General features: G+C 35.9%; 1 protein-coding gene, 1 long non-coding RNA gene and 1 other non-coding gene across 6 annotated transcripts; all 3 read left to right on the forward strand.

The window, feature by feature from the left end:
* The first annotated feature begins 7,766 nt into the window (after window positions 1-7,766).
* LOC113767157 lies at window positions 7,767-7,873 on the forward strand. The gene has a single exon (XR_003467880.1). It is a non-coding gene; the product is annotated as a small nucleolar RNA R71 (small nucleolar RNA).
* A 17,016-nt stretch (window positions 7,874-24,889) lies between these two features.
* Window positions 24,890-28,780, forward strand: LOC113766497 (putative disease resistance protein RGA3). The gene has a single exon (XM_027310682.1). It carries the CDS (start codon window positions 24,890-24,892, stop codon window positions 28,778-28,780), a length of 3,891 nt encoding a protein of 1,296 aa, XP_027166483.1.
* A 202-nt stretch (window positions 28,781-28,982) lies between these two features.
* Window positions 28,983-32,920, forward strand: LOC113764666. 4 transcript variants are annotated; one of them, XR_003467662.1, is made up of 6 exons: window positions 28,983-29,051; window positions 30,560-30,686; window positions 30,819-30,931; window positions 31,115-31,215; window positions 32,690-32,753; window positions 32,863-32,920. It is a non-coding gene; the product is annotated as an uncharacterized LOC113764666 (long non-coding RNA). The 4 variants fall into 4 exon arrangements; XR_003467664.1 differs by having other exon boundaries at window positions 30,560-30,709; window positions 32,690-32,914; XR_003467661.1 differs by having other exon boundaries at window positions 32,690-32,914.
* The last annotated feature ends 39,169 nt before the right edge of the window (window positions 32,921-72,089 follow it).

Raw genomic sequence — 72,089 nt, forward strand, 5'->3', positions numbered from 1 at the left:
TACCATTTCTCAATGAGTAAAAACAACTATAAACCTGCTATTGGTGATCAAGCAACAACAAGTAATCCAACATACACAAGTAGATAAGTTAATACAAGACATAACAAGCATAAATCACAATCACTTCATATCATTTGGCCATAAGCTTCATCTACTCCCTAGATAAAGGAAATTAGCTACTCATGAATGATGAAACACTCATAACTTCATTAATGTAAATCATCATGAATTACAAATACAAACAGAGTAAAGAAAGTCTTAGCCAAGATATGGTGAAGCCTTCCAAAAATCTCCTTTGTCTTGAATTTAGATGATTACAAGATGAAATCCCAATTGTCCCTTGCAAGTACCTAGCTAGAGAGACTATGTTTTTCTGTAAGAAGCTAAGCTACGAATGGATCTCCAGACCTCTCCCTCTATCTCTGCATAAAAACTACTCAAAAGCTCCATTTTTCCAAGTCAAATTCTATCCTTTGATTCCCAAATCTCCACTTTGTTAGCATAGTCAAAAACTAATATTTTTGACTTGAAAATAAGCCACTTTTCTTGCCCTTTTGTCTTCTGAAGCATGTGCACCGAATTCCCTTGCATCTTATAGCTGGAAAGTGGTATGAACACAAGAGAATTGGCTGAGTCAAATTGCAGAATTTCGGCTATAAAACGCGCCTACACAAAACGCGGCATAACTCGCGTTTTGTCTACTCGCGTTTTCACTCTGGCCTTATTTCAACTGCGATTTTCTCATTGATAAAGGCCAAACTAGCTTTTGTGCAAAACACAAAAGTTGTAACCCTTTGTGTTAGCTTTCCAATGCTTCAAGAATCATCCAAATCGGAGCTTTGTAGCCTGAGATATGATCGAAATACTGTCAACTGTTCAAACCTCTGTTTTAACTTCCGACCACAGAATGCAGCTTCTGTATTCCAACGTTTTGCCCATGAAGATGGCAGAAATGGATTTCGATGTCTTCATACGAATTGTAGGTCTCTTTCTTAGCTTTAAAATGGTATACAGATCACCTCAATCCGATAAGTGTAGCTCCAGATATGATCAAAATGCTGAAGAGTGTCAAAACTGTCTTGAAGTGCAATTCTTCACTTGAACGTTTTTTCACTTCATTTTTCTTGTTGCCACTTGAATTCATCACCAAATCTCTACTTTTTACCTCATTTGACATCCTTTGGTGATTGAATCATCATTCCTGCATAAAAATGAAGTTTTTACCATTAAAATCAATAGAAATGCAATATTATCCACTTTTACCAAAAATATATAATTTTACCAAAAACCTCTTTATTTTATTTATAAAACTAAATAATCAACTCAAAATTAACTAATAAAATGCACTTAAAAATACGTAAAATAAACTCTTATCAAATACCCCCACACTTGAATCATTGCTTGTCCTCAAGCAATATAAAATTCCAACCATCAATGATCCAAAAATTGAAAATAAACATATGTAGTATTTCAACTTCATTTCCTTGAATCAAGGTAAATAACCCTTATGTGATCTTTCCATTAAGTTCAAGTACTCATAATATCAAGCAAAGAAGAGCCAAGTATACCATAATTTTACCAATTCAACTCAACTTCTTATTTTTATCAAATTTCGCAAGCAAGCAACTCCTATAGTCAATAAAGATGCTAACTAATCTCATGATCAACTTCTTATTTTTCTTAAAGAGGGATTTAATTTACTTTTTATTTATTTATTTATTTTATTATTATTTTTTTATATTTTAAGGGTTAAATATTACTTAAGTTGTGAAAAATGCCTTTTGACGCGAAGATCAACATTTTTAGATGCAGATCCCCGGTTACTCAACATTTCACATACTCAAGTTACTTTGCATACTCTTAATTCAAGTACCTTTTTACGCGAATGTCGACATTTGTAGATGCCAACCCCCGGTTACTCGGTATGAGAATCATTGGAGTAGAATAACCCTTTTTTTTTTTTAATATATATATATATAATAAAATTCCCTCTAAGAGTAATCATGAGAAGAGTATGACACTTATTAACCATATTAATTTCTTATCTTATAAAATTAGATAAAAAGAAGAATTTTCATCAAATATACAAAATGTAGGCATAATTTTCTCCACTTTACTAGATATACTTTCCTATAGATGTAAAAATTATAATCACATAAAAATCATTTCCAAATTTCATGAGAAAAGAAGTATCAAAACCGCATATATTTATTTTAAAAGGATAAGTGACAACATTTTATTTATTTATTATAGTTAATAACATATATGTGTATAAGGTTTTGGAAAAATTTTGACAGAGTCTCCCCTTAAAAGTGGACTAAAACTCCCTGCCAGCAACCACAAGAAACACAATTTAAGCACAAGAATTATATCGAACACAACTAAAACCACAAATACTACACATATTTCTCCCCCCACACTTAAAATACACATTGTCCTCAATGTGTAAGGAAAGAAAAGAAAAGAAACAAAAGAAAGGAATAAGTGACTCCCCAAGTGAGATGACTGCGGTCCAGTGAAGCCTTGAATCATGAGTCATCGACCGCTCAACCATCTACAGTCAACGATCTACTAGTTACTGCCACAAGTTCCAATATTCAAAATAAGGAATGTAAGTTAACATTTTTTTTCAAACAAAAGATAAAAATAACAAGCAAACAAAAGAAAAGCCAGCCAAAGGACAGCCTCAATCATCCTCTTCATCGTCATCTTCATCATCATTGATGGGAGGTGGGTGTGTGCCTAAATGATCTTCAATTCGGTCCAGGCGAGTATCCATTCTGGCTAAGCGATGATCGATGTCATCTAAACGACCAAAGAGCCGCTGCCAGTTGGTTTGTGGCGGAGGAGGAGGTGGTGCTGCAGTAGATGGTCCAGCTCCATCGCGACCATGTCTAGCCTTTTGTCTCCGCTCCTGAACAGGGCGTGGAATGTCTCCCGTGCCAATACCAAGGCGGCGAAGAGTAGTGATAGTCATCTCAGCACGTGGTGGAACATACTCCAGCCGCATGCCTTCCAACGGAACTTCAAAACGGGGGAAGATTAAAGTCAGTAGACGAGGAAATGAAAGTTTGAAGGAAGTTGTCTTACGCCTCGCCGTAGACCTAATGTGGCTGATGATGATGTTAGGCAATGAAATCCGAGCATATGGAGATGTCCGGTTATGGAACATGTAATCCAAGAAGTAGATATCGCTCTTGCGGACCTCCGTGTGCCCCGTCTTCTTTGGGATGACATTGTGAGCCATCATGTAAATGATAAGACGATGACGAGGTTCGAATACATTCGCCAATATGGTCTCCTTTCTGGTAGAGCGAAAAGGTTGGTACTCAAGACCAAACCTAGCCATGGCCAATGAGGGATCCCACCTCCTATTCGGGGGAACAAACTCCTTCTTCAAGTCTACTGGACGTCCGTCATCCATACACCCCAAAATAGCAGCCAAATCTTGCCGTGACAAGGTGATTCGTCTTCCACGCACCCAGGACTCAATTATTTCTCCACTATGGCGCGCCTTACTTTCAATGTTGGCGTAAAACTCGCGCACCAGGTCTGGGTAGTAATGGTTTGGAAGGGTGAGAATCGGAGCCCATCCTAGCTGAGCAAAAGCTTCTGAGATGTTGTACATCATCTCAACTGGTGGACTGACGTGCATCTCAAACAAAAACTCCAAATTAGCACGCGCCTCATGCCACTCCTGATTCCTGCGAGTGTTGAACCTAGCACTGTCAAATACCGATCTTCCCGCTCCACGGGAGGTGCCCTCACCAGGTCGACGGTTAATTGGTGGAGGAGAAGGTGAATTCTCCTCTTCAGTCACCTCCATCTCTTCATTAACCTCCCTCTCCTCACTACTAGAGGATGAAAGTACCGCTCTTCTTCCTCTTGGCATAGTACCTAAAAAATATTTCAATTATCCACATGTACTACAACTCATTTTTTGGCAACAAAAGTTCAGCATTAATCCAAATAACCTCAAATACAATTGCTCAAGTTCTAATCATTCAATGATCGTACAAGACATATTTTCTGCCTAAAGTTGCCCAAAATCACCAAATTACACAAGATATGTATCAATTATACTTTAATTAGTGAAAATAGGAGCAATTATGATTATAACTATTTAGAATTAACAATAATAATATGCTTTTAGCTATAATCATGTTTAGGCAAAAATTAAACTAACTAACTCACCAAATCAACCAAATTACTCACTATACACAATGCACATGCTTAAACATCATCAACTAACCCTTTTTAACCATAATTTAACATCACCAATGGCTCAAAAACATCCTAGTTCCTTTTTCCAATTTTCATCTAAATATAGCAATTGTGAATTTTAAAGTACTTGAAAACCAATAAATTGCTACATTTAAACATTTAAACATGCTTAAACAATCATAATAATCATGAATAAAATCACAAATAGCCATGAACCTCATCAAATTTTCGAAATTAAAAGATGTCAGATAGCTCAGGATAAAAAATATGAACTTCTAAAATCAAAAGATTTGATGAACAAACTTACCTCAATCACGTAGAAGGATGTTTGGTGATGCTAAAAATGCAAAAAGCCCTATGAAACAACCTCCAATTGACCTCCAATTGAAGAAATTAGAGTTTAAGAACCCTAACTTTCAATCCCTCAAAAACCTGATTTGAGGTGTTTTTCTTGGATTTTAATCGGTTAAAAAGGGTATATGAAGCTCAAAAGGTGTTGGGGTGATGATTTTTAGCAAGATTATGGAGTATAAATGAAAATTTGTGAGTTGGGTAGAAGGAAGAGGGAAAAACGCGGCTGGAAAAATTGGAGAAGTGAAGAAGAAAGGCTGAAATCGCGTTTCTGAAGGCTATATTCAGACACATAAAACGCGACTAAACACGCGCCTTCAACTCGCGTTTTTGAAGTCGCGTTTCCTGCACAAATCTTGCAGGAATGAAAACGCGACTGTGTTGGAAAACGCGACTTTGAGTCGCGTTTCTGAAGTCGCGTTTTTAGTCTTGATCCAGGCTTGAAAACGCGACTTCCATTAAAACGCGACTTGAGGTCGCGTTTTGAAGGCGCGTTTTCTTTTCTGCAGGCGCAGAATTGAAAACGCGATTCTGAGAAACGCGACTTTGAGTCGCGTTTTCTTGGAAAACGCGTTTTCTGCTTCGATTTTTAGCAGAATTTCAACTTTTGAAAAATTACAAAAGGTACCCCAATGACTCAAAATGCATCATAGATCATTTGTTTGCCAATTGTAATGGCTGGAACAAATGTAAAACATTAAAAACATGCATTTTACCCCTTTATAATGAATCAAAAACACCTTTAACGCAAATCGAGGGGTTGAGTTGTTTGATCAAAGTTCGCCTTTTTTGTACTCAATTGGTCATCCTTGCCTTCAATTGCCAACCCTACATTACAAAAACAACAATTTAGCTAAAACATTGATTCAAACCACAAAATCACACCAAGTTAACAAATATAACCTAAATATTGGGTTGCCTCCCAATTAGCGCTTTTGTTTATAGTCGTTGGCTCGACTGAAAAAGTTGAATCACTTTAGAGCATTAGAGAGAGATTTTCTCCCCATGGGTCGAAACTCCCGAGCCAATCCACCATGTGGTGAACCATGCATTGATCTTCATAGTCCAATTTCCTCAAATGCCAAGGAGGAATATTAGACTTGTCATAGAGAGGCTCAACTTCACCTTGGAGTGGATTTTGCTTGTCTTTTCTGAATTGGCTCAACTTTTCACCATTTTCTTCATGGAATGGCGAATTTATTAAGCCAACTTCCATCCTTATCTTCTCCTCCTTTGTTCCTACACCATGAAAGTTAGTACCAAGGACATTTATAAATTTAACTTCTTCGGTCCTTTCTTGGTTAACCTTTTCATCATATGGCATATTAGAAACAAGAGCAGTAGGCTCTATATTCCCTTCTTTATTATCCAAATTGAATTTCAATTCCTCACCATTAACCCGTAATATAAGCTTACCTTTTTCTACATCAATTATAGTTCGTGCAGTGGCTAAAAACGGTCGTCCTAGAATAATTGGCATTCTCACATCTTCTTCAATATCTAAGACAACAAAATCCACAGGTATTATAGATTGTCTTACCTTTATGAGCACATTTTCCAAAATACCCATGGGACGTGTGATTGACCGATCCGCCAATTGCAATGTAATATTGGTAGCTTTTAGCTCTTGAAGTCCCAATCTTCGGGCAACCGATAACGGCATAAGTGACACACTTGCACCTAAATCACATAAAGCATTAGAAAAATGCAATTGACCAATAGTGCAAGGAATAGAAAAACTTCCCGGATCTTTCAATTTAGGAGGGAGTTTATTCTTAATCAATGCACTACACTCTTCCGTTAATGCTATCATCTCATTATCTACAATTTTCCTCTTCTTTGACATGATGTCTTTCAAGAAACGTGCATAAGAGGGAATCTGTGTTATAGCATCAATGAAAGGAATGTTAATGTGCAATTGTTTAAACATTTTGAAGAACTTTTCAAACTCCCGATCCTGTCCATCTTTCTTCAACCTGTGAGGAAAAGGTATCACATTAGAATTTGATTTGGGATGAAGTGCATCAATATCAATGATAACATGATCATTTTGACTTTCTTGCTCCCCTTCAATTGCTTGCTTCTTGTCTTTTTCACCACCTGAATTTTCAAAATCGAATCCTTCAACCGTTTTACCGCTTCTAAGAATGATTGCGTTGACATGCTCTCTCGGATTCACTTCGGTTTTACTTGGTAATTCACCAGGGTTTCTATTGTTGATCACATTGGCAATTTGACCAATTTGAACCTCCAAGTTTCTGTACATCCCAGCTAATTGGTCCAACCGCCCCTCAACTCGCTCGAATCTATCCGAAGTCACCTTAGCAAGTTTTTCCACCGCGATCTCCCAAATTGTACCTTGAATCAACACACTCATTAATATCATGTTCACCTCCACAGTACGTGAGCATTAGATGAACTTGGGCTAACTCCACCTTGTCTACTCAATAACTTCATCACGTTATTCATTTGGGCACTCAACATATTGAGAGTGTCCATTTCGATCATACCTGCGTGACGTCTCGTATTACCTCTTTCATTGGCCCATTGGTAGTTATTTGCGGCCATTTCTTCTATCAAATTTTGAGCTTCTTGGGGTGATTTACCCATTAAAGCTCCACCTGCAGCTGCATCAATCATAGTTTTAGTAGAAAAAACTAAACCATTATAGAAGGTTTGTATGATTAACCACTCCGGCAGTCCATGATGTGGACATTTCCGAAGCAAATCTCTAAACCTTTCTCATGTTTGGATGATTTCTCCACCCCGGATTGTAAGTATTCGAGTAGGGATTATTTGGAGCATTTCGGTTGTAATTATTGACAAATTGTACCTGCTCAGAATCAACACACTCATTAATATCATGTTCACCTCCACAGAAAGAACAACAAGCTACGTGAGCATTAGATGAACTTGGGCTAACTCCACCTTGTCTACTCAATAACTTCATCACGTTATTCATTTGGGCACTCAACATATTGAGAGTGTCCATTTCGATCATACCTGCGTGACGTCTCGTATTACCTCTTTCATTGGCCCATTGGTAGTTATTTGCGGCCATTTCTTCTATCAAATTTTGAGCTTCTTGGGGTGATTTACCCATTAAAGCTCCACCTGCAGCTGCATCAATCATAGTTTTAGTAGAAAAAACTAAACCATTATAGAAGGTTTGTATGATTAACCACTCCGGCAGTCCATGATGTGGACATTTCCGAAGCAAATCTCTAAACCTTTCTCATGCTTCATATAATGATTCTCCTTCCATTTGACTAAAACCAGTGATATCCATTCTAAACTTAGCAGTCTTACCTGGTGGAAAATACTTATTTAAGAATGCTCTTGATAGTTCATCCCATCCAGTGAAAGTATTAGGAGCATGAGAGTGTAGCCAAAGTTTGGCCTTATCTCTCAATGAAAATGGGAACAACCTTAGCTTATAGCATCATCACTAACTCCATTCATTTTAATTGTATCACAAATTTCCAAGAATGTAGCTAAGTGTGTATTAGGATCTTCTACTGCATTACCTCCAAATTGAGATTGTTGAACCATTTGGATAAGTGATGGTTTAATCTCAAAATTGTTAGCATTTACCGTAGGCCTTACTATGCTTGTTTGAGATCCTTGTGTTCCCGGTAGAGTATAATCTCGTAGAACTCGCCTATTTGGGTCATTTTCCGCCATCTCTTCCTCAAATGGTAGCTCTATTGAGATTTCCTCTATAGGTTGCCAAATCTCTTGTTCTTCTTGCTGTAGTGGATGCCTCCTTTGTCTACGTAGTGTCCTCTCAATTTCTGGATCGAAAGGTGTAACTTCCCGTGACGCCCGGTGCATACACTACAAACAGAAATAAGAAATATTATGCAACTTCAATGGTAAAAAAAAAACTGATTACAATATAAGATTAAATATAATCTAAAAAATAAAGCTGTCTAAATTAATAAAGATGATTAGGCTCTAATATTGCCGCTCCCCGGCAACGGCGCCAAAAACTTGACGGGTTTTTTTTTATATCAATGCAAGTTTAATTCCGAATTTACACCCGTTGGACTGCAAGTATACAGGTCGCAATTGTAGTACAAGATGTGTATCGGGTCGATCCCACGAGGAGCAATTAAAACAATTATTAGATACTAATTTACTCTATTATTTAGACTTACAATTAATTTGAGCAGAAATTTCAGAATGTAATTCAACTACAAAAATTCTTAACTAGATAAATGCAATTTCACAAAAGGAATAGAATTCACTAAATATTAAGATCTAGGGATGTAGATTCCACTTATGACACAAAAGATCTAAAATGAATTAATTCAACACTTGTTACTGCTCTTGTTTAACCAAGGATTCATTTCCAGAAATACCAAAATCACATTCTCATGATAATAATGGGTTAAAACAGATTAGTTTTTCCTAATCTCTTGGTAAATACTAAATCTGTTCTTATTCACACATGAAATGCAGATTTCATCCACTTGAATGTATTTCTATTCTCATGAATATACTACTCAAGCTCTACTTATGTCATTCCATTATTTTTACCATTTCTCAATGAGTAAAAACAACTATAAACCTGCTATTGGTGATCAAGCAACAACAAGTAATCCAACATACACAAGTAGATAAGTTAATACAAGACATAACAAGCATAAATCACAATCACTTCATATCATTTGGCCATAAGCTTCATCTACTCCCTAGATAAAGGAAATTAGCTACTCATGAATGATGAAACACTCATAACTTCATTAATGTAAATCATCATGAATTACAAATACAAACAGAGTAAAGAAAGTCTTAGCCAAGATATGGTGAAGCCTTCCAAAAATCTCCTTTGTCTTGAATTTAGATGATTACAAGATAAAATCCCAATTGTCCCTTGCAAGTACCTAGCTAGAGAGACTATGTTTTTCTGTAAGAAGCTAAGCTACGAATGGATCTCCAGACCTCTCCCTCTATCTCTGCATAAAAACTACTCAAAAGCTCCATTTTTCCAAGTCAAATTCTATCCTTTGATTCCCAAATCTCCACTTTGTTAGCATAGTCAAAAACTAATATTTTTGACTTGAAAATAAGCCACTTTTCTTGCCCTTTTGTCTTCTGAAGCATGTGCACCGAATTCCCTTGCATCTTATAGCTGGAAAGTGGTATGAACACAAGAGAATTGGCTGAGTCAAATTGCAGAATTTCGGCTATAAAACGCGCCTACACAAAACGCGGCATAACTCGCGTTTTGTCTACTCGCGTTTTCACTCTGGCCTTATTTCAACTGCGATTTTCTCATTGATAAAGGCCAAACTAGCTTTTGTACAAAACACAAAGGTTGTAACCCTTTGTGTTAGCTTTCCAATGCTTCAAGAATCATCCAAATCGGAGCTTTGTAGCCTGAGATATGATCGAAATACTGTCACCTGTTCAAACCTCTGTTTTAACTTCCGACCACAGAATGCAGCTTCTGTATTCCAACGTTTTGCCCATGAAGATGGCAGAAATGGATTTCGATGTCTTCATACGAATTGTAGGTCTCTTTCTTAGCTTTAAAATGGTATAAAGATCACCTCAATCCGATAAGTGTAGCTCCAGATATGATCAAAATGCTGAAGAGTGTCAAAACTGTCTTGAAGTGCAATTCTTCACTTGAACGTTTTTTCACTTCATTTTTCTTGTTGCCACTTGAATTCATCACCAAATCTCTACTTTTTACCTCATTTGACATCCTTTGGTGATTGAATCATCATTCCTGCATAAAAATGAAGTTTTTACCATTAAAATCAATAGAAATGCAATATTATCCACTTTTACCAAAAATATATAATTTTACCAAAAACCTTTTTATTTTATTTATAAAACTAAATAATCAACTCAAAATTAACTAATAAAATGCACTTTAAAATACGTAAAATAAACTCTTATCAGTATACGTTCCCACGCCCATAGCTGTAATTTATAATATTTGAATGTATTAATTGACCGTATAATCATCACCTAGTTAAAGTTTAACACGTTGAATCTGGAGGAAATGTACCTGAAGCAAAACTAATGGTCCCGCAATTGCCGATCTAGAGGGAGATGTGGCGCTACACAATGATCGATACAGAGTTGCTAATATCGCGCTTCCCCAACTATATTGCCCAACAGTTTCCAAATCTCGTAGTAATGGCATATACAATAGGGGGACTTTGTTACCGGACTTATCTGCTAATAAATGACCGCCTAATAGCAGGAGCAGGTATACACGGGCCCGCTGTCTACATTGGACATCCGAAGCATCAGGTGTCAACTCTGTATCTAATACTCTAGATAAACATCCTAATTTGAGCCGCTGCCCATCAAAATTTGACATCGCTGGATAAAATCCAATCAACTCCTCACATAAATTCCTCCACTCCTCAACACTATGAGGAGTATCAATCCCTATAACTGGAGGACCGTCTATGGGTAGACCCTACAGAACCTCCACATCCTGCAAGGTTACCGTAGTCTCTCCAACGGGGAGATGAAATGTATGCGTCTCGGGCCTTCACCGCTCCACCAAACTAGTGATCAAAGTATGATCGAGCATCATATATCCACAGTCAAGCACCCCTTCAAAGCCAGCCAATCGAATATACTGTCGAACGGTCTCAGGGATAGGTGTATGCTCCCAAAAGTGCCTATCACATCGCCTGACATCAAGCTGCTCACCTACAATGTGCCCGTGAAATATAGAATGTGCCCGGTGTGCAGTGCCTGCTGAGATAATATCATACACGAATGGCCCCGGATGCAAGGCTGCATGTGTAGGAATGTCGGCCATACAGAAAACAATAGCTGCAAATGCATTATGTAACATATAAGGCTACTACACATTTAATTAGTAGACTGGTAGTTGCTAAAACTAATGCAACACTTTAAATATAGGGATGCTAAAAATGACACTGAAATATTACGAGCCAAAGTACTGATAAACAGAATAGCGTCTCATAAATCATATTAATTCCATAATCCAACAAAATGACATAGCAAACGTTTAGTACACTGGTTCCTATCCCTAAAACGGATGATGTCAAACTCTAAAATTAGGACAATTTCTTCTATTGTGACCCGACTGTTGGCAATTTGTACATCTTCTTGGTTCCTCCGGATTTCTCTCGTCCATCTCATTCCGAATTCTTCTAACTCGTACCCTCCCCGCCCGACGGGCAACATATTTACTGCGATCTGCCTGTAACTCCCAACCCGGTTGGAGCCAAGTATCCGGATGTGGCAAAGGGTTAAACTTTTCTGAATACTGAACAGTCCATCGCCTTTTTGTAAACTGCGGATCTACCAGCGCCCCCGGATTATCCCTGCGATGCCTGCACACGGCCAACACGTGGGAACAGGGAAGTCGGTAGCACTGCCACTTACCACAAGAGCAAGATTTTTCCAAATACTTGACCGTTTGTATATTGCCCCCTTTACCGTCCACACGGCGGCCTGTCACCACTTTATACACCCCGGAAGAGCCATCGAACTCAACAACCCGGTGGCTTCCCGCTTTCTGATCCGAATTCTTAAACTTTCGCCAAATCTTTGGAGGAAATGGATTACGGCAATGTCTGGCGTCCTCCCTTCTTGTTCTAAACAACTCTACTGTCCGATGAAAAGTCATATCAATACAAGCCCGGATAGGCAAGTGACGTGCTCCTCTAAGTACATTATTGTAACTTTCGGACATGTTAGTTGTGAGAATACCCCAACGATGGCCACCGTCATGAGTTAGACACCACTTCTCGATTTCAATGTTACACAAATAGGTCCATGCATCTGGAAACGTGCTCCTTAATTCTCGTTTTAATGCCCTCCACTTGCGCAACTGTCTGGCCCTTCCCATTGCCCAACACAACTTTTTTAGGTTCAAACCTTTGAAGTGAGTCATTAGGTTACTCCTAACGTGTCGTAGGCAAAACCTATGAAAGGCCAAAGGTTCTTGCCAATAGTCAAAATGTGCCATAGCATGAATAATACCGGGATGCCGATCTGAAATGACACAAATGGGATACCGATCGCGGGCGACGTGGTATCTAAGTTGCTCCATGAACCAAGACCAACTAGAAATGGTCTCCTCGTCGACTATGGCATAAGCTATTGGAATAATGTGGTTGTTGGCATCCTGTGTCACGGCAACAAGTAGTTTGCCCTTATATTCGCCACGCAAATGAGTGCCGTCAACACATATTACCGGCCGACACATGTGAAATGCATCAATAGCCGGTTCAAAGGCCCAGAACACATACTTAAATGTCTTCACGTGATCCGTGCTATCAGAATGATGTAACCACCTGATAACGGTTCCCTGATTTGACTTCACAACCGCGTCAAGATATTTTGGTAGTTCGGCAAAATTTGTTTCCCAAGAACCAAAAACAAGTTCAATAGCTTTGCGTCTGCCGTACCAAGCCTTTTTATAAGAAACATCCACCTTCAGCACCTTTTTAACATCACTGACAATGTTCTTTACTTTGTACCCAGGATCGTCTTCAATACTGTGAACAACGTGTCTAGCAATAACCGAAGATGTTAGACTAGCATTGCTATTACTCATCAAATCACCCACACAATTGTGATCGTTCACCCACCTGGTTATTTGCCACAATCCGTGTGTCTTTTTCTTCACTGCTCGGACACACCAGTCACATGGAGGTTCCGATGAGTCGGCTTCAATGGTGAAGGTCCTTTCAATTGCGGATTTACATTTGGCAACCCAGGTGTTTCTCTTGCTCTCAACAACCCTAAACTCCCTATTATGAGTGATAGACCACATTCTAATAGCCCTGCTCTGCTGTTGTTTGCTCTCAAATCTCATATGCAGTCTTATATTATTATTTTCCTCACTAAATGTCACAATGCGCTCCAACTCATCGTCATCTGTCAGATACTCGTCCTCATCTATGTTTCCAAGGTTAGAGAAGAATTTCAATCCTCGTGGAGCATACAGGGGGTTGCTAGATGCATCAAAAGGCTGTTGGTTCTCAAGATCCAGGTGGACTCCATGTTGTCCAATTTCGCCATCTGAGTCACTGCCTGACACATCAACCGACTCAGATTCCTCTACATCTTCCACGTCATGCTCCAAATCATCATCTAGGGGGCTGTTGCAATGGCTTGGACCGGCAGTGAAATCCAAGCCATAACTACCAAGATGATCCGGCGATTCTGGATCTCTAAAACTTTGAATCGAGTCTAGGCCCTGAACAGATTCAACTTGCGTCCTTAAGCCTGATGTAAGACGTGGCTCTAACGAATCCCTACCACAATCTCCATGTGCCCATTCTGATACCGATGCCGTCTCAGGTACTGCTGTACTAGAGCTTGGTTGAAATCTTGTCGGATCCATGCATGCATGGACAAGTGACATCATCGGACCTAAATTAGTATTTGGTGAAATGAATGTCCCGGTGACTCGAGGATTTTGGAATTTTTCATCCTTCTCGATATACAGTTCTGCGGTGTATGGAACAATTTCATTCCATACATCGTACATTATCGCAAGAGTTTCATCATCAACCACTGGGGACACGTTATAAGAGCTCCGGCCACAAGGTTGGCGGAGAAATATATTCAACTTGAACAGCCCCCTATCGACGCCCATATATTCATAGATTCTATCCACCAAATCATCATATCCAATCCTGCATCGTAATGAGAATGTACGGTTGCAAATACGAGGCAAGTAACAAATTGACCCATCCTCGTAGTGTATTTTACCTCCCCAATAAAGAGACACGCGCAGAGGTCTTTCTATAGACATACGTGTGGAAAGAATCCCTATTTTGGAATAAAATAAGTTAGCTCATGCGGTAGAAGAGTATACATCGGATAACAATCTCCGAGGATGTCTTGTTTTATTTAACGGAAAGAAGCACCCCGCCTTTTGAGTCCATATTGCCGCCAATTTGTCTTATTATACTCTTAAGGCAATCACTAACCAAAACACCCAAAAAGATTATAAAAAATTTTTTACAGAGTCTCCCCTGTAACTGGGCGAAAACTCCCTGCCAACCAACATAGGCACATCGATTTTCAAACAAGACATCAAATATGAGATAATTTACAGCACTACAAATACGGTAGAATAATTTGACATACAATAAGCATCTTATAGAAGACAAGTGATAGGGTGTTAATTGTTAGTAATTTTATTGTTAATTTTCCCTTGTCCCTACCAAATATTGTTTTAAATTGTTAATATATACTTATATTTGGTATTTGGACCTATCTACAGGAAGTTGAACTGACAAATGCTAATAAGGAGATTTTACTGAGAAAAATTCTCCACACATTAGAGCCTCCAGCGGATTTACAAGTTGGGCCCACATGGTGCTGCAAGAGAACAAAAATTTCGGTTGCTGATGGGAGTCTTTGATGAGCAATAGAAAACAAAAGGAGAGAATTCGGCAGAGCTACTTTTGTAACTTGGGACTCTTGTTTTCGGTGGGGACCACGAGAGGAGAAAAGGCTTTTCTTCATTTGGCCTTTAAGAGAAGTAACGTACAGAGATGGGAAACAAGAAGCAATTCGGCAGGACCCACCTTGTGGACTTGGTTTCTCTCAATTCGGCAGAGTTCCCTTCTGGGACTTTGACTCTAAATTTCGGCGGGGACCACGGAGAGAAAGCATTAGGGATTAGTCATTTTGGCTTTAGAAAGGAAGAAACGTACAGGCGGCTGGGGAATAGTTTTAGCTTAGCTTTTAGCGTAGTTTTGTTTTGTTTTCTTTCTGGGCTCTTTTGATGGCCTGGACCTCAGTGAAATTACTTGAAGATTTTCTCATGAGGCGTGGCTAAGTTTGTCTAGTCAAGAACAACGAAGGATTTGGTTCTACTAAATTTGTGAGATCGAATTAGTTTTTATTTATTTTCATTATTCACTGGTATTTGTCTATCTTCTGCTTTATGTTCATATGGTTGTTTTATTATTCGATTATCCAGGGCCCGGATTCTAGATTAATTCAATAACCTGAAGCCAATTAGGGTAGTTAAATCCGTAATTGTTTAATTATTCTAAACTGGTGGCAACTGGCATGATTGGGTTTGTGTCAGGGAGATAGACAGGCTAACTAAAAGAGACCCTCGTAGCGTGTTGATTGGTTAGAATTAGGCTCTTCTAATTATTCATGCAATTAGGGAATTGAACTTCTATGGTCGTACCTAGGGTTATTTCCTGATTAGGGAAATAGTCAACGGTCGTACCTTGGCTATCGACAAATTGAGGAAGAGTTGGTTGTTTATCGCATGTATGACAACTATAACTAATTTATCAGATAGTAACTGGAATAATCCTTGCATCTGTGATCGAATTAAGTGAACCATCTCCGAAGTTGTCTCTTGGCTAGAGTTCGTCCATTATTATTTTTATTGTGATAATTAGTTATTTGAGTTGTAGTTATTTTATTTTATTTTAATTTATTCCAAGTAATTTAGTTACTATCATTTTCAAAAACCCCCCATATCTGGACTCTAAAAGAAATAAATTATCCCCAGTCCCTGTGGATTCGATCCTGCTTATCATTATCTACAGAAATTATATTTTATTTAAGCAGGTATTTATTATTGCACAGGTTCGGCACCTGTCAACAAGCAACTGCGAATTTTCCTTAAGCCTGCAATAATAATATAATGTACATAGTTGAATGTGAAACAACAATAATTTCGTATACTCCACTTTCAACCACCATAACATGCAATTTAAAAATATACTATACTACAGGGTCTCACATTACATTCATGAATTCAAAATAAAACGAATCCAAGCAAAGTTTTATAAATTAGAACATGTGCAAGTCTACAATTAAATCTACTTGAAAACTACATGACTTACCCAATGATTTGCCTCAGATTCTGAAGAAGCACTTGTGCAGACAACTTCCTAGTGGTACCAATCAAAGCCTCTTCAAGTCTCCTGGCTTGTGTCAAAAACTCGAAATGCACCTATATGAATATGATGGAGATCACACAGAACCAAGATAAGGTACTGGAGCAGAGGATCTGGGGTGCAATGAGGGATTTGTTCAAATGAACCACCTCGTTCCCGTAGATCTTGCTTGTTCCGATATACCTTTTTGGATCTATTCACCCAAATTCAAAGAAAATATGCGTTGGTAAACTGAATAACATAGGTATAGAAAACATACTTATAGAAAATAAAAAAATGTCCACGCAAGGGGGTTACTTTGGTGTCCCATTCCGACAAGGGAGGTGTTCAAGCATTTTAAATGCGACCTGTGCTAGGTTCGCATTTCTCAGTTTATGCTCCTTACCAATTCCTTCACACATATTAACAACTTAAGAGTGTATATTTATCTCATTATTTGTTCTTACTTTGTAAAACTTTGTTTCCTTTCTGTTGATGCCAAGGACTAAATCATGATGATTGTCTTTTCTTGTTTTTATCATTTTTTCAACTATTCTATAAAATGCAGATGAACGCCCAACATTTAATCCAACCATAATGTTTTCACAAAAAATAAAATACCAAAAATCCCAAGAAAGGTGAGTCCTCACATTCACCTTTTTTAAAAAAAAAAAAGAATTGTGGATGAGTTGTTCTCTTCCCAAAAATGGGGTTTGTTTTTAAGGACTGTCAAGTTAAAACTAAATAATATCCTCCATGACGAAAAATTTGAACGCTAAAATTCCTTATATGAAAGCTTGGTATGATAGAAGAAGAGCTATTGAGCTTGTTTATGGCGTTTTGGTACTCGATTTAGTTGAATTACTCAAGTATGTGGAAGCATTTGGCCAATTAACTAATATTAGTCTATACTTAAAACACAATTGTTGCGGAGATTTTTTTAAATTCGTCATCAAATTGCAAATTTGTCAAACACAAATTACACAAAGGCCTCCGGCTGCTTATTGTTTCTATACGTGAAAAGCATCATAGAGAATCCAATAGCCAATAGAAGTATTAGAATTGCAAAGATCAGACTGGCCGGACTGGTGCAAAAGTTGTATCTTGACATATTAAAAAATTCTGTAGTATGAAATTGGCACCCCCTCACTTTTGATGCCCACTAATTTAACTATGGCTTGAATCTGATATATATAGCTTGATTTTCATATCGACAATTGGCAAGTAATGGTTATAGTCAGTCCATTAAAAAGAAAATAAACATAACGACAGAAATCGCATATGTATAAACATTTTGTCTTATACACAAAAAGCTTTGGATAAAGAAATAAAAGAACCTTCCTGTACATAAAATCAAATCATGTTTCATCATACAATCTTTGTGTCACTGCACTTTGGTTAATAAAGTTTTCTAATTATAGGATTAAGTGTTTACCTATAACAGCCAAAGATTGAAAGACCGGCAACTATGACAAATGGTAGCCAGAGATTATTATTGAACGAGTCATGCTTATTATATCTATGTTACCCTGTTATACTAACCTAGCAAGACAAACAAGAAGATGTGTTCAACAACTGAAAAACATGTTTTGGAAGATTCTGTCAAATTCTCACTTCACTTCACCAAGTAACCAATCGTGTCAAAATATCGTCCCAATGAACCAAATGAAAGTACTTGAAGCAAGGGAAACTTTCTACATGCTTCAATATCAGATTATAATACAACTCCACAATGGCATGGTTATCAATTACTGAATTAAGTGACAGAAGGGACCATTAGATAGGCTGTCGAACTTCAAGACCGAGGACTTTTTTTTTTTTACTTTACTCCAGTTTTCATATAATACCAAAACAAAAAGGCTTTTACTTAGGCCTTTGGTGGAATTTAGCAGTGAAGTACTGGAATTTAGCTGTTTAGTACCAACACCAAAATAGATCCGAGGTCGTATCTGTTCTTGAAGTCCTCGGATCCGACATGGCTCGGATCCACTATACCAGAAGTTTATCCGAGGTCTCGGATCCAACAGGAACTTGTAGGATCCGAGCTCGGATCCCCTGTTTTAATTTTTGGCACTTCAAACGATCCGAGGTCGGATCCTTCTGGGTTTTATACGATTCGAGCTCGGATCATACGCCCAAAAATTACAGCAGTACATATTCATTATACAGAGGGCCGAGGGGACGGAAGGGCAACCAAAAGCCAGTAATCAACAACGACATAACTTAAACAAAAAAAGGGAACAAGGATAAACAAACCTGGTATAATCTGAGCTGGGTAGCAGCTGAGAAATGAGCGGCGGCGAAGAGTGTGGTGAAGCGGCGAAGATGAAACGAAAATAGACGGACAAAGGGACAACCAAAACCCAGCTGCGATGAATTGATGGGTAGCAGCTGAGAAATGAGATTCGAAATTGAGCTGAAGCGGGAAACCGAAGCGTGTCTTGGAGGCTGGAGCCGGTTGAACTGATGCTTCAACAGGTGAAGCTTGAGTTTAGACAATTGCGGTCAGAATCCAATTTTCGGTCAAAAAAGCTTGAGTACTTCGCATTTCTTAAATGCGAGGAAACAAGCTCGCATTTTGTAAATGCGAGCTCTTGAGCTCGCAACTGAAGAACTGTAGCTTGTTTTTCTTTTTTTTTAAAAGCACTTACCTCGCATTTGTGAAATGCGAGGTACCTGAACTCGCATTTCACAAATGCGAAGATCACATTTGTGGAAGCTGCTTCACTAATCACCCCCTTTGTAGTATAACTTTTGTTTTTCATCACAAATTAAGAATTTTCTCAAAATTTGCTGACTATGAATTTCAGAAGTATTTTTCATGTAAATCATGTGCTTGGTGAAATAGTGTGAATTAGTCAGTTAATAACTCTCCAACCATGCAAAATTGAGGAGACATGAACCTCACTACCATAACCAAATTGAATGTTGCCGCTCGTACATTTACATTGAGCCTACAATCCACAGACCACAAGTTATATGCAATTCCTGAGGATGGCTTTCTTCCAGGGAACAATCCAAGGCCGAAGTCCCTCTATTTGAACTTTGTCCGGTAGAGATCAAAACATAGCAGAATTTGGTTGTTCTCAAACAAAAGCCTATTTGAATGTCCTGCATCATACTTCCAAGCTCCAATAATAAGTGGCTTTTCTACTTCTTTGTTGTGCTGGAGCAAAAAGCCGATAGTCGGCACTCCCTCATATAAAACTGTATAGCTAATAAAAAAATTTATCAGAACTTATTGTATAAAGTAGGAGTAGGCGTGTCGAGAAAGCCTTGGTATATATATATAAGGTTGAGACTCCTAGGAATTCAAAGTTCTGGGTTTAAATCCTTATACCCCTCCTCGCTTTTTAAATTTCACCTCAACTTATCGTGTCGAAAAAATAATAAAAAATAAAAAATTTATTAGAAGGTGTGCTTAAGCCTTTATCTCTTCTAAATCTAAAATGCATCCACCATAGATGACTGCAATAAAATTTTTAATGCATGCAAATTATTCAAATGAGTTTGAGTTTTGTAATTTTAACCACGCTAGAACATATATATGACAGCACGAGTAAGAAAACATTGAGCCCATGCTCCACAAACCATTTTAACAATATTCACTCATTACTGTAACATGCATCTGCCCAGAGCCTAAAGGTGAAAGTTCATGTGCACTTCCAGCATGTCAATTTCAATTCATGGCTTCTTTTCTTTTGTTTTTTGGTTACCTTTTCGATCTATTTGCTGTAGGAACCAAAGGAGTATGGCTGTAACTTACCTTTCAATCCAACCCAGAGTGCATTATTGAACTGGCCCAGTGAGTTTAGTTTATTATTGCTTCAGACTTTTGAGTGTAGACTCGGCCAATCTGAGATAATAAGAATCCTGTACTAGCCACCACGAAAAAGAAAAACAAATGGACAGATTGATAAAGGAAAAGGACGTCCTTTGTTTTGAATTAGTAGCGAACATTGCTACCAGTAGACTAAAAACTAAAAAACAAATGAGAAGATAAGAATGCAATGAAGCACCGGCCACCACAAGATAGAAAAACACATGGATAGACTTAGTCATCCTTTGTTTAATCAAGTCTTTTATGCATTTCGTATTCTGTTTTGTTGTTTAATTTTGTACAAGTCTGTCTACTCGTGAAAAAGAAAGTAGAAAAAGTTAGAAAGAAACAACTAGTCTTTTAACTTGACTGACCCAATAATTTACGTTGGCCTACATAGGGAGTAAATTAAGGAGTAATATAGTCTTACTTTCAATCCTAACATAGGGAGTAAATAAATAAGCTTGTCCCCAGCTCCCAATTAAATGTAAACAACCAACAACAATTAGAGACGCATGAATCAGGGTCCCAGTTCCAGTGGCTCATAATTGCATCTACTCGGTATTGCAAAAATTCATCTCACTCTTCCTTCTCTTCACAACAACGTTGACACTGCTAGAGAGAAAATAGAGGAGCTATTCTTGCCCATCTTTTTGCTCCAAGACCAGGTAATAACCTTCTCTTTCATTGATAATACTTCATATTACGGGTACATTGACTTGGGGTATATGAAGGAATTCCATTTTTGTCATATGAATTTCCACAATTGCTAATGAATGAAATCTAAAATTTCACACATATTAGCTGTTTAAAAGAGTCTTGATTGTGCTTTTTACATACTTAGATCAGATAAAATTAATCACCTGATGCTTAATCAAACAAGAGTGAGTAGAGCGCGTCACACAATAATTTAGTCTTGATCTCTTACATGATTATTCGAATCATTATAGAATTTCAATAATCTTTCAGGATTATCCCTCTTCAATAATATCTCCCAATCCTATAGGATGAGAGATTTTGATGCATATCTCTCAAAGAAAGTCCATTATTATTTTAGATAGCTATTAATTCATACAACAAATAAACTAAAAGTGTTTAAATCTAAAGCTGTCAGTTGTTTTACAATTACCTACTTTAAAAGACTTTTTTAATGTAAGGGCACACTTCTTCTTAATTAACTGTTTTGGAGGTGCCAAGGATTTCAAGATGTAAAAAAAGTCGAAAAAAGTAGACCTCCTAAACAGGTTTTCTAGAGATTAATTTTAAATTATCCAGTATAATACATGATACACTATGGAATGATTTGCATGCATAATTTTTTACCAAATAATACCCTCAAACGCATGGTGATAATTTAGCTAGTGGAAAAATTGATTTCTGGGACATTATATTTCTTGTTTTTCATACGCTTACTCATTTGTGATATATTGCACATAACAATTTACAGTAGCAATGTTGTAACTGTACCTTAGAAGTAATAACAGGAGTAATTCTTCTTACCAAAAAAACAGGAGTAATTCGGTTCCTACTGTAGCCAAAGGTGAAGAACAATTCACGTAGAATGAGAAAATTTTTTCTTCCCCTGAACTTATTACAGTGTAGTCTAAGAAGATTCAGACTCATAGTAATAGGATACCAGAAAATTTATTTTGCACTACACTTAATAATTAAAGTTGTAATTGCTATTTTGCCAAAAAAAATTCAGATATTATTTAGATCGCATCATAACACAAATTTTAACGTTTTTTTTTTATTTTACATATATCATATCATAAAAATACTATAGTATTATTCCAAATAATCTTTTATCCAAATATATCCGATGTTTGCAACATATTTGCACTAGTACTATAATGGTAGTTACCTAGTGGTACTAATTATAGAATGAATGTCACCCTTTATGCGGTTTTTGCATTTGGTTTAAGTGTTAAGTCTACTCCAATGCCCGCGCAGGTAGTGAATTTAAACTGGTCTTTTCAGGGTTAGGTGCCGAGAACCTGATCAGCCATAAACTTGGTAGTAGAAGTTTTTGATACCTATTTAGAATTTCATAAGTTACTCTTTTTTCAAATCTTATTAATCAATTGTGCACAAATTGAAGAAAGTTAAATTTGATAAACATCCATTAGTTGCCTAGTTAAAGATATGTTTTAGCCCCAGTAGTGATACTGTATAATAAGAACACACACACACACATATATATATCAAGAAATTTAGTGATTCTAGAAGGTAGTCATCGAAATATTGCATCTTAAAATGCACAAGACAATGGAATTTTGTAACTAACAGCCGAACAGTATCGACCAATAATTGGTTTGTTTGGATAGGAATGAGTCTAAAAACTCAACGATAAAAACCAAGAAGTTTATCAATACAAACTTAATGCCAAATCTTCACAAAAAAATGCAATTATTAGTACAAAGTGTCATAAAATTAGTAAACATTATATATAAACTTACCAAAAAAAAAAACATTTGCATTGAAATTTTGCATGGAATAAAGAAGTTTATGCAAAAAAGTTCAGTAGTCCACATAGCATCATAAGCAAGAAAACCAATTACAAGTAACACTTTTACCAGCCAATGTACCATACGCACTTAAAATAACAGCAACATAAACGAATTAAAAAAAAATACTATGGACTGACAAATCAAATTCACAACTCAAATAGTGAATAGTATACTTGGTGCATAGAAAGCCTTCAAGTACGTACTTTTTGTTTTTCAGGGTCGAGGAAGCATTATGCCACAATGGATAATTAGTCTATGAGATAAAAAAATTGGTCATTGAATAATCATGGATAAAATAGCAAAACAATCATACAATGATGGAATTAGTATTTTAGATTGTTATTTATTTGCAAATGTATGGTCCAAAATTTCAATAATAAGTTAAAGAAATAGCAATGGCCTTACAAATACTTTGGGTGGCGACGGACAAGGAAACAAAAGGACATTAATCTCTTTTTTTTTTTTTAAACAACTGTGAAATCAAAGATCGGAAAATGCTAAGAAATTAAGGCGAAGATGCATGGTAGTTTGGGTTAGGCCAGTAGAAAGATTTTCATGTGGGGGAGAGATATAAGTAGGCCTAAGTACGCTAGAGAGTTCTATTTTTTATTTTTCTTTTCTGGTCACTACTTCATAATTAGAGTATAAGAGGAAAAATCATGACAAATAATGACAAAGGTACTGCTCTATTGTTTCACGAGTAGCCTTCTTCACATTTCATTTGTCATCATCCTTCATTTGCCAAGAAATTTGATTAAAGTCATCTAGAAAGTTGAGTGAAACTATAGCCAACTGGGCAACGATGGTGGGGTTTAATGATTTCTTCGTCATACTTGCTCCATCAACTATAATACCCTCTCCGAATGATTTGTCTATACTATAATGACTAATGTATTTGATGAAATTATGACATAGATCAAGTAAATATTAACCTTTAACATCATAATTTAACATATCTAAATTACATAACCACTAGAATTCCTCTACCCTCACCAAACAAATAATTTTATCGAGCAGTATTTTCCATTGTATAGAAATTGAACTTTCTTTTTTCTTTTTTCCCTTTATAGAATCAAATGCTATCTTAGGTGGTCAATTCAAGTACTTATTTTTCCTTTTAGACAATCAGGAACCTAAGGAAATCATCCCACAAATTTTTGTTAATTGTTTGATAATCAGTTAATAACTCTCAAACAATGAAAGATTGAGGCGACATGAAACTTCACTGCCATAACCAAATTGAATATAATCACTCGTACAGTTGCATTGAGCCTACGACTTAGAGACCAAGAGTTATATGCAATTCATAAGGATGGCTTTTGCATTAGAGTAAGGGTAGGAGTGCTAAGAAAGTCTTGATGTAATAGCTGAAATTGAAAATTTAAAAATTAGATGCCTTGAGTTCAAATTCCTTGCCTCCCTTCCCTAGTTTTTTAAGATCCACTCCTCTCTTGCTAGCAAAATTAAAAAGAAAAAGAAAAAGTAGGATAAAGAGTAGATTAAACTTATCGTGTTTAAAAAATAATAAAAAATAAAAAATTTATCAGAATGTGTGCTTAACCCTTTATCTCTTTCTAAATCTCTGCTCAATAAAAACTTCACTGCCATGGCTGTAAGTTCCTATTCAATCCACTAAAGTGAATTATTGAAATGGCCCAGTGACGTGAGTTTTGCCGTGTCTGATTTGTATGTATATGACAACTTTATGTTAACGCAAGTGCATTAACGCATTTCAGCAGCGTCCGTAACAATATAGATTACACTCCTAAGTCCTAACGTTTCCGGAAAAAAAGTAACAATATAGATTATTGTATAGGTAGAAAAGTAAAGAATTCATTGCCTTTCCTGTCTATCACTTGATATGCTTGTCGGGAACCTTTTCATTTTCCTTTTATTGCAGCAATTCTAAAATGAGTATTCAAAGGCTTAAAGTACGAATAAATAAAAAGGCTAAAAACCACCACCAACTACTCGGAGACTTTGGGTTTCATCTACTGCTAAGTGCTAACATTCTACTCTTTCTCACCTTCAAACTCGCAAATTGTCCGGTTCCATTCCGCACTCTCAAAAATATCAAATTCTCTCTTTCTCGCAGATATCGACCTGACCTGATGGCGGACAAGGTGGTGGATGCACTCCTTGGTTCCACTGTTAAAGTTCTAGTGGAGAAGGCAATAAATGTGGCTTCCGAACAAATTGGCCAGTTTGTTGGCTTCAAGAAAGATTTGGAGAAACTGAAGGATACGTTGACTCTGATCCAGGCTGTCCTTCGTGATGCAGAGGAACAACAGGTGACTCAAGAGCTCGTGAAGCGATGGCTGGAGAACCTTGAAGCAACGGCTTTCGATGCTGGTAATCTCTTGGATGACTTCAACTATGAGATGATCCGGCGCAAAGCTGAGATTCAAAACCAAATGAATAGGAAGGTATGCTTGTTCTTCTCACTCTCCAATCCCATTGCATTTCGTTGCAAAATGGCCTGCAAGATTCAGAAAATCAATATGGATTTGAAAAGAATCAATGAAGAAGCAACGAAACTTGGCCTCCTCCGGTCACAGATCGCACCAGCTCCCAAATATAATAATAACAATGCAGTCCTAATATCAGAGAACAGAGAGACTAACTCTGCTGCTGTTGGTGCAAGTTTTGTTGGAAGAGACGATGATGTTTCAGCAATAGTAACAGAATTGACTGTCACGAGTAACAGTGAAACTATCTCCGTTCTTCCTATAGTGGGGCTGGGCGGGATCGGGAAGACCACCTTGGCTCAAAAAGTTTTCAATAATCTAAATATTAAAAACCATTTTGACAAAAGAATGTGGGTATGCGTGTCAGATATTGAAAAGCATTTCGATGCCAGCGGGCTTTTTGCTTTGATGCTAGAAAATTTGGAAGTCCCAATATCCGGATTTGCGGGTAGGGATTCCATGGAAGCCAAAGTCCAGAAGCTTAAGCAAATATTGGATGGTGAAGAACAGAATGGCAAAAGGCCGCTTAAGTATCTACTGGTCCTCGATGATGTATGGAATGAGGACCTTGCACTATGGGATAGGTTTCTTGACTCTCTGCGAGGTATTAGCTCAGCCAAGGGGAGCTGGGTTCTTGTGACCATGCGTAACAAACGAGTGGCAACCAGCACAGCAATTCCTTCTGGTCCTTGGCCCTTGAAGGAATTATCAGATGATCATTGCTGGCTCATCCTTGAAAAAAAAGCATTTGGTAACGGGGAAGCACCTGATGATAAAAAAGAGTTAGGATTAGAGCTTGCAAAGAAATGCCAAGGCTTACCATTAGCTGCAAGTGTTCTTGGCGGTATGTTGCGCAACAAGGAAATTGATGAATGGCGTTCAATTTTATATACTGGGCTTCAAAATAGAGGTGGACACGGAGATGATCCCATCACTAGAATTTTGAAGTTAAGCTTTGATCATCTTCCAGATCCAGCTCTTAAAAAGTGTTTTGCATATTGTTCAATTTTTCCTCAGGATTTTCAAATGGAAAGGAATCAACTAATCCAACTTTGGGCGGCAGAAGGATTTCTTCATTCAGATCCAAGCAAAAATATATGTATGGAGGAAGTTGGTAACAGGTACTTTACCATTTTGTTGGAGAGTAACTTGTTTCAGGATGTAGCGAAGGATGGTTATGGGAATGTATTGAACTGCAAAATGCATGATCTTGTGCATGATATGGTGCAATCCATTTCCGAATGTAGAACTTTATGGTTGAAAGAGCCAACAGAAGCTGATTTTCATGGCAAGACCTTTCGGTATCTTGTAGTGGAAAGAAGTGGCGGGGAAGAAATACCACCATTTCCACTGAATGGGAGTTTCAGGAATATAACAACGTTAGTTTTAGTGGAGAATAGATCAATTGATGATGGTTTGATCATTTTTTTGGCTTGCTTGCGAGTGCTAAACATAGCTTCATCGGATACCAATGAGCTCCCTGAATCAATTGGCAAGTTGTCTCATTTAAGGCACCTCGATTCGTCAAATACTTCAATGGAAACTTTGCCGGACTCTCTTTGTAAACTTTACAATCTGCAGACATTAAGACTTCGAGATTGTATATCATTGACAAAGTTTCCAAACAATTTCAAGAATTTGGTGAATCTGAGGCACTTTGACTTTTTCCACAAGGATAAATCAAGTGATCTAACCCCTCTTGAGATTGGACAATTGCGTTCTCTCCAAACTTTGCCATTTTTCAATATTGGTGAAGAAAGAGGTCGACAAATTGGAGAATTGAGGAATATAAAGAATCTCAGTGGAAAACTTGAGTTACGCAATCTTGAATTAGTGAAAAGCAAGGAAGAAGCCGAGTCTGCAAATCTGATTGGGAAGCCAAACATTGACGAGTTAAGATTACTGTGGAATGAAATAGATAATTCAAAAAATAATGATAGTGAATACAATCAAGTGTTGGAAGGCTTGCATCCTCACCCAAATTTGAAAGGTTTGATAATTGAAAGATTTTTTGGTGACCAGCTTTCGACATGGATTAGAGAACTTGGGAGATTGGTGAAATTCAAATTGCAAAATTGCAAAAATTGCAAAGAGTTACCAACTCTTGGAAACATGCCCTCCCTCAGATCTCTTCACTTGAAAGGACTTGACAGCGTAACAAGTATAGGCACTTTTTTTTATGGCGGATCAGGCATGCATAGTGGTAGTGGCAGTCAAAGACCCCTAAAATTGTTTCCAGCGCTTGAACATCTCATTCTAGAAAAAATGCCAAATTTGAGGGAATGGATGGAAGCAACAAACTGCCAAGTCTCAGTGGTAGTGTTTCCGGTCCTTGGTACGATGAGGATTATTAATTGCCCTCAGTTAGCCACTTTTCCAAATCATTGTCCAAGTCTCAAGGAATTAAACATCAAGAAAACCCAAAATGGATCAGCACTAATGACATATATTTGTAGCGGAGTTAGCACTCTCATTGGGCTTTCCATTGAGAGTGTGAACGGGTTCACCAAACTACCAAGTGTGTTATTCCAAAACAATCCCAAGCTTGCACGCCTGGAATTAAGGTATTGTCGTGATTTGGCCCAATTTTCGGATTTTTCGTTTGATGTTCCTCAAACTTTAGAAGGACCAAATTACCAATCAGTAGCTGAGCACTCCTGCATTGACAACAATGCTCCTCAACATTTGGTTGGCCTTGAGTCCCTAGAGGAATTAACTGTTATTGGGTGCCCCTCGCTCGAGTCAATTTCAATCCCCAAGGGACGCAAATACCTCACTGCCTTGCGAGGATTAGAGATTTTCTCGTGCAGAGGGTTGACCCACTTGTCCATCCCCCAAATATTCGAGTCAGAGTGGGATTCCACTTCTTCACCCTTCTCCTCCTCCGGTACTTGTCCTCCTTTTCCTCTTCCTCTTGAGGAACTGAGGGTATCCGATTGCCTCAATCTTATCTCCTTCCCGATTGATTTAACCCGAACACCTTCTCTCTCTATCCTGGACATATCAGGATGTGAGAAATTAACCGACTTGCCCAAGGGGAAGCATTGTTCTCTTACAAGCTTGAGATATTTATACATCGGACCATTCTCAAAAACCACCACAGAGCTGCATTCCTTCCTAGACCTCTTTGATGCTCTCCCACCACCGCACCCCTACTTTCCCTCCCTTTCAGATTTACATCTGTATGGATGGCCTCATTGGGAATCTCTGCCCGAGCAGCTTCAGCACCTCTCTGCCCTAAGAAATCTTGTACTAGATGGTTTTGGAGTAAAATCATTGCCTGATTGGTTTGGGAAGCTTTCCTCACTTGAACGACTCATTCTCTGGGGTTGTGAAAAGTTACAGAATTTACCCTCTCACCAATCTATGAGAAGCCTCACCAGACTAACAGATCTGCGGATTATGAATTGTCCCCTTCTAAAGGAAAGATGCAATCCAGAGAGCAGCAGTAGCAGCAACGACCCCAATTCTGAGTGGTCGAAGATCTCCCACATTCGCACCATTGTAATTGATTCGGAGCAGATCAGAGGCTAATCTGCATTTGAAGTTCATAAATAATATCAGTTTCCCAAATCAAAGCTACTAGGTATTCCTCTATACTACTACACAGTTATGTGAATTAATTTTTGCTTCTTCTATCTATCTATATTTATTTCTTTTCCCTTGAAATCTTTTCTTAGTATTGATGGCGGTATTGTATTGATACTGTTTGTCAATCGAATCTTTAATTGTGCAACCTAACTTCTGCTGAATAACTATTGCAAACTTATCTTTACTTGGTCCTCTCTGAATTTCTGCTTTCCAGGTAACCTCTCTGTTCATTTGTTTGTGTGATTTTTTTCTCAGAGTTTCTACTTTTTAGATATTCATTTGTGATCTTCTACCACTTTTAACTTCCTCTGACTGATTGTATGTTTCAACTTGTTAAAGAATTAACCGTGTCTGAAAGTTGGTTGATGACAGCAATTTTGTGAGACCATACCTGGAATTTATTGCGTAACATAATTGTCGTGGCTGATATGGTTATCCACAACCATTTCCAGTTGCCATACTTCATGGAAAATTTCAAAATTTTGCAGTTTTTAGTGGGTGACATAAACTTAACCAACTCAGGGCAGTCAATTAGGCTAATTTTTCACCATATCCAACAAGTATTTTTGATCAAATTTGTTCGGTCATATTTTCTTTCTACTTTGCTTAAGCACTGTGTGCATTATGTAGCAATCTTTTATGTCCATCTTTTTTCTTAATTTCATTACTGATCATCTCAGTTAATTGTTAATTCAAATCTAGATTTTTAGGCCGCAGTGTAAGTGTAAAATCTTGCCTTTTGCCCAAACAAATTACGAGACTGCCTTGGCTTCTTTTGAAGTTCTAAAAGTGGTATATTTGGTATGAGTGAGCTTCTGTGTCACAATATTTAGCTACACAAGCTGCTATCGGCATGCCATTAATGCTTAACAATCATTCTTCCTGGTTTCTCCTTTATTTTGGCATTTATATATTCATCCTTGCACAACCCCTGTTCGTATGAGATTGTAAGGATTGACAACTGAAGTGGCTAACTAAAACCAATATCATGTTGAAGTGTTAAGAATGTTTTATATGAGAATGACAGTGGACAAGCTTAGTGAGTCCTATAGGTACTTACGGGCGTCTTTCTAGAAAAATTTTTGTAACATAATGAGCAAAGGGATAATGTTTTGTGGCATTGATGCAAAGCTTTCTATTCAGTTGAGAATTTTCACTTATTAGCTGAAAGCAAGAGGTTTTTACTCAAAATGCTGATTTTTCCCCCTGTCAAAGAATGCACTTCATGAAGTAAACTGAATTCCCAATGTAAGAGATTTTTCCTCCAAATGCTGATTTTTTTTTTTGTTTTTTTGTTTTTTGGACTTCAAGAAGTAAATTGAATTCCCTATGGTTACATGGAGATTCTGAACTTAGCATGATTCTGAGCATGATCCTTTTTTCACTTTCTTTGAACAAATTGTAGTAATACTCGGAGATGGTTAGGCTATTAAGTACTGGACTTCAAAAAGGTCAATATTTAGTGGGATTAGGATAACACACTTTGGGTTTTAAATAGTTCTGGTAAATCAACTCTCGAACCTTCTTTGAGGAGCTCAGGGCTATTAACTAGTTAATCTGCTATAGCAACATTTACTACTTGGGAAAATAGTGATCACTATTTTGTATTGTCTGGCAACTCATTTGATAATCATCTTATTTTGGGTGTCTGCTTTTATTTTTTATGTTTTGTCATTTATGATCTTTTCTTTATAACATTATTGAAATATCTGAAGTCTTCAGCTATTGCAGTTTCCTTTTCCTCAAGAGGACTTGTTCACTTGGTGAGGGCCTTCTATCTTCAAAAGCGTCCATCAGGGCTCTTCCAAGGGGAACTCTTCCTTCTTCTTGACATGGAGAATGTTTTGAGGTGATTCATCTCTTAGTTGCGGAGTTAGTTCTTATTCTTTAATAAATTATATGTGTCTGTTGAAAAATATTACTAGGAGATTACATTCTTTTATGTCATAAATTCTCAAATGCAACTGTGCTTTTTATACAGTTGTTTGAGAGCTGGACATCTGATGAAGTTTTCCTATGTGTGAAAAGCAGTGATCATAAGCTGTTCTCTCAATCTGATGGGGCTATTACAAGGTTGATGGAAAAGATGCCATGGTTAATACTCTCCCTTTGCTCATGTCATAAAGTTCTCCAGCCTATCATGCTATATTGATAATTGTGAGTCTTTGAAATGAATCAGGTTAATGGATTATGGAGAAGGTCAAATTTTTTATGTACGAGTGGTAGAGTTCAACACTGGAAGTATACATGAAATTCTGATCCGTATCATTGAATCAGGAAGGATCAACCTTGTTAGCAATATAGTCCTTGAGGATGGCAATTTCCTGGTGAGAGAGTGTCCATGCCTTGCAAGGGGAACCTGTTATGAAAAATACTTGGTGACTTATTTTTCCTCTGCAAAATTATAAGTATGGCGAATAGACAAGCCAAATTCCTTTTGTAAATACGCTGAAATTAGAAAAACAAATGAATAAAAACTCTAGATTGCCCATTATCTGCACTAAGTAGCTTCATTGGGAAAAAAATATAAAGAATATGCTATTTAATTATCAAGAAACATCACTTGTAGGGATTAGGATTTATAGTCTTGCAAATTCAGTGTTTTCAATTGTTTAATGAGTTCTTACAAAATTATTTTGCATTTTCGAGATTGCAATTGCTTATAAATTTTGGGGAGGGTACCTGAATGCTAGTGCCATCCTCTAATGTTCTTATTTCTTTGCTTCTTATTTGTGATTTTTTATGTATATTGTTGTGGGCTTCTGATTTTATATTTCAAGTGTAAGGACTATTCCTATTGAAACAAGTGTTCTTATCATCTTAGAGTGAAGATTTGAACAAGATCCTGAGTCCAGCTACTGAATTCATGATAAATACTGAGATGCAAGGTTCCACCTAAGGAAGTAAAGTCAATTGTAATAACTTGGAAATAGGTGACCTTAATTTGGTTAGCTAGTTAACACTTTAATACTTTTGTTAGTATTAATTTCTCGAGAACAAAATATACCATTTCATTCCTTAAGAATTAGCATTGATTCATGTTGTTATCTTCTAACTGTATTTCACTTTGTTGTATTTGCTGCAACATGGACTCAGCACGTCTTGCATAAATTCATAGCATGAAATTCAAAATGCTGTTGACAGAGGCCTGATGGTGTAGGTCACAGCTTTTTGCTCACAAGACACTTTTTGAACAGAAAGGCATGGCACCTTTTGAGGAACCTTTGCTATATTATCTAGAATATGCAATGACTTCTGAGATTTCGGTCTTTACTTGGCCTAGTTCAAGTTATCCTCTGCAGTTGCACTAGAACAGGTCAGTAGAAAAATATTTTAGTTGGAGCGATCTATCTGGGCTCCCCCAAATGGAAGACTCTTGCACTTTAATCACACACAGACAACATTAAGTTACAATTCATCATGACTGTAATGCATTCTGTATTGATGATGTATGCTCATTGTTCAACTTGTAATCTGATGCCATTTCTTCCTGTGGTCATAGGCAATTCTAAGTCTAATTTAAGAGTCTATAGTTACAAACAATGGTGAGTCCATGTAAGTATACAAGAGGCTGAGGCAGAGAGAGAGATTTTATTGAGGCCTAAAGCTCTATAAGAATCTGCATGAATGATGATTCTGGCTGGCTATAGGGATTCTCATGCATGTGGTGCACTTCTCTTTGTGATTTTAATATTATGATTCAAGGAAATTTATCCGGTTTTCGTTACTTTTGCTGATTACTTTGTGTTTTCGACCGAGTTTCATAATCAATAGAATCAAAAAGATCTTGACAGATTGCCATTTATTTTAAACTTGTATGAAATTGTGAATTTTTTGCCCATTGTTTACCAGGTAAAGAACAGAGATATGGATTAGCCAATACATGGGAAAGCAGCTAGTTGGATTTTAAGTCATGGTGTGTCCTTGCTCTCATAATCATGAATATACTCCTGGGTCTGCAGCTTCCATTTTCTGGAGCGTACTTACTACTGCACTTAACCTAATGACTTTTTAAATGCTTATAGTCTTGCAGAAACAGAATTCGCCCCCATTCTGATGACGAATGCTGCTAATGGGGCTTGTGCTCAAGAAGCTTTCACTGATCTGTTGAAGGATTCTGAGTTGGCACATCTGAAAAGCTTGAGTGATAACCCTCGTACCAATTCATCAGAAGCCTCCCTATAGGATGCATATCTTCTGATCTAAAGGGATGGTGCTGTAACAAGAGCTGCTGCCCCAACATTGAATGGTACTGGCATATCCAGATTCTCTACTTTGAGATTGACCGTATTCTAATTGGATGCTAAATTGTCAAAATTTGCTGCTCAAATTCTCAGAAAATACTTTACGCCTATGTTATGGATGCCTCAATACAGTATACACCATTATGCTGTCTTCAGTTCTATGTTAAGGATGTTTGAATGCGGTATACACGATTATTGCTACATGTAAGTCAATTTGTATTACAATTTAACACATTGTAACGTATATGATCTTGCACAATCTATAATATTTGCCAAATTTGTTACCTTGAATTTAAATCATTTGGAGAAAACACATGCACTTTCAGGAAGGAAATGGCAAGTAGTCTATTAATATTGTTTTTGGAGGCTAATACATTTGATGTCGTGTTCACCTGCAAGCTTTTGCGTTTTTTTTTTCGTATGCACTCAAATATAGCTGTAGGAATTGATTCACTCAAATTTAGTCTCGCAAGATTTAGTCTAAACAATATTGAGGCAAAAAATGAATAGAAATAGCAAGAGCAGCGACCAAAAAAGGGAAAAAAAAATAGAGGCAACCCACTTTTTTATTTCTCAATATCACCGCAAGTGAATCCGTCGGTTACAAACTGACTCAAGCAACCGAAGTGACAAAGAAAACATTTAACCGCCCAAGACTCAGATATTAACTTGCTGCCCATCTAACCAACAGCATTGCAACCCCACTTCCAAGTTTCCATGCATCACACGGCTGCCTTCAAAATCCACCGATCAAAATAACTTGCTTAGTAATTAATAGAACTTGGTTTAATATCTTACGTTGTCTCCTCTAAATCAAATTTCATCATGCCAAGCATTTTCTTCAATCAGTTGCCAACATAAATTAGCAAGTCGATACACTTGCTTTTATCTTAATCTATCAATTCCTACTTAGGTAGATTTTTCTGCTTACCGTTGCCTAAAATGGGGCATTTTTCTTGTCTTCAAACATTAAAATTCTTTCATGCAGGTCAAGACAAATGTCCTCGGATTGAAGAATTCGGATATCTAAAGAACCTTCCTTGGTGACTGATTTTCTGCTATCTTGAGGGATTCAACGGCAAAGAAGCTGCTCAAAGGGCAGATTCGTTTAAAGATCCAAATTTGTACGAGATGGAATTCCGATAGTAGGGTTAAGAATAACAAAAAAGTGTTAAAAGGTATCCAACCTCTACCAAATTTAAAATACTTAACAATCCTAGCTTTTGTGCGAGATCGGTTACCTTCATTGGTTATCAGAATGGAAGCTCATATTGACAATTCATTCCTAAGGCTTAGAAATGTGATGGAGGTCAAATTGTTGCACTGCTGCAACTTGCAAAGGATTCCCAACATTTGGGCATCAACCGTTTCTTCACTGTCTTGCATAGGATAACAAGCATTAGATTTCACTCCCAGTGGGAAAGTCATTTCCAGCACTTACGTCTTTGATGTTGCTCTATTCTTTTCTAGATTTCAATTCTTTTGCGAAATCCCAAGAAATATATCTGGCAAAAAGGCCACTACGAGTTCCTTTTATTTAAATACAAGTATCGGTTGAAGTTAATAATACTGTAATTCAACTAGTAATTAGTGTCTCTATTGTGAATTTTTAGTTCTATATAGATAATCATTTTAAATTCCTTCTTATTCATGTACTGCCTGGAGATTTGGGCTCAGATCCCGCTCCATTGTAATTATTTGAGTAATTAATAAATTTTTTTGGATGGCATCTCTCTCCCGTATACAGAGTTTGCCTTGAACAAATCATTCTAAAAAAATTTCGAAAAAAAATCGAGCTTATACTTTTCTTTGTTGACTAAACAATTACACGAAAACATTGTTTTTTTTTTTTAAATTCTTGGTTGAGATAAAAGGTTGTGGATTCGAAATTGCTTTTGCTTTCTAGAAACGATGCTTATCATGCTCAAGATGATTGGTTTTATCGTCTTGACTTATTTCTTTGAATGGTTATTTCTTTAATTAGGACAACTGGTCACTTCGTTTTCCTCCTCCACTTTCTTCCAAACAAGGCTGCTTGGTAGTGATGCAAGACTTAACATTTGACAAACAAATCATATTGTTATTACAAGAGATGGAAAGAAATAGATAGATATGGTTTTGTGCTGACGTAGGAAGTATCTGAAATATTTACCACACAATGTTCTTTTGTGCTGAAAATCTGAAAAAATTACTGTTGTCCCGGACTCCCTGTATCCAAAAATTATTTTCAGTGTCAAAACTTTAATTTTTTGCCTCAACTGTAGAGTAAATATAAATTTTTTGGTGCAATTTTAGAGTAAATGTGCTTATGCTTAAATGTCTTATTGGTTTTTAATTTGTACTAATTCTCATTATGCAGTCTGCTTTGTGAGTTTCTTTCTTTCAATTTGTAGACTAGCTTATGAATGTAATTTCCCTAGGGCTCTCAAGTTGCTTTTCAACTGTCAAAACAATTTCTTCTGCGATCATAAAGTTAAAATACGCTTAGGAAGATGATATAGCCACTCAAGTAAACAATTGAGGCAATCCACATTTATTCTCTATGAAATTAACTTGATGAAAACTCCAATGGAGAAATTTCAGAAATCAATTATACCCTTAGTGTTCTTTTGTCATACTTAAAAAAGGATTTTTTAGAAAGCCTCTCCAATGGTTTTTGATCGTATCACCAACCTTCCCGCGAAATTTCACATTTTTTCCTTAATTTTTTTAACAGGAGAAAGGAGAAATTTTAAAAGCAGAGAGGGAAAAGAAAAAATTAGAATCAAGACCTCTAAATCAGTTTTGTGATTTCAATCTTAGCTACTAAACCATCCAGTCTTATTGAATCCTACCCAATCAGCTGACACTATAATCACTTAATTCTTTCCAAACCAAGTTTTTTTAGTACTATGAGTTCAAAGTCAGAAAAATTGCATACCTTTAGTTTTTGTCCTTTCCTTTTTGTAAATAATTTTCAAGATAGCAAGGGTAATTTCACGTGCAGTTAGAATTGGAAGACTAAAAACGTGTTGCTTGTTTAGTAGCTAAACTTTTCTAGATTTGAAATTTTTTTCTTCCACATTTTTTAGGAGTTTAAGTGCAAAAATAATTGTTAAACTAGTCCTTTTTTCTGGTTATTGATCTTGCTTTTCCTTTTTCCTTCTCGATTTTTTTTCTAAATAATTTTTAGAACCGCAATGGTGATACAATATAAAGTTGGCATTTGAGGACCAAAGAGGTAGACTATTTGCATGAAGAAATAATTCTTAGAAACTAACCATTTTTCATCGATTTCATTTATTTTTCGACTTTTTTTTTGCCAAAATAATTATTAGAATAGCAAATGCATATTGTAAATTCCTATGTTGCATTCACAAATGTATATTGTAACTTCCTATGTTGCAATGGTGATTTATGGTTCGATCTCATTGACTGGAGAAAAAAGTCATATTCCTAAATCTCAGGATTTTTAACTTTTGTTGTCAAAAGACTTTGAAATATTACCTCAAAAAAACCTTCCATAGTTTCTTAATTCTTTCCGTCTTTTTCTTTTTTCTTTCTTTTTTTTCTTCTTTTTCCTTTCACTCTTTTGTTGTTTACTATACATCCCCTGACTATGAGCTTCTTTTTTTCCTTAATGACTCTAGTAAGGTAGTAAAACAGCACATAATTTTTTTTCAGACTTATAATTTTTATACTTCTAATAGAAGAAGAAGAAGAAGAAGAAGAAGAGGCATAATTAAATACAAAATGGTAGTAGTTGGAAGCAAACTCTTTGATTTCATTAAATGAAGCGTCTAACATACAATTAGAAATTTGATCATAACTAGCTTTAACAAACAACTTATTGTGATAAATATAAGACTTTTGGCTCCAATACTTTGTTTAGGAGGAACTAGATAGTCTAAACTACTACTACAAAGATAAATTTATGTTGGAATCAAAAAAAAAATTTTGTGTAAATAAATATGTAAGGGAAACCAATTAGTGCTTTTTCTTTTCTAAAAAAAATTAAGCTTTTGACAATTGGGTGTGAATTGCCGTTATTCTTTGGCTCTTATAGTCTATTTAGGAGGAAGTCCAAATTAGAGTAATTTAATTTTAAGTTTATGAGGAAATACAAAAAAAAATTGGTGTAGACATAGGGGGAACCAAGCAGTGCTTTAAATAATTTGTTCATAATTTTGAAATTTTTGGTGTGATTTCTGAAGGAAACCAATCCTAAACATTAAAAATAGTATAATAGTAGTAGTGCACTATTATACTGATAACAATAATAATATAATGTAAAAATAAGAGTTCCTAATACGGCCGATCGTTCGGGTTATAAGTGTGACATGATAGGTTAGGGTTAATGTGTCAACTCTTGACTTTTAACAAGTTATTATTTGGTTAATTGTATTAATCAATGGGTTGATCCAATAATACCTATTTTTGATAACCAATTGCGAGACTAATTCTTAGGGTAAAATACAGAAAACCTCCTTGTGGTTTGACTATTTGACACGCTACCTCTTCATTATTTAAAAACACCCACACTACCCCCTCGTGTTTTGGACTAGAGTAGAATTATACTTTTTGACCTGCTGTGAACCGATAGCCTGTCTATTTTTTTTTTCTTTTTCATTTTATTTTCCTTTCCTTTCCTCTTTTTTCCTTTTCTTTTCTATTCTTTCTCTCCTTCTTCCTCCATTTCACATTCTCCGCAACTAACAATATTGAAGCAAGGGGGTCTTGGCATCTGTTCATTTTTTGGGCTAATTACTCATAATATCGATGAAAAAAAGAAAAGTCAGACATCTATCGGTCTGACAGGGAGTAACTGCAAAACTATGGCTGCCGGGCTGTGTCCAAAATTTTTTTTTAATTCTGACACTCCCAAAAAAAATTGGCGTAGACATAAGGGGAACCAAGTAGTTCTTCAAATAATTTGTTCATAATTTTGAAATTTTTGGTGTGATTTCTGAAGGAAACCCACGAAATTAATAAAGAATCCTAAACATTAAAAATAGTATAATAGTAGTAGTGCACTATTATACTGATAACAATAATAATATAATGTAAATATAAGAGTTCCTAATACGGCCGATCGTTCAGGTTACAAGTGTGACATGATAGGTTAGGGTTAATGTGTCAACTCTTGACTTTTAACAAGTTATTATTTGGTTAATTGTATTAATCAATGGGTTGATCCAATAATACCCATTTTTGATAACCAATTGCGAGACTAATTTTTAGGGTAAAATACAGAAAACCTCCTTGTGGTTGGATTATTTGACACGAGCTCGGCAGCAGACAAGAAATTTTTTTTTTTTTTATATGTCAGCCCGGCAGCCGACAGACTTCTGCAAAAAGCTCGCCCTTCTTTTTTAGTCTTGTAATTGTGCCGCTAATTGGTGCTATGAAGTTAACTTGTTGGGTTTTGTAGAAGATGATAAATATCAGAAGGAAGGACGGAAGGATAAGAGGAAAAGGCAAAAAGAAATCAGAGATGTGGAATTAATTCAACTACTTTCTATTGTGGTTAGAAGAAAATGGCAAAAGCCATCAACTTTTAAGGCAATATGCTATAGCAGGTGATGACTATGGCCTTAGTAGGTCTTGCTATATAATTCAACTACTTGCCACTATTAATTAGTTTCCATCGTTGCTTTGTTTTAATTATTATTCTAATAGTTTCCATTCATTTGTTTTGAAGCTTTCTTTCTTTTTTGTCTTTGGCTGAACCTTTTTTTTTTTTTTTTTTTTTTTTTTTTTTGTCGAAACGATAGATGTCCTATAACCTAATCTAGCCTAGTCTAAGGGGAAGGAGGGGGTTCGATGTGAGTACAGACTCCATCGATGAAGGTCAATTAAGACCGTCACAAATTGTGACAAATTTGTGGGAGGCAGGGATTGAACCCCTGACCTCCAGCATCACCTTTAATGGTGATGACCACTGGACCAAATGGCCAGTGGCTTTGGCTGAACCTGAATCGGAGCTATGAATCGGAGCTACCTGACAAAAGCTATAGCTTCGGTTGCTGTTCTCTTATCAATAAAATATGGACATAAAATAAAAAAGGGTACAAAATTGCGCTTCAGAAAAACGGCGGAAAATACTCTCTCTTTGTTCGTACAGCCCAATAATATTTGAAAATTGTCCTCAAGATGTCCTAGACTTTTAATATCTAAACCATTCTTCTCCTAAAATCTGTGTTATAATTAGAGGTGGCAAAATGGACGGGATGGGCGGGATTTGCTTGGGTTTAAGATGGAATCGAGTCATATGGGTTTGGGTCCAACTTTACCCATATGTGTTTTGGGACTAACTTGGGCGGGATCACTTTGGGATATATATATTTTTTCCTTTAATTCATTTTTTATTTTTTATATAACTTTAATATTTTTGATTTATTAAATTTCTTTTAGTTTTATTAAATAAACATGCAAGTACTTTATACTCAGGATTCCCACCAAAAATTGGATTAACAAATAAAGGAAAAGATAGATATAATACAGCCATATTCCAACATATATCAAGATGGCCAAGGTACTTAAGGTGTTGAATATTTATTCTCATCATTGTCCATGGATGCCAGGTCTAAACTAACTGAAATGTTGGAAATTCTTGTAGATAATGACTAGGAAGACTGCTAGATTATATTCGCTGGTATGACTATAAAAATTGTTAAAGATAATTTTTGAATCTAAGACTCCGTTTGGATTGGCTATATTTTCAAAAAACAAAATTTTCAAATACAATGTTACAGTAATATACAATAACTCAAAAAATATCCCATCCATATTAGTATATCAAATATTTAAAAAAAATTATAGTAAAAATTTTTCATATACACTACGACAATAAAATATTTCAAAAACACCCCAAAAAATAGTTAATCCAAACAGAGCCCTTGCTATTTGAGCCCAATGGGTACCCAAGTATTTTCTAAAATTTCCCATTAATTAATAGGTACAATTGGGATTTGTCCCATTTTAAACCCAATATCAAATTCCAGTACCCATCCCGCCCAAAGTCCCTATGGGCATGGGTAACCCATTGGGATTTGGGACAAATTGCCACCTCTAATTATAATTAAGTTCAAAACAACACAAAATGAGTAAAAATTTGTTATGCTTTTCCTCTTTTAATTTTCCCTACCAATATATGAATGTACAGCAAAATAAATGTAACGAAAGAAAACGCGTCGGAAAAGAACCATTATTAATATTTTGAGCTACTTCAAGGGCATCTCAATAAATTCTGACATTTGAATGTGGATCAGAAAGGAAACTGTTTATCATAATGTTTGCGAGTTTGAAATGAATATAGAATTGATCGAATTGACTTTATATTCGAAGTTAAAGTGAAGTTGGCCACCACAAATTAAATTGCATCGAGTGGACATGGTACAATCGCCCAGTGGTCATCCCAAGCCTTCTTAGGCTTGGTGGTGCGGGAGATCAAGGGTTCGAACCTTATCTCCCACAAAATTTGTCACAATATGTGACGGTCTTCATTGACCAGTTTCGATGGAGTTTCTACTCACATCGAGTCCCCTTCCTCTCCCCCCTAGAATAGGCTAGCTTAAGTTATAGAAATTCTATCGTATCGACAAAAAAAAAAAAAGAGTGGACATGGTACAATCAAGATTGAATTAACTATGGACTCTCTCAGGTAGCAACCGAAGCAATTTTGTTCCTTTTTTTTTTGTCAGGTAGCTCCGATTCATAGTTTGGAAAATTTTTTTTTTTTTAAAATTGGACTGTCAGCCGGCTGTCGAGCCATAAAAAATATTTTTTTGTCTGCTACCGGGTTGTGTTAGCCTTACAGTAGTGTCAAAGTTAAAAAAAATTTGGGCTTTTTGGCTAATGGGCTGACACAGTCCGGCAGCCATAGTTTTGCAGTTACCCCTGTCAGATTGTTAGCCCAGCAGCCATAGTTTTGCAGTTATCTCCTGTCAGATCGATAGATGTCCGACTTTTCTTTTTTTCATCGATATTCTGAGTAATTAGTCCATTTTTTGATTCTTTCTTTTTTTTTTTTTCCATTTTCACCTTTTCTTTCTTTTTCCTCCTCTCTCCTACTCCTCTTCCCCTTCCACCACTTCACACCATCATCCCCTCCACCAGAACTGGGAATCGAGCGACCTTATTCAATGTTGTCGAGCAGCCTCTTCGATTTCCAGAGTCTCCTGTCGTCAGTTTTTCGGCTAGAGATCTTATAGGAGGGTTGCTAGTAAAAGAGCCACAACATAGGTTGCTATACAAACGTGGGGCACCGAAATTAAGCAGCATCCCTTCTTTGAAGGTCTAAATTGGGCTCTGATTCGTTGTGCAAGCCCTCCAGAGATCCCAAGGCCATTCGAGATTGAGAAGATTCCGGTCCCAACAACGTCAACTTACAGCGTCAACTGTAAGTAAAGCCTGCTCCTGGAGCTATGCCCTTTTAGCAAAATTCTGATAATTACCTCGAATTTGATTTCTTTTAATGGCTTTCAAAGCAGGTTAGCTAGGTTTGATTCCTGCCGCCTTTCTTGTGGATCATCCGGCGGTTACCGGATTATGGGACAAAAAACAAAAAATGAAGAGGGATGCCATTTTCACTCATCTGATTTGTCTACTTTTTCAAGAATTTTATGATGGAAGCTTATGAAATTCATGAAATTTTTTTTGGATATTTGGGTGAATTTGGATTTTGGGGCCATTGTTTTTGGAAGAATTTTTGGAGACAAAGCTGTGGGTGGTGGTGACGACTGGCGTCAGTAGAGAGAGACGGTAGAGCAAAACAGTAAGACAGTATGAATAATTTTTAGAAAATTTTAAAAGTGCATAACTAATTATAAAATTTGTAAAAATACCTATGATAGTTAAGTCAAAGCACCAAAATTGAAAGAAAAAATGACAATAAAATAAAAAATATTAAAAAAAATAATGCATCACTTGTAGGTAACATACAGGTTACCGGTCAAATTTCACTTTGGTCCAAAGCACGGGGGAGTAGTGTGAGTGTTTTTAAATAATGAGGAGGTAGCGGGTTAAATAGTCAAATCACAAGGGAATTTCATGTATTTTATCCTAATTTTTATGTACCATGTTTCAATCAGATTTCGTTCAAGTCATGCTCATGTAATGTCACTGTGTCCAAAAGTGTTGTCCCTAATTATTGCTTATGCAACGAGTAATCTAATCATTTATATTATCTCCTGTGAAAGAATATGTTGATAACTAGGTCTTGAAGATATTAGTCAAGTGATGGTGAAATTCCTAATTTGACTCTTAATACCTCCTTTTTCCTTTTTTCCTCTTATAAGATTTGAATTCTCCTCTTGAACATATATATATATATATATATATATATATATATATATATATATTCTATCTTTTAAAAAAGTTGATCCCTTTTAAAGATAAAATATCTAAAACATTTTTTTCTTTACTTTTAGTGCCAAATCTAAAAATTACCTTTCCATGGCGCATAATACAAAATATGAGAATACCGCCTTAGCAATTGAGTACCTATCGAACGAGATAATGTAGACACTAAACTAATAATCCTACATACTAACTGATAAATGCCTATAACATGTATTATTCATATGTGAGGCCTACCACATTTTCACATTTTTTGGTATTCTGCGAACAAATGCTATGTTTATGTTTACAATCACCAATGTCTTGTTCGCATTAAACAACAATAAATGCAAAAAGGCATATGCATCAAAATATTTACGTTAAATTAACAAATGTCAATATTTGCGGCAGCAAATGTCAATTTTCCTAAGTAAAATAAAATTGCATCTGAAAAGTGACTAAAATGCAACATCTGACCATGGTTTCTTATCGTATCTTTTTCTTTTTTTTTTTCTTTGGGATAATGTTATTTGTCAAAAGTTATCTAATCTATACTCTATAGGCGATCTATAAAAGCATCATATAACAATAGCATATTATCTGTTAAATGATTCTTTTTGCTTTTAATTGTTAAGGATTCCGTGTTAAACAATTTGGCTAGTGCTCAATGGAATGCCCATAATGGAAAGATCTTTCCACTCAGAATGGTAGGAAATATAATTTATCTCTCCAGAATGTCTAGTACACAAGTGAGAGTGGAATGTTCACTCATTCTTTAGTGTTTGATATAATCAATATCTAGATGTCAGATGGAATACAATTATTAAAATTTGACTTAATTACCCATGATTAATTTATAAAGCGTGAGATGTTTTATTTTTTTTGGGCATTATTACTTTTGTTTTATTTGTTCTACAATGTTATTTGTCTATTTAGATGGAATTTTGGTATTTTATGCTTTCATAATAATTGAAAATTGATATTAAAACTTTTTAATTGTAATATTTGATTCATTCTAGCATATAGATTTTTATGTTAAAAATTTGCATCAATGTAAAATATAAATTACATGAATCAAAATAAAATGTAATATACATTCTAATTTTTATTATGTTTTCTTTTTGGAAATGAAATTCAAAAAAGTCACAAATTGTTTAAAAGTCATAAATAAAGTATATTAAAATATTTGTTTGCTAGTAAAAAAATTTATTCTAAATAAAAGAACTATTATTTATTATGAAAAAATTACATTCAAATATTAATTGAGCTAACAAATATCTTAAAATATGCTGATGTAGTAAAAATGATTTGTAAAAATAAATTTGACATCCTACTATTCTGAACATTTTGAGATGAAATTGGAAAGAATTTTCCATATGTTATTTTAACAGCATTCAAGAGGAAAAGGATTTTCTCACTTAAATGATTCATACCAAACTTGGAATGAAATAACAAGTTAAAAAGATTTTTTTGCTTTCCAGGCCGTTCCTATGTACTAAACGTGGAGTAGTAGTATCCTTATAAATATACTACACTTTGTGCTTACATTTCTTTTGCATAAAAAAATTGCAAGATAGAATTTATTACTGACCCTATTAATTATTTTTTCTCCTATGGGCTTTGTCTTTTCTCAAAGACTATCATCAGTCACCTTTTTTTTTTTTTTGGTAGACTGGCCGGATTTCATTTAATTTTTACGCGACATGTATACACACAAAACAAATTAAGAATCTTAACATTTTTAATATCAATCTCACAAGACAATTAGACTCTAAAATGGTACATCTATGTAGACACTAAACTATTAATGCAATAATTATAAACACTACTACATAAATGTTTGTGGTAGGTACTATTTATCAATGGACCCATCCTCTTTTAGAGGACATAATTAACTTTTCACTTTGGCACAATGACTTCAAAATGGCAAAATCTGCATTGCAAATCGTCTTGTCCCTCCTCTGTTAAAGGATGCATTCAACTTTGACATTATGCTAAACAAAATCAAATGAAGAGCTTCTCACCAAGAACTAGGTTTAATAAAATTGACAATTGCTTCCTCCCAACAAAAAGAGCTTAAGGATTTAGACAACTAATTTTTTCCCTCTTTTATCGATTCTATGTCACTACCAAACTTTTGCCCTTTTTTTTGGTAAGGGAAGGAGGAGAGAGGCTTGAGGACAAGCATTTTCCAAATTTTAGAATCCAACTTTTAGATGATTTACTATGCTTTGCAGCAAAGTAATTCTTCGCCAAATTCGAGACTTTGGATTAGATATGTAACTAACTTGGTGAAAATTTCAAATTGTATATTGTTTGCTTGAAGGATAATCTCCGAATTTTTTTAGGAGTAAGTGGGAGGTCTTGAACCCTATACCTCTTACTTATAAATCCTTTCATTTTACCACCCAACCCAACTCACCCTTCCCTACCATAACCTCAGAATCATTTGCAAGATTTTCAAACAAAATTCTAAATTGTAGAATGAGATGGAAAAATTTCACTATTAAAGTATTCTTTTCCTTTTCAACAATGAAGGGATCTTGTTCTAGCCTACTTTTCACTATTCTTTTCTCATTTACCATATCCTTGTTAAATTCATTTTTTGCATGCTTGGCTAATAATCAACTCACATGTGAACATATGTTCAGAGGCTAGTTTTATCGCGTACTAAATTCATCATGCAAGTTTAATGGTCAATATCATGTCATGATCAATATTTAGATTTTGACTATATATTTCTAATTTTAATGATCTTCACAAAAACATAAAAGGAAAAAAAGCCTTACCAACAATTTAATTTGTGAAATAGTGGATGGAGCAGGATACATAGGTACCATAAAATGGGTGAGAGCTTTCTTCATTCTATAATCAATAAGAGGATCGACACATCGCCACTCTCTCCTCATGTATGATCAACCAATGCGATGGAACCAGATGTTTCTTACATTAAGGCCCCATTTGGAGTTGGGGTTAACTTATTGAAAAATACTTCCATAATAGAACTTTTAATAAAAGTATTTATTAACTGTGTAAGTACTTCTAAATATATTGTGTCGAGGTATAGTTTGATAATTACTTATTATATTTGATAATGTGCAATTTAAAAATTTTTAAAAGTATTTATCTCTTTATTTAGTTTATAATATACGATAAAATGATTAAATTTGATCTTTTATTTTTTAAATCGCAAAAGTTACTCTAAAAGTACCATTTATAACTTTCACTAAAAGTGCTTTTAATACCAAAAAACTCTACTGCTAATTTTATGGGATAATATTCACTAAACGCTTTAAAAATACTTTTATCACCTAAAAGTGCTTTTTACTAAAAGTACCGCAACCCTAAATGAGGCCTAACCATTTGAAGTATACTTTTTTATCTTTCTCCCTTAGATGGCAAAAATGTCAAATTGCTTTTTATCATACACTGTGGTTACTCTACCTAGTGGTTTTTAAAAAGGGCAGAATGCTAACTCACTAGGTGTACCAGTAATAGCTATTGGGTGATCGATAATACGCTAGTCAAATAGGCTGGGTACAATCTTCGTTTGTTTATTTTTTAAATATGCACAATCACTTACATCAAGACAATAATAGTGTGAAGAAAGAAAGGTTGGAAAGCATTAAAGTTACATATGCCATAAACAAATGATTTTGAATAAAGCATATGGTTCTTCAACCTTAATTATAGTTATTGAAAATTTTACATGCACCTAATTTCGATGTCCACATTGATATTTATCCCAATGTCTAATTCTGTAACTTCATTTTGAATCCTCACTGAGTGTAAGTTTTCTAGCAAAAATAAGATAAAGCCAAACCAAAAAAGGGATAACACAACAAGATATGTGTGGAACCAACTTGTGTTAGGTGAGTTGTCACCAAGTGAAATTTAAATTGCAGAAAAATTAGAAGTTCAAACTTCTATATATGTAGTAAAATTTAAAATGTATGTAAAAATTTAAAGCATATGTAGTAGTACTTAGGGATGGGATCTTCTCTCTCTCTAACCCCCCTTGTCCCAATTGAATCCTCTTGCACCCTTACCCATACCCTTTTCACCCCAGTTACCAAGCACAGATTCGAACACTAAATTTGATAGCAGGAAAGATAATAAAAGTCTTTCCCTAATCCTTGGGCTGATCCCAATGATTAAGTGCTATAGACGTTTTAATTTTTTTTTTTTTGTGTTGGTGGGAGGTTTCGAAAAATAGTGTAGATGTTGTCGATTGACCAAAAAAATAAAAAAGATTTATAGAGATATGGTTGTTTGCTATTGGGAGTTTTCTGTGTCAGCAACAATTAATAGCTCATATACATAATTTATCTAGGCATAAGTATATTAAGTACAGTAGATTTATGTTCAAGTTGTCAAAATCCAATATAAAAAGTTAATAAGAACCTAGATAAATTGAAATCTTAGGTTCCAGAATCAATAGAATTTTATAACTAGCAAAAGTTTTCTCCAACCCTACGACCCCTAGCCAACTCTCTTTTCAGCTGTATCAACCTTCCTCTTTCTCAAACTCCCTGTTTTAGTAAGCTACTCTTACTTTTTTCAAGAAAGTGAAATTTCAGGATTGAAGAGCATCCAGAAGCTGCCAGCTTCAACCCAGGGAGTTGAACAAAAATACTCTTTGAAACCATAAATACTCGAGAACTTAACAAACAGGTAGTTAACAATGCCATTAATGACTAAACCTGCCAAAACTTTCTAAGATTTTCAATTGTGTTATTAAAAAGTGTGTGATTCTCTGTTATCCATTAAGCTGATAACGTTAAAGATTTATCAAAGTACTTGAAAACAAAGTACAGAGATAAAATTTTCGTTTGCTTCCCAAACCTTATATTACTAGCAAAAGCATACTAAGCACAAGTAGATCCATCCCAAAAGACATCTATCTACCATCAACCAAAAACTTCTACACCCTAGAACTATCGTTTAAAATCAATTGAAAATTCATACATGACATGTATTCACACGTCAACTCATCATGACAATTAGCAAATCCCAAGAATATTGAATGGCACCATAATCACTCCACAATCTAGGTTTTTATCTTTTAAGTAGCAATTCTATATATCTCTCTCACTCAAAATTCCCTTCACAATTCAAATGGAAAGCCAGTCAATGGAACCAAAATAAAGTCAATCCACAACAACATCATTTCATGCATCCCACCTAACCTACCCCTATAAAGGAGACAAGTTAGACGCCTTCCTAGCTCTCACTAATGATCACTGGGTCAAAATTCCTTCAAGATAAAGATACTTGTCAACTAATACACTTGAAACATTTTTCCGATAACTAACCTAAGAAAAATAACCTTAAAAGGAACAGTTCAACTGCATGGAATCCAGCCAAAAAAAATTAGAATCATAAGATTGAAACTCAAACTACAAGACTTCTAAACTAATAGAAGTGACTTATCCAACTCACATGCCGATAAAACTTAAGACATCCTCCAAAAAACCATTATGAAAAATCATTATTTTATAGACAGCCTATTGTTGCCACCATATTATATCCCAGCACTATACTGCTATCTACTGTAACACATGAAGTAAAATTTACTTTTACATCCTCCAGAAAAGAATAAAATCCTACACAGATGAGATAGATCTCAGAGATGAAATTACGATCATTTCTTCAAATATATATATATATGTATGTTTATGAGTTGTGTTCTGATAAAATTCAACTTTATCTAGTAATTAGACCATGTGAAGATCAATCCATGAATAGGTGTTTGCGCAAAAGAAATTAGTGTATCCTACAAAAGCTCAATTGCTATTATACTTAAGCTAACATAAGTGAATTGTTAGGTTTACATGTAGTAAACCATTCCATCGCCTCCTGTATCTGAAACATAAACAAGCAAAACCACTTTTAGCTAATTAAAGCTCATTAAATTATGCACAACCTGCAGTTATTGTAAAACTGTTATGTCTACGTACCAAGAGTGCTATCTACTACAAAACATCTACGAGGACTCTGAATACTAGAGAAGCATCCAAAAGCTGCCTGGTGTAACTAAGAATGGTAGAATATAAATTCTATCTTATGTTGAAAAATTATACAAATTTCATGAATATGTCCTAGACACAACTAATAATGGCTCAACCCCCAACTATGGATGATTTTAACTATTTTCTTAAGGTGAATGATTCTGCAATTGGACTTAAGCTTATAACCTTAAAGAAACTTTCCAGGTCAAACTGCTTAGCTAAGTACTTGTAAACAAATTCCAAACACAGACATAAATGACTATCCCAAAGAGTGGAAGGAAAACAAAAGTAATCCACAACTCAAACTGGCCACTACCAAGTATTGTCTATATTGAAGAATCCAACAAAGTGCATAATGTCTTATTTACCAAGATTTAGTTCAGATCCAGTCCTAGATGTCATGTTTCCATAGTCTGATGACACCATCTTCTAATTCCTAATTTTACCCTTCCTTAGATGACTCTTTAACTCTCATTAATGATCAATTGGTAGCTAATATAAGTGACTTGTTAAGTTTACATGCTAATAAACCGTTTAGTGATCACCTATTTCTGAAAGTTAAACAAGCAAAACCATGGATAATAAATTAGAGCTCATTAGATTATGCGCAACCTATAGTTGTAAAACTTCTATGTCTACATATTGAGACTACTATGTACTAGAAAACGTATACGAGGAGTCTGAATATGAGAGAAGCTACCAAAAGCTACCCGGTGTGCTAGAATATAACCTCTATCCTTGGTTGAAAAAAAAAATACTATGAATTTCATGAAAATGTCTTTGACACCATTAATAATGACTGGACCCCATAAAATGTGGATGATTTTAAATATGTTTTTGAGGTGAATGATTCTGCAATTATCATCTTAGTAGTGCCAAATCTAACAGCCTCATTCACTCAAGATTCTCTCCAACAATCATATGGCAGCCTAGTCTACGGAACCAAAATAAAGTTAATCCACAATACAGGTTGGCCACTCACAGGTGTAGGTTATCCTTATTTTAGAATCCAACAGCCTAGACAATGTCTTATTTCCCAAGATTTAATCAAGATTCAGTCCTAAATCTCATCCCACCATAGTCTAAGGACCATCATAGCTTGAGCTACCCAGAGTAATTATACCAATTTCTCATTCTCCAATCTAACCCATCCTTGGACGACCAATTACATTTCTTCATTGATCTCACTAGGACTCACTAGTTCAGTATTCCTGTAAACAAAGGTACTTGTAAAAAAATAAAGATTAAACTTTTATCCAATCTTCAAAAGATCAATGCAAAAGAACTAGGTGTGTCTCTTAGAAGCTCATGTTCCACTACAGTTATAAACTAATTAATAGAAGTGACCACTCAAGTTTACATGCTAAAAAGCCTTTGTGTTTTTGAAAGGCAAACAAGCAAAACCTTTGATAGAGCAGATTATGTTATGGAAAGCCTACAATTGCAACTGCTTCCTAGAAATGCAAGTAGGAGGTTTAATTCAGTATTCCATACAAATAAGAAAAATTTTCTGAATCTCATCTTCCTTAAACTTTCAACAGCTCTAGGACTTCCCCTCTCAATTTGTCCATCTCTCTCTCTCTCTCTCTCTCTCTCTCTCTGACACACATACATACACATGCACAATCTCACACATACACTCTCCACCAACAAACAAGAACATAAGGAGTCTGGAGAATAAATAAGCATGAGAGAAGCAATGAAAAGTAACTAGGTCCAGTCCATAATATTAAAGTATAAATTCTCTATAAAGAAAAAATAATTTCAAAATTTCCATGAATACATCCATAACATCACTGATAATGATTTAACCCCTTAAATCTTGGAAGATTTTAAATATATTTTTAAGGTGAGTGATTTTACAATTTCCCTTAAGCTAATACCTTAAAGAGTTTCCAGTTCAAACTGCGCAGTGAAGTATTTAAAACAAATCTTTCTTCTCCCTCTTTTACTTGTATCTTGCCACACAAAATAGCTCTTTCAACCCATCCATGCTAAATTCATACTTTGGAAGCCTTACTCAAATCTCTCAATGACATACCATTGTGACCTTCAAGTTTTAGCTTTAACAACTATTAGAATATTTGTACATTGTTTCCATTTTATCATGTCAAAAACATCAACACCTTTTTGCCATTATTTTCTTTAAGTAAAGAAAGACAAATTAGGTTTGTTTCAAATGAGAAGAAAGTACGAGAAATGAGTTAGTATAAACGCAGGAAGAATCCCACTCATTGGATAGTATTATGTAAATTCGAAGCAAACAAATGAGCATAGTAGCTTAGCATAAAAAATTCAACTATTAATAATCAAAAAAACAAAGGATAGAACCCTACAATTCTACAACAATATACATAATATTTTTGTCAAAAGTACAGAAAGAAATGGAGAAATAAAAGAATTCAGAAATAAAAATGCAATGTACAAGCCGATTACACATTGGAAGTTGTAGTTCATTCTCAAAGAAACTGTTAGGAGAATATCAGTATTCTTGTAGATAATAAATTAGTAAGGGTATTCTTGTAAATAGTTGGTTATGTTTGTACTCCTATAAATACTAGTTGGTTACTCATAATACGGTGACTAGATGTTTTCCTCCCAAGATACCTGTTAGCATGGTATCAGAGCTAAAGTCCTAGGGTTAGGGTTAAACATCTAGCAAAAGTACTGTTCACGCCGCACTGTTCACGTCGTTCCTGTTCACGGCATACTGTTTACGCTGCACGGTTCACGCAGCACTGTTCGTCTCGAGTTTTGACCCTTTTTTTTATTTGAAGTGCTATTCGCTATGGCTGAAAGTTTATCAAAAGGTATTGTGACGTCCACTAATATTATGCCAATGGTGATGAGAAAATGGTGAACAATCAAATGGGTGTACGCTATAAAAGTACAACCTAATAGTTCTATTGATAGATTGAAGGCTCGTATGGTAGCTAAAGAATTTGCTCAGGTGTATGGAATCGACTACTTCGAAACATTTTCTCCTGTTGCAAAGATTACCTCTGTTCGTCTTCTTATCTCTTTGGCAGCAACTTATAATTGGCCATTGCATCAGTTGGATGTAAAAAATGCATTTCTGCATGGAGATTTGGAAGAAGAGGTATATATGGAACAACCTCTTGGATTTGTTGTTTAGGGGGAGAATCCGCGGTTTGTTTATCATTTGAAAAATCCTTATATGGATTGAAACAGTCTTCGAGGGCTTGGTTTGGCCGGTTTAGTAGTGTTGTCATGGAGTTAGGTCTGACAAAATGTGGAGTAGATCACTCTGTATTTTATCGGCATTCTAATGCTGGTAAAATTTTATTAGTTGTTTATTTGGATGATATTGTGATTACAGGTGATGATGTTGTAGGGATCCAGAAACTTAAATCCAATCTGCAGGCAAACTTTCAAACAAAAGATTTAGGTCATCTACAGTATTTTCTAGGTATTGAGGTAGTTCGGTCTAAATATGGGATTTATTTTTGTCAAAGGAAATATGTACTCGATATGTTGAGTGAAATTGGGATGTTAGGTTGCCAACCTGTGGATACTCCTATAGATCCCAATGTGAAATTAGCAGGAGATCAAGGTGCATTACTTGATGATCTTAAGCAATATCAAAAACTTGTAGGTAAATTAAATTATCTCACTGTAACGAGACCTGACATTTCGTTTGCAGTGAGTGTTGTGAGTCAATTTCTTGATACCCCTCGTACTAGTTATTGGGATGCTGTTATACGGATTCTCAGGTATCTTAAGAATGCTCCTGGAAAAGGGTTGCTGTATCAAAATCTTGGACACACTGATATTGAAGGATATAGTGATGCAGATTGGGCTGATTCTGCCTCAAATCGAAGATCGACCACAGGATATTGTGTGTTTGTTGGTGGTAATTTAGTATCGTCGAAGAGTAAGAAACAAACATTTGTCTCCAGATTAAGTGCAGAATTTGAATACCGCGCTATGGCTCACACTGTGTGTGAGTTGGTTTGGTTGAAGAGCATGTTACTTGAAATTGGGTTTGAGCATAAATAACCTATAAATTTAGTGTGTGATAATCAGGCGGCTGTCCATATTGCGTCTAATCCAGTGTTTCATGAAAGGACAAAACATATTAAAGTTGATTGTCACTTCATTCGAGAGAAATTGCTTGACGGAGTCATCAAGACATCTCATGTACCGGCTGTAGATCAATTGGCTGATTTGTTTACCAAGAGTTTAGGGGGCTCTAGGGTAAAATACATTTGTAATAAGTTGGGTGCTTATGATATATATGCTCCAACTTGAGGAGGAATGTTAGGAGAATATCAGTATTCTTGTAGATAATAAATTAGTAAGGGTATTCTTGTAAATAGTTAGTTAGGTTGTACTCCTATAAATACTAGTTGGTCACTCATAATACGGTGACTAGATGTTTTCCTCTCAAGATACCTGTTAGCAGAAACTATAAAGCTTTAACAAGAAAAAACTAATTACTTAAAGGTGTAAATCAGTTCATCATACATTAAATACTTTTTCTGATGATAAACTTGATTTACAACTTACAAACATCATATTGCTTTAAAAAGAGATCTTTTCCCCCTTTGAGGCTTACAAAGAAAACACTTGTAAGAGTAGGTCAAGTAAGCGACCTAAGAGCAAATGGTATATCCTTCAAACAATAAAATGTTTGTGAGTTGTGAACCAATTTTATCAAAAAACAAAATCCTCAATGTATGAGGAACTAATTTATTCCTCTAAGTACTATATTTTTTTCTGGTAAGGCTTTATAATTTCTTTGAGATTGAAGTACGAATTCCAATGTGCAATCTATTTAAATATTTTTTTTTGAATTTTATCATTTCTCTATTTCTTGCAATAGTTTTGACGAAAGATTGTTTAAAATTGTAAAAGAAATATAGAATTCTATTAGCTGTTTTATTGTTTATGAATGTTTGGTTTTTCAATCCTAAGATACTTTGCTCATTAGTTTTCACTAAGAACTTCCTAAACACTATGCCAAGATTGAAAATCTCACAAAAGCTTTGTACAAACTATACTTGTTTTTTCTTGTCATGCACTTCATGGTACCACAACATAAAAGAAACCCATTTCTGACAATCTAATTTTCTCCTTCTTAGATTCAGTTTTTTGTTTCCCTTTGTGTACCACTCAGTTATTTTTAAGAACATCGTGAGAATAGTTATTAGGACATCAATCTAAGGCTGCTAGCCATCCATGTAAAGTGAGTAAAAGGTGTTAGCTTACTAAATAAATGACTATTAATTCCCAATGCAGCAACAGCCTTAATTCTTACGTTCATTAACTTTTGATTTGTTTTGATTTGCAAGTCAAGGTCCGTATTACAAAACTTTCCATCCGTTATCTCACTTGGAACTTTATGGTAAATTCAGCATAACAAAACTTTGAAGACTAAGAAAAATCAGTATTACCTCTTGGATTCTTCTTCAAACACTTAGCAGACGAAGCGAAAAAGCTCAATATTTCAACTAAACTAAATTTCGCTAGACTCAGATTTTCAATTTTTAATATCAAGATTTATGAACACGGAGCTTTACCATCAATAGCACTGTTCTTGTTTATGGAGTCTTGAGTAACTACATGACCTCTTAATCTATACGGAACCAATTACCATCATTAACATGCTCTTCAACCTATATGTGTTTCCTTTGTGTGCAACAAGGTAAAGCTTGTCCAAAGGCCATCTTTCCTTGAAGGAACTCACATTCTACAAAAATTTTTGCTCCTTTGGTCAACGAGACACAAATTTCACCAAGTACAATACACAAAAGGAGGAAAGTGAAAAAAGAAAAAGAAAAAACAAGGAAGAAGAGATATCTTTCAAACAAGAGAAGATCACAGAGACTTTTTCTCAAACAACTCAGTGATTAAACAACACAGAATCTAAATCATAAATTCATCCTTAAACAATGGAAGCAAATAAACAACTGAAAATTCAACAATACCCGGCAAGAAATTCAACGCAAAAATTAAGAAACAAAGCAACCAAAATAAAAACAATATAAGGGAAACACAGAAACCTGATCTGACACCAACATTAAGCTTAATCTTTTTCTTCTTTCTCCTCACATCTCATGCCGCTTCTTCTTCCTACGGCTCCCAAATTGTCCTCTCTCACTCTCAGGAAAGACCAATTATTTTTGGTCGTAGAAGAAAAGTGGGAATGTGATATGGTGGGATGCATTTAAATAGTAGTAGCAGGAATATGTACTGGCAGTGGACCCTAACGGATAGTAGTTTCCATTTCCGCGCACCTCCTGAGATTTATAAAAATTTCAGAAAGAACCCCAGATTTAAAAAAGTTAAATGTATACCCCCAATTTGACGCTTCCAAACTACAGCCTTGTACTACAACGAAAAATTTTTCAACCCAATTTGGAAAGCTATTTTTGTTTATTCAAAAGATCTTTTCTTGCTTCATAAAGATGTTTCTAATAATCTTTTTGTCTCATCAACTATTTGTTTGTATCATATACATCACATCCTAACAAGTGTTACATTACTATTTAAACAAAATCTCAAATAATCTTTGTGAGGACGCGCAAATTTCTTATAATTTTCTCAAAAATGCCTTTTTATTTAGAAATTATTCATTTATTATAACCCTACTACCCAATCATTCCCCAATAAGTGCAAATGAACCTAGAAAGTAGGGTTTCACTTTTCGTTTTTAGTTGGAGCAAGTTAGGGTTTTCGCGATTTTCTGAAGGATGATTTTCAGTACGGAGCAAGGATTCAAATTTGGTGATTAAGAGTGACTTTTAGGTGAGAAATAATATGTGATTAGGAGCAATGATAAAAAGTTAGTGATTGGAAAGAAAAAAAACCCTAGTACGTGTGATTTAAGGAAAAACGGTGCGAACCGACGTGTACCGCGCACTACCGATTGAACGCACCACTGGACCACCACTTTCTCACCACATGAGCTCATTGATATTTGAGCAAAATATCCCCTTATTTCCAGCTGCCTTTGACCGAAATTTGTGGCCAAAAATGCAAGGGAGAGAGAGAAAAATTTGCATGCCTTTGGTGGTGCCAAGTGTCACCACCTCATGGCTCCTTGATTAATTTTTTTCTTGCCTTTTTATCCTTCATTTCAGCCATCTTTCTTCTTTCTGGTCTTGGCCGAGAGAGAGAGAGAGAAAAACCCCAAGAGAGAGTTCACCATTTCTTCTTGAAATCTAGTCACCAAGTGAGGAAACAAAGAAAGTAAACCGATTAAAGTTATCTTTGAGTGTTGGTTTAGTGAGGTGTTGGTGAATTTTTGAAGGGGAAAGCTAGGGTTGCTCTTGGTAGACACTAAGCAAGGTAAGGATGATGATTTCTCCAATTCTTACTCTTAATCTTGTTTAAATTAGCTTAGCATCTCAAATTTGTGGTGAATAATGGTTGTTATCATGTCTTGGGTGTTGTTTTTCCTTGTGGATACATGAATTAGGGTTTGATGAATTGCTGCCAAACTTGATGTATGATTAATATATGTTGTATCCAAGATTGTATAGGGGGTTTTGGTAGCAAGTGAAGCAAGAAATGAAGAAAGTTATCATTGGAATAAAAAATTTCAGATTTCTGGAAAAATTTCACCCTGTTCTGTCCGGTTCCAGTTCGTGTGGTTAGAGGTCGAATTAGGCTTGGCATAAAAAATGAAAGTTGTATAGAATGGTATTTTATAGTAGGCTACAAAATTTCAGCTCAATCGGAGCAACGTAACCTGTGAAAAGACCAAAATACCCTCACTGCCCTAGCTTGTATTCCAGTGTTCCGGGTAGACAGTTCAGTCTATTTGGCGGTGTTTATTCACCATAATCCGTACGAATTTAGCCATTTTCCAAAACATGAAAGTTTTAGTACTCTGTCTTAGCTTTTCAACGCCATCAAGAACACCTTAAACGGACCTTGATAGACTGAGATATGACCATTTGAATGCAGTACAGTTAAATAGCCGATTAGTTGGAATTAGGTTATGTGAATTGGGAATTTGATTAGGTTACACTGGAAATTGGACTAAGTGATCTTCACGAACATTGGATCCCTGTGTCTTAGCTTCGAAAGGGTATAAGTTTCACCTCAATCCGATAAGCGTAGTCTCGGATGTACCCATTCCGCAAGAACCCATCAAAACTGTCTTTTGTAAACTTCATTTCCGCACTCGATATTAGCTTAATTTTTGTTCTTGTATTGTTCTGAGCCTATGGAATGGCTATTGAAATGAAATTGTGTTATGGATAACCTTGGGTTTGATTGAGTAAAAGGATGAAGTCATAAATGGCTGGAAAATAGGACAATACAAAGGGCATGCTGCCCAAATTTTTGCTCGAGGACTAAGTTTCTATTTGAACTGGTATACTTACGTTTGGTCTATGAAACCCTAGTTATTTTTGTCCACGGGTCCAAATGTCCTCGTTTCACTTTAAAGTCTTTTTGTACGTTCTACTCAATAATTGTCGAGTTTCTTTGATTGCACCTAATTGTTGTGCTAGATGATCTGTAATATTCTTTCTCGTTTAATTTAGGTTTTCTCGGTGACTGAGGATAATATCCGGAAGGATATTTTACCCGTTGTTTTGCGTACATAGGTGAGTGTTTCTTGTTTGTTATATTCTCCATGACTTCATGACTTGTTGTTGTTGTTTGATGATGTGTTAAGTGTTTTCAATGATTTCCAAAACGAATTTTCTAGGCGAGCGTGTACTTTATCGCGCTCGACCTAAATGAAATGTGAAATTTTCAATGATTTAACGATTGAAACATTAGTTGCGCATGATGTAAGCCTTTTGGCTGAATTGGGCCCTGCCCTTCGTTACCGATCGACTCGAGCCAGAAGCGGACTCGGTCGGGCGATATGGTGACCCTGGGTGAATTTGGTATACTCGAGTATTACCTTGTAGTCCGGCCACGTCCGGATGGGTGGAGTCGGCCAACGTCCGGATGGGTGGACTCCGGTCAACGTCCGGAAGGGGATGAATGAACGAACGAAGGCACGAGGGTTTTACTTCTCAAAAAGGAAATTTTCAAATAATTGGAGGAATAAGGGAAAATGTCAGGGGAACGAACGAACGAACGAATAGCTCCATGTGAGCTCGTATCCTTTTAATGAATGTGTTACTATCGCTTTCCATTGTAAAAATTTCTTGAATTATTGATACTCCATGTTTAACGTATTGAATTGACTATCTGACTATGTGTTCGGAACCTCACTGAGCTTTTAGCTCACCCCTTTAGTTTTGTTTTCCTTAACAGGGGACGGCGAGCAGGATAAGAGCATAGACTAGCCTAGTCTAGTTCTTTTGTTATTCTTTGTAATGGTTCTCGCCCTAGTACTTGGCACGGGCTGGACGTATGAAGGATTGAGAACCTTTGTATATTCGATCTTTATACTCCCTTTTGGGATGGCAATGTATATAAGTTCCGCTTTAAGTTTGGATCGCTGCCCTATTTATTCTTGTGATTTATTCCGATTTTAATTGAGGACTGTAGTGAACGACTGAGTCCGGGCGAGAGTTAGGCAGGCGACCCGCCGAACCCTGGGGTACGCCCTAGGGGGAGGTGGGGCCGTCACAGTTGGTATCAGAGTTTAGGTTTCAGATCTCTGTAGTGTATCCTAGACTTGAAGTTTTGGATGCCGGACTGTGGGATTCAATTTGACCTGAAAGTTAAGCGATTGAGGGATTAAACCTATAGCTGCTTCGCGTGGTCTCTGCGCGGAGTGACCCTGGACTATGTGGTGAATAAGTATGAGGGACTAAGTGAAGCTATGAATTGCGAATGTTATAGGCCTTAAATCTTTCTCATGGTATCTGAGGACCATAGATAGGTATGTCAGGTAGGAATTCCGATTGTAGATAGTTTACTCTTGGGACTGCAGCTCGAGATGTGAATTATCTTATTTTGAATTCTCGTGCCTGAGTACTCTAGAGTTGCGGCGCTGCTAAGTACTTGAGACTTGCATTTTGGGAACATGAACAGGCTTTGTCTGACTAGAATGAGCACAAGAGGTCAGGGACATCTAGTTTGGATAGTAAGTGACGTGAGAGACCGGACGGGCTGATACTGGGACGACTTCATCTTTTCCTTTTGATTTACCTGTATATTGTTACTACATGACGTTAGTATATCTATGTGTACATGGTTATCTATCCAACTTGATATGTATTTGTGTATTTGCTTATCCGTCTTCTTGATATGGCGTGTTATGTGGGTATATGTTTATTTGTGTATTTGGCATGCTAGAATTTGTTACTGTAGTCAATTTACTGTGTTTATTTACTAAATTACCTTTTGGGGAAAAAGAAAAGAAAAGAGAGAGGGAAAATATATATATGGACGGGAGACATAGTCGTGGACGTGGAGCTAGTCGTGGCCGTGGAGCTAGGCAAGCTCAAGAACCGAGAGAAGAATGAGAAACAGTGGTCGAGCAAGAACAGGGACCGAGGGTTGAGGCCGGAGATCAAATGGCGATAGCAATGCAACAAATGACAAATATCCTGGCACGACTGGTAGATCAACAAGGTCAAATGCCAGTGAATCAACCCCGGAATCCTGAGATCGGAGAGGATAAGGCTCTTGAGAGGTTTCAAAAATTTCTACATCCGAAATTTCAAGGAGGGCCTGATCCGAATATAGCTGAACAGTGGTTGGAGGCAATGATTAATATCTTCGCGGCTTTGAATTACACGGAGCAAAGACAAGTAAATTTTGCTGTATTTCAATTTGAAGGACCAGCCCGCGCGTGGTGGAATGTAATTAAGGCCAAGTGGGAAAGAGAACAGACGGTATGGACATGGGCGAACTTTGTAAGGAAATTTAACGAAAAGTATCTCCCACCTTTAGTCCAAGAAAGGAGAGAGGACGAATTTATTGGGTTGCGTCAGGGAACCCTAAGTGTGGCAGAATATGAGACCAAATTTACTAGATTGTCTAAATTCGCTTCCGAATTGGTGGTTACGGAGCGACGGAGAATAAGACGATTTATACAAGGACTAAATTTGGAAATCCAGGAGGCATTAGCGGCAGTTCAAGTTAATACGTTTACAGAGGCTCTTGAGAAGGCCCAAAGAATTGAGGATGTGAAAACCCAAGTAAAAGCTTTTCAAACACGAAAAAGAGATACATCCAGCAGTATACCTGAGGAATCCGGAGAAAAGATAATGCTCTCCAAAGTGCAAAAAGTGAACCATTCACCTCGCCCACCTTGGACCTTAAGAGCATTAGATGAAAGGTCCATGAAAGGAAGTCAGATCGGATCAAAGGACATTTCTCGAGAAGATCCAACAATAGTTCCTCGATTGGCCTGTGGATACTGTGGAAAGGCAAATCACACTGAGAATGATTGCTGGCGGAAAGGGGGAAAATGTTTGATTTGTGGGAGTAGCAATCATCAACTTAGCAATTGCCCGAAGAAACAGCCACGAGAGGGTAGTACTCAACAAGTGGAAGGAACCAAACTGAAACAAACTCATGAAAGAGGAAACCGAACAAAAGTATCAACACAAGTTTATGCCGTAGATCAGCACCAAGTTCTGGGGTCCTCCGAGGCGACGGAAGGTATGAATTTCGAGGTCGAAATTCTTTTAAGGGGGAGAGAGTGTGAGGACTCGCAAATTTCTTATATTTTTCTCAAAAATGCCTTTTTATTTAGAAATTATTCATTTATTATAGCCCTACTACCCAATCATTCCCAATAAGTGCAAATGAACCTAGAAAGTAGGGTTTCACTTTTCGTTTTCAGTTGGAGCAAGTTAGGGTTTTCGCGATTTTTCGAAGGATGATTTTTCGGTACGGAGCAAGGATTCAAATTTGGTGATTAAGAGTGACTTTTAGGTGAGAAATAATATGTGATTAGGAGCAATGATAAAAAGTTAGTGATTGGGAAGAAAAAAACCCTAGTACGTGTGATTTAAGGAAAAACGGTGCGAACCGACGTGTACCGCGCACTACCGATTGAACGCACCACTGGACCACCACTTTCTTACCACATGAGCTCATTGATATTTGAGCAAAATATCCCCTCATTTCCAGCTGCCTTTGACCGAAATTTGTGGCCAAAAATGCAAGGGAGAGAGAGAAAAATTTGCATGGCTTTGGTGGTGCCAAGTGTCACCACCTCATGGCTCCTTGATTAATTTTTTTTCTTGCCTTTTTATCCTTCATTTCAGCCATCTTTCTTCTTCATTTTTTTCTGGTCTTGGCCGAGAGAGAGAGAGAGAGAAAAACCCCAAGAGAGAGTTCACCATTTCTTCTTGAAATCTAGTCACCAAGTGAGGAAACAAAGAAAGTAAACCGATTAAAGTTATCTTTGAGTGTTGGTTTAGTGAGGTGTTGGTGAATTTTTGAAGGGGAAAGCTAGGGTTGCTCTTGGTAGACACTAAGCAAGGTAAGGATGATGATTTTCCCCAATTCTTACTCTTAATCTTGTTTAAATTAGCTTAGCATCTCAAATTTGTGGTGAATAATGGTTGTTATCATGTCTTGGGTGTTGTTTTTCCTTGTGGATACATGAATTAGGGTTTGATGAATTGCTGCCAAACTTGATGTATGGTTAATATATGTTGTATCCAAGATTGTATAGGGGGTTTTGGTAGCAAGTGAAGCAAGAAATGAAGAAAGTTATCATTGAAACCAAAAATTCCAGATTTCTGGAAAAATTTCACCCTGTTCTGTCCGGTTCCAGTTCGTGTGGTTAGAGGCCGAATTAGGCTTGGCATAAAACATGAAAGTTGTATAGAATGGTATTTTATAGTTTCCTACAAAATTTCAGCTCAATCGGAGCAACGTAGCCTGTGAAAAGACCAAAATACCCTCGCTGCCCTAGGTTGTATTCAGTGTTCCGCGTAGACAGTTCAGTCTTTTTGGCTGTGTTTATTCACCATAATCCGTACGAATTTAGCCATTTTCCAAAACATGAAAGTTTTAGTACTTGTTTTAGCTTTTCAACGCCACCAAGAACACCTTAAACGGACCTTGGTAGACTGAGATATGGCCATTTGAATGCAGTACGGTTAAATAGCCGATTAGTTGGAATTAGGTTATGTGAATTGGGAATTTGATTAGGTTACACTGGAAATTGGACTAAGTGATCTTCACGAACATTGGAGCCCTGTGTCTTAGCTTCGAAAGGGTATAAGTTGCACCTCAATCCGATAAGTGTAGCCTCGGATGTGCCCATTCCGCAAGAACCCGTCAAAACTGTCTTTTGTAAACTTCATTTCCGCACTCGATATTAGCTTAATTTTTGTTCTTGTTATTGTTTTGAGCCTACGGAATGGCTATTGAAATGAAATTGTGTTATGGATAACCTTGGGTTTGATTGAGTAAAAGGATGAAGCCATAAATGGCTGGAAAATAGGAAAATACAAAGGGCATGCTGCCCAAATTTTCGCTCGAGGACTAAGTTTCTATTTGAACTGGTATACTTACGTTTGGTCTATGAAACCCTAGTTATTTTTGTCCACGGGTCCAAATGTCCTCGTTTCACTTTAAAGTCTTTTTGTACGTTCTACTCAATAATTGTCGAGTTTCTTTGATTGCACCTAATTGTTGTGCTAGATGATCTGTAATATTCTTTCTCGTTTAATTTAGGTTTTCTCGGTGACTGAGGATAATATCCGGAAGGATATTTTACCCGTTGTTTTGCGTACATAGGTGAGTGTTTCTTGTTTGTTATATTCTCCATGACTTCATGACTTGTTGTTGTTGTTTGATGATGTGTTAAGTGTTTTCAATGATTTCCAAAACGAATTTTCTAGGCGAGCGTGTACTTTATCGCGCTCGACCTAAATGAAATGTGAAATTTTCAATGATTTAACGATTGAAACATTAGTTGCGCATGATGTAAGCCTTTTGGCTGAATTGGGCCCTGCCCTTCGTTACCGATCGACTCGAGCCAGAAGCGGACTCGGTCGGGCGATATGGTGACCCTGGGTGAATTTGGTATACTCGAGTATTACCTTGTAGTCCGGCCACGTCCGGATGGGTGGAGTCCGGCCAACGTCCGGATGGGTGGAGTCCGGTCAACGTCCGGAAGGGGATGAATGAACGAACGAAGGCACGAGGGTTTTACTTCTCAAAAAGGAAATTTTCAAATAATTGGAGGAATAAGGGAAAATGTCAGGGGAACGAACGAACGAACGAATAGCTCCATGTGAGCTCGTATCCTTTTAATGAATGTGTTACTATCGCTTTCCATTGTAAAAATTTCTTGAATTATTGATACTCCATGTTTAACGTATTGAATTGACTATCTGACTATGTGTTCGGAACCTCACTGAGCTTTTAGCTCACCCCTTTAGTTTTGTTTTCCTTAACAGGGGACGGCGAGCAGGATGAGAGCATAGACTAGCCTAGTCTAGTTCTTTTGTTATTCTTTGTAATGGTTCTCGCCCTAGTGCTTGGCACGGGCTGGACGTATGAAGGATTGAGAACCTTTGTATATTCGATCTTTATACTCCCTTTTGGGATGGCAATGTATATAAGTTCCGCTTTAAGTTTGGATCGCTGCCCTATTTATTCTTGTGATTTATTCCAATTTTAATTGAGGACTATAGTGAACGACTGAGTCCCGGCGAGAGTTGGGCAGGCGGTCCGCCGAACCCTTTGGTTCGCCTTAGGGGGAGGTGGGGCTGTCACAATCTTCCATGGAAATGGACTTTTTTTTGTAAAGTTTAAACCAAAAAATAAAAAGACCTCAATTTGGCAATCCAAATCTTGATCCTGACTTTCCATCTTCCTGTCTTCTGCACTTTCTCAATATTTTCTTTTCGAGTTGACTTGCCAACTTCTCTCCTTGTAATACTTTTTTTTTAAGAAAAAGGCCGAATAACACTTAAATGCTTCTTTAAACATGCAAACCATTTTAGAAGAAAAACTATGAAGAGTTAATGATTATGTGCATAGATCGACAGTTCCTTAGTTTAATTATTCCTAAACTCTTTTTATTGATTCAAGCCATTGTGGTCTCTCCTAATATTGAATATTTTCAGCTGTTTATTGATGTCTGAAATACACACTCCTCATTTACCAATCTACCACTGGAGCATAAATGAGTAGTTACTTTGTGGTATTTCCTAATAGATACTCCCCTGTAGTTTAGTTAGTAGGAAGGTAATTTTAATGTGATATTTCATTTTTTCCTACATATTATATTTTCTTTGGACACAGTTTCTTATATAGAATGAATCTACATAGTATCTTTTCCTTATCTAAATACCACATGAACATAGGCACAACATTCAACTCTCTACCTATTTACTATAACGATCCCCTAAGTGCCACATCAACTAGTTGACAACCTAACTACAAACTAATTTACATTATGTTCTTAAGAAAAAAAAAATCTCAAAGCCAAGTGAATGCGGTCACTAAAATTTAACAACCTATCCAGATCAAAAGATGCAGGGTGCAGGGTTTGAACCCCTGACTTATAATCCAAAGTGGGATTTTAAATTTGTTTTAGTGGTCAACTTGTCTAAGATAACTTGGTTACTTAACAACATTCATTGATCACATTTTCTATTAGGGCTTGACTAAGAAGTGCCCTGGAGGCACTCGTTAAGATAGTTTCAAGTGTTAATTATTTAATTAGAACGAAAATAAATCGAGAAAGTATCTAATTGCATGGAATCAATTAATTATGAATGTGTGTATTGACATAATAAGTTAAGTGTAATTTAGTTGTCATAATAAGTGTCTCTAGACACTCGTCAAAAAGAGATTCTCTTTTAAGACTAAATGACCGTTCACACACTTAAAGATGACAACTGTTTCCTTCCATTAGTTTCCTTAGCTAAAGTATTTATCATGGCAATATATCGGTACTGTCGTACCAGCCAATGTGGTTATTTCCTTCAATCAAGTATTCTTTTTTTTTTCATCCAGCAATGTCCTTCCAACAAGATCAATTATTTACTTTTCTTTAAAGATTGTAACTGCAAATGCTACTTTACTCTTTTGCATGGTTACGATCAAAAGAAAGAGAGAGTGACAGTGAATGTAAAAGTATTGCTGATGGACGAAAAACGAGATTTTGCCATTTCAAGTCCTCTTCGCGTAATTCACATACTAAGGATTGAATGTGTTTTTTTGGAGTATGATTTTGCCGTAGTGTAAGATGATTATTAGCTTGTAGAATTTAATCATATTATGATGCGGTGACAGCCTAGTAATTTAATCATATTGGTATGTTTTTTCGAGTATGTTTTATTGGTACGTCTTTTATGGTTTTTTGTGTGTCGGCAGCATATGCATATAGCAAGAAAGAAAACAAATGATTATTCTAGCTTTCTTAATTGTTCTAGTAGTATCTGTCCTCGTGTTTCTCCAGTGATCATGTTTGGCCATAATAGGGCTACAAACGAGCCGAATCGAGTCAAGTTTTGGCCTAATCGAGCCGAATTTTGACTTAGTTTTATTGAACTCGAACTTGAGGTCGAGCTCGACGAGTTGACAATTTAAAACTCGAGCTCGAACTCAAAAAAATAAATTTTTTTTTAAATTTTTTAAAAAATAAATAAAGTAATATTTGTTCTTAATAAATAATAAAATATTAAGAATATATATATAATTTTACTATTAAAATAAAAAAAATATATATATATACTTGGCTCGCGAGCTAACGAGTTTAATATTTTGAACTCGAGTTCGAACTCGAGTTTGACTCGAGCCACCTCAAGCTCGATATTGATCGAGCTCGAGTCGAACTTGACTCGCTTGACTCGGTTCGTTTGCAACCCCACAATCATAACTTGCAAATTTTCTAATTAATATGGACAAAAAATATTCAATCAATAGTGAGGAAATTTGTCGAGCCATAGAGATCTGTATAGAATCACAATTTTCCTTCTTAGTCTTTGATTAGTCTTAGGCTCTTGGTCCTGGATTAATCATTGATTATTCTAAATTCCGTAACCTGGTGTCGTGCGTGATCAAAACGAAAAAAGAAAACGTGTATTGATTAACAGTGGCGTTATCCCTAACGGCAAAGTGGATGGAGCAATGGATCATTTATGTTTTCTTATAAACAAAAGGATCAACGACATAGCAATGGATAGAGCAACAATGCAACAATGTCATTTCTCAAAGTCGTTAAGTATCGACTCCACGACTCGAAGTTTAGGGAAAAATGACAATTTTTCAAAATCATCAAAGGTTGCCAAATGTTTGCCAAAATAAACAATTTTTCCAAATTAAGTGACTTCATAAAATTATGGACTTTTCTAATTCAAAGACTTTCTCGAAATAATGACCTTAACAAATGAAAACTTTTCTAATTTGACTTTTTTTAATTGTTGAGTTTCCAAAATTAGTAACTTTTCTAAACAAGATTTCTTTCCAAAGTTGGGAAAAGTTTCCAAAATGGTAAATTTCCAAAAAAATGGAAACATTTTAAAATAGAAAACTTACCTAAAAGGAAAGTTCTAAATATGAAAACTTTACTCGTCTAGGAATGAATTAATAAATAATGAAATGATTATTTGAATTAATAAATACGGAAATGTTTTTGTGTGATAATAAACAATCAATGCATATAAAGTTATGTGGCCTTTCTCTAGCATTAGAAGGTAAGGATCAAGAACCATAACAGGATTTTCTATCAAGCTCATCAAACTACGTGGGATTTACTCCTTTATGTTTTAATATATATAGTTTTGCAAATAATGGTTATCAAAATGTTATTTTCTAATGAAAATGAACAATCTCATATTGCTATAATTGTTGCATTTAAAACGTTCCTTGCTATGAAAGTTATATGTATATCCATAAATTGCTTAAGCAACTATGGATGAACTTTAAAAAGTCTCTGACAATCATGACATAATCGATAATGACTATAGTCCTGCTAATGTCAATTTGAAGTATAATATAATATTTAATGTTGGTTAAGAGATCTCTGGAGGTCCCTTTGACTACCTATTCTAGTGGGTCAATCACTGGACTAAGTACTCAATACCGATAACGACGTGCAGCTATTAAGAGCTAGTAAATCTTTAATGAATTATACGTTTAATTATTTGATTTAATCCTTGAAGAACTGTTTACTTAAAGTGATTTGCATGCTATGTGCTTAACTATTTGAAAGTGTGTGTGCACACGTGTATATGGATACACGTGCATGTGTGTATATATATACTCGTATGTATATGTGTTTGCATGTGTGTGTATATATGTATATATAAGTATACATGCACGTGTATGTGTATGTATGCATACAATCCATGGGACATGTGTATAAACAAATCTTGCTCTTTTTTCAGATCTTATTGATCAACTATGCACAAATTGAAGAAATTTAAATTTGATGAACACCCGTTAGTTGGCAAGTTGAAGATACATCAAATTTTAGCCTCAACAGTGATACTGTTTAATCAACACATACATACATACATACATACATACAGCCAAAAAATTTAGTGATTCTAGAAGATAGTAATTGAAATATTGGATAATTTCAAAAACCTTCCTAAGGTGTCTGAAAGTTTCACTGCCTTCTCTTGAGGTTTTAGAAATTTCATTTACTTTCCCTATCAATTATTTGGGACCTAACACTTACATCATTGGTGGCCAAATGACTCTATTGCCCTTATGATTTAGGATATTTTACACACATATGTGAAGGAGAAGAGTTAAGTGTTTGCTAACTAAATTAACCATAATTTGGATTATAAAAAGTTAATTAATTTGCCATTTAAAAATAGAGCCAATACTAGGTGTACCTTTTTAAATTTTTATATACTTGACAAATAAAAGAAATAAGACTTAATGCACTTGAGAAACAATTATGCTATTTACAAACTAAATTAACCATAATTTGAAATTAAAAAAGGAAAATCTAATTTGGCATCTAAAAAGGGGTCCAATACTAGGCATCTCTTTCCAATTTATGTACTTAACAAATAAAAGGAATAAAATATGAAGAGATTTCAGTTGGATTAATTTTTCTTATAATTGTGGTGATAACAAGAATCTTAAGGTTTGAATTTTTTAAAAAAAATTTAAATTTTGTTTTTTTTTGTTATGGATGATGGAAATTTTTTGTTGGCCATGTGTAGCAATGGCCCTGTAAGTGAGTTAACAAGTTAGATAAAAAATCTAATCTAACTAGTATAATAGTTGTTAGTTGAGGGTCCCTTTCAGCATAAACAAATCTTCTCACATCTAAAATTATTTTTTCATTGTTACTTTTCTGAATTGGGCTGAATTGTTATAAGAAAATTAATTTCAAAGAAGGTTAGTGATATTTTTTAGAATCTCAAAAGAGGCTAGTGAAACTGTCAAAAACCTAAGAGGAGGTTTCTAAATTATCCCTTGAAATATTGGATCTTAAAATGCACAAGATAATAGGATTTAATGGCAAACAGCCGAATAGTACCTACCAGTAATGGTATTCATGAATATTAAAGCTCACTAACAAGGAAAAATTTATCAATACAAACTTAATGCCAAATCTACAAATAAGGAGTCCTGATACATTGCAATCTTTAGTATCAACAGGCATAAAATGAGCATACATAATACATAAGCTTAAAAAAATTAAAGCATTTGCATTGAAATTTAGCATGGAACAAACAAGTTCAGTATTCCGCAAAACACCATAAGCATGACAACTAATTATAAGTAACATTTTTACAAATCAATGTACTATACGCACTTCAAACAAGAACAAAAATAACAAGTTCAGAAAACCACTGTACACTTCCAGATCAAATTCACAAGTCAGATGGTGAATAGTATACTTGGTGGGAAGCCTTCAAGTAACCATTTTTTCTTTTTGTCTTTCAGAGTTGAGAAAGAATTATGCTACATTTGGATAATTAGACCATGAGATAAAAAAGGTCATTGATGAATCATGGATAAAATGGCAAAACAATCATATGATGATTGAATAATTAAGTACTTTAGCTCGTTATTTATTTGCAAAGGTATAGTCGTTAATTTCAGTACTAAGTTCAAGAAATAGCAGTGGCCTTACAAATATTTTCGAGTGTCACAAACAAGGAAACAAAAGGACACTATTTTTTATTTTTATTTTTTTAGAGAAGAGTGAGATTAAGGGTTCGTTTGAGAGTGGAGGATTTGGACAGAAAAGAAAGAGAAAGTAGAGAAAGTTAACTTTTCTTTCATTTGTTAGTTTTTAGTAGGAAAGAAAAGAAAGAAAATGGAAAGATTTAAGAGAATGAATAGTAACCAAAATGTTTCCTCCCAAAATGGAAGGAAATGACAAACAAGTTCAGTATTCCGCAAAACACCATAAGCATGACAACTAATTATAAGTAACATTTTTACAAATCAATGTACTATACGCACTTCAAACAAGAACAAAAATAACAAGTTCAGAAAACCACTGTACACTTCCAGATCAAATTCACAAGTCAGATGGTGAATAGTATACTTGGTGGGAAGCCTTCAAGTAACCATTTTTTCTTTTTGTCTTTCAGAGTTGAGAAAGAATTATGCTACATTTGGATAATTAGACCATGAGATAAAAAAGGTCATTGATGAATCATGGATAAAATGGCAAAACAATCATATGATGATTGAATAATTAAGTACTTTAGCTCGTTATTTATTTGCAAAGGTATAGTCGTTAATTTCAGTACTAAGTTCAAGAAATAGCAGTGGCCTTACAAATATTTTCGAGTGTCACAAACAAGGAAACAAAAGGACACTATTTTTTATTTTTATTTTTTTAGAGAAGAGTGAGATTAAGGGTTCGTTTGAGAGTGGAGGATTTGGACAGAAAAGAAAGAGAAAGTAGAGAAAGTTAACTTTTCTTTCATTTGTTAGTTTTTAGTAGGAAAGAAAAGAAAGAAAATGGAAAGATTTAAGAGAATGAATAGTAACCAAAATGTTTCCTCCCAAAATGGAAGGAAATGGGAAGAAAGTTTGAGAGAAAGCTTGTTAATTTTTTTAAAATGCCTATTGTATCCTTAAAAAGATTTTGAACAAATATTTAATGACTTCCATATCCAAAATAATTTCATTAATTCTCAAAACTCCCAAATAATATAACAATCTCTTCTCTTCTCTTCTCGTCTCTCATAATTTAAACTTTCCCTTCTTTTCTTTTCTATCCTAAACTCCCAAACTAAGCCTAAAGTTGGGAAATGCTCAGAAGTCAAGGAGAAGATGCATGGTAGTTTGGGTTGGGCCTTTTAATACGAGGGACAGAAAGATAGGCCTCTTGGGTGAAACTTGAAAGAATCTAAGTCTACTAGAAAGTTTTGTTTGGTCCTTCATAATTTGAGTACAAGAGGGAAAATTATGACAGCCCCACCTCACCCTAAGGCGAATCAAAGGGTTTGGCGGACCGCCTGCCCAGCTCTCGCCGAGAATCAGTCGAACCTCAATCAAATCTGAAATAAAACCACAAGATCAAACGAAATAACAATCCAAAACTTAAAGCGAAACTTATATACATTTCTATCTCAAAAGGAAGTACAAATATCGAATATACAAAGATTCTCAATTCGTCATACATCCAGCCCGTGCCAAGCACTAGGGCGAGAACCATTACAAAACAAAAAACTAGACTAGGCTAACCTATACTGGGCTCTCGTTCTTGCTCGCATCCCCCTGTTAAGGAAAACAAAACTAAAGGGGTGAGCTAAAAGCTCAGTGAGGTTCCGAACATATAGGCAAACAATAAATCCAATGCATTCACTACATATCACCAATAATTCAAGATACATTTACAATATAAAGTGATAAACACATTCATTAAAAGGATACGGGCTCACAGGGAGCCATTCATTCGTTCTCCTGTCATTTCCCCTTATTCCTCCAACCATTTGAAAATGTATTTTTGTAAGTAAAACCCTCGTTCGTTCGTTCATTCATTTAGTTCACCCCCTTCTTGGACGTTGGCCAGGCTCCACCAGAATTCAAGGTAATACTCGAGTATACCAAATTCACCCAGGGTCACCATATCGTCCGACCGAGTCCGCTTCTGGCTCGAGTCGATCGGTAACGAAAGGCAGGGCCCAGTTCAGCCAAAAGGCTTACATACATGCGCATATAATCGTTCAATCATTGAAAATTTCACAATCATTTAGGTCGAGTGCGATAAAGTACACACTCGCCTAGAAAACTCGTTTTGGCAATCATTAAGAGCAATTAACACATTTCCAAACAAGAACAACAAGCCATGAAGTCAAGGAAAATATAGCAACAAGGAACACTCACCTATTTAAGCAAAATAACGTCCAAAGTTTCCTTTCGGATACACCCTCAATCACCAACGTATCCTAATATAATCAAACGAACACATTATGCTTCAACCATCAAAGATGTAAGTGAGTCAAAGAAAAGTCGAATACGTACCAGTACAAAGTATAAATATAGTTTTGGTAGTGAAAAGAGTACATTGAAACCAAAGGACATAAGTAAAATATTTGTAAAACTTAGACTTACTTGTAAAACTTTAAAATCGCTATTTGAGTCGAAGTGGCAAAGAAAACGTAAATACCCTAGATGGTTCACTTGGTATTCACTCTCAAGCCTTACTCAAGTCGCAAGTATATCGACCTAGTTCTCGAGTGTAAATTGGGGCAGCACGCCCTTTGTATTTACCTATTTTCCAGCCATTTATGGCTTCATTCTTTTCCTCAATCAAACCCAAAGTCATATACAAAATCATCTCATTTCAATAGCCATTCCATAGGCTCCAAGTCATACAAGTACAAAATCAAGCTAGGAGCATGTGCGGAAATGAAGGTTGAGTCAAGAAACAAAAGACAGATTTGACGTTGTTTTGCGTAATGGACACAACCGAAGCTATGCTGATCGGATTGGGGTGAAATTTATACCGTTTCGAATCTAAGATAAAGTCCTACAACTTTGATGAAGACCACTCAGTCCAGTTTGCAGTGTATCTAAGTCAAAATGTCAAATTACAGAACCAGAATCTCACACTCGGGCTAGTTAACCACACTATGCGTAAACAACCATAACTCAGGCTACCGAAGTCCAAACGAGGTGATTCCAGGGGTGTTGGAAATCTAAGACATAGCACTAAAACTTTCATATTTTGGCTAAATGCTATTTCAGTACGTATCAAGGTGAAAAGATACGATCAGTTTGGTGAAACGTTGCAAATGTCCACTGATCCAAACCTATGGTAGTCAGGGGTATTTCGGTCTTTTCATAGGCTACGTTGCTCTGATTGATCTGAAATTTTGTAGGAAACTATAAAACATCATTATCTACAACTGTTATGTTTTATACTAAGCCTAATTCGGCCTATAACATAGGGAACTAGAACCGGGCAGAACTAAAGCTTCAATTTCCAGAAATCTGGAATTTTGCTACATCAAGCTATAATTCACATTTTTACCTTAAAACCACCACTACTTTCTCCTTTACAAGATTATATACCATATATATACACCATATAACACCTAACCAACAAGAATTATAAGTGAATAAATCAAAACCCTAACTCAAAATTCATCCCTCCAATCATCAAAACCATTTCAAACAAGCATCACAAGCACAATTCTAACATTAATACCCAACTTAATCATGATTAATGGAAAAGAAAGGGTGATCAGCCATTATACCTCAAGACAAGGCCTTGCAAGAGTGATCCTCCACTACTCCTTGAAATTTTTGGTTCCTTAAGCTTCCCAAGCTTTCAATTTGCAAGTTAATCGGTTTAGTTTTCTTGTTTTCTCACTAAAT

The sequence above is a fragment of the Coffea eugenioides genome, chromosome 3, assembly GCF_003713205.1.
Source record: "Coffea eugenioides isolate CCC68of chromosome 3, Ceug_1.0, whole genome shotgun sequence".
NCBI lineage: Eukaryota > Viridiplantae > Streptophyta > Magnoliopsida > Gentianales > Rubiaceae > Coffea > Coffea eugenioides.

Bases quoted from the DNA above. Each gene is read 5' to 3' on its own strand.
- LOC113766497 (XM_027310682.1), top strand. From the start codon at position 24,890: ATGGCGGACAAGGTGGTGGATGCACTCCTTGGTTCCACTGTTAAAGTT.